The sequence below is a fragment of the Equus caballus genome, chromosome 16 (assembly GCF_041296265.1).
Source record: "Equus caballus isolate H_3958 breed thoroughbred chromosome 16, TB-T2T, whole genome shotgun sequence".
NCBI classification, from domain to species: Eukaryota; Metazoa; Chordata; class Mammalia; order Perissodactyla; family Equidae; genus Equus; species Equus caballus.
The window spans coordinates 51708133-51779794 of NC_091699.1; the positions used below are offsets into that span (position 1 = coordinate 51708133).

Here is a 71662-nt window from a genome sequence, read left to right on the forward strand (position 1 = left end):
TCCCACACTTCCTTCCCAACACTCCTTTTGGGGTTGAAGCTGGAGGACTCCATGGAGGACAGGGTGTGAGGTTTACTGCCCATCTGTGGGGAGGGCTTAGCTTGGGCCCGTCGGTGAGCTGGCAAAGGGTCACCGTGTGACTCTCGGCAGGGGAGAGGGAGCAGGTTGTGGGGGAAGAGGGTAGCCTCCCTCACCTGCCTGTGAAACACCTGCTCCTGCCGTTCGTTACACGCTGGTGTGTCCCACAGCCACCTTGTTTGTGCTCCTCATAGTCATGCCATGCCACCATCGCAGCATTTGGAAAGCTACATTCTGCTTCCTGCACGCTCTTCAAGATCTGGCCCAGCTCCTGGCACATCGGAGACATCCCATAGATGGATGTCGAATTAATGGGTAAGTTAGCAACTCAGGCACACAGGTTCTCGGCCGGCCCAGCAGAGCCAGCCCTGGCCCTGAGTGTCTCTGAGACTTGACATATTATAAGCAGAATCCTTTGCCTCCTCCTGTGCCTTCTCCTCACTCAATCATTCATTCAACCAATATCGATCATCAGGTGCCCATCACGCATACAGGGCTGGCCGGCAGGAGGATTTGCGGATGCCTCTGAGGCTCCTCATTGGGTGGGTTTGCTGGGAAGTCGTGGGAGATATGAGAGAAGGTGCAGGCCTGGAGGGAGCGGATGAGTTCCATTTCAGAGGCATTGAATTTAGGTGTCTACTGGACCTGCAGGAGGTGCTGTCCAAGGCAGATGGACACCTGGTGTGGGGCTCAGGATAGAGGAGGTGACTTTGTTAATCCTTCTTCCAAATCTTTCTGCCCCTTCCCGCATTGTACCATGAGCTCCTGAGGACAAGGACGGACCCCTGTTCTCTGTGTCCCTCATGGCACCCATCAGGTCTGCATGAATGGGCGAATGTTGACAAGGGATCAGTTAAACTCAACTCAACTTCCTGTCTTCTGGGCAGACCCACCCTTACATCAGCTTCATCTGCAGATGGTCTTGGACGGCTGCTCCGCGTGTCCAGCTGAGCACATCCCTGGCCTGGGGCTCAGCCATTGCCTGCAGACACAGCATAAAACGAGTCTGCCCTGTTATCTACTCTAGTCCTGCTTCCAGGGCACCTCTTAAGCTCAGCCTCTTGGTTGTGGGCCCAGGGTCTCTGTGTTCTTGCCAATGCTGTAATAGACATGAGAGGCTCTAGAGGCCTCTGACCTCCAACTCATCCTTTTGCTAATCTGCACTCAGAGACAGAGACATGGGTGTGGGACATTTCCTAATTCGTTTATAATCATGAAAAGGCAAAGCTAATTTAGGTACAAAGATGCTCAGTGCTCCTGAGAATTAGTCAATTTTGTATTTCTTCATTATTTTTGAAATAGCTTATTGCAATTATTGATGAAAGCAACTTTTACTGTTGCGATACTGTATTTCCAAACAGTGAGAGACCGTGGATCTGTCACCCCAAAACCCAGCTGGTAATTCTAGTGCTGAACCCAGGACACTACTCTGGTGCACAGCAAGCAGGATTCCTGATCAGGCCCCACTCTCGTGCCTTGGCAGGATCCATGCCCAGGGCGGAGGGGCCCCACAGCCTCCTGGCAGGCCTCAAAGATTTGGGCTGGGTCTGCTCCTCCATGGCCGGGGGCCTGCTGCAGCCCACCCCCGGCAGAGCTGCCTCCTGCTCATCTCCTCTAGGTGATGCTTTTTGTACCAAGCAGTCTAAGCGAAGAGTCAACACCAGCTTTTCAGGTCAAGCAAATTTCAGAATAATATGTTGGCCAGACTGACCCGTCAAGAGGAGGCCTTCAGGTGACCTGTGATTTTCCTCTGTTAGGACCTTACTGCCTCACTCAGTATCCCTCAGAGCCAAGCTCAAATCAGATCATACAGGGCGACCTGTCCTTTCTTAGGTCCCCAGTGTGTCCCACTGCAAGAAGGGCACCACACTCGATGTGCCAGAGACGGACGTTTAGTTTGCTTCCGTTGGGTTCATGACACGCAGTGCTGCCCTGGAATTCTTGCACGTGAGCCCATGTGAGTCCTGGGAGTGACTCACGAGATGGCTCCTTAGAAGCAGAATTTTAGCTGTAGAATTTAAAAACAGCTTCCTGAAACAGGGTCAGCTTACATATTGAGGACAAAATATGACATTTATCAAAATGAGACTCCCATCCCCCACCTCATACTGCCACAAAACAAAAACAAAACAAGCGGTAGGACAGCCGTCTCATTGGCAACTGAGCAGACAGGGAGACAGCCGTTGGGCACCGGGTGGTGGTCGTTCCCTCTGAAACCTCGGGCTCTGTTTTCTGGGAGCTGTACTGTGTTCTTGGTAGGTCTGAGAGGGACCGCACGGGCAGCCTGGGTCAGACTCTGGGCAGCCTCTGTTCTCTCTGCCAGCCGTCCCAGGCTGCTGCTGACCTCAGACCAAGGCAGTTGGGTCCTCTTTAGAGCTCCAGGCTGCCTGCTGCCTCAGGATGGAGGCGGATGCACCTGCCCTGACTGGCTCCTGGGCACTTTAGACACCATCTGCTCAAGGAAAGGGCAGTCTCACAGTCAAGATGATCCACAAACATTCACCTTAGGACCCCCACTCTGTCCAACCCTCTAGGACACACGGAGACCAGAAGGAGGACAAAATTCAGGGACTGCGCTTGTGACTCAGCAGGGGCTTGCAGACTAGTGGGAGAGAAAGAACATCCCAACATCTAGGCAGCACCAGGGCAGACTTGGGAGGTGGGGTGTGGGGCTGGGTTTTCTCTCTCGAGTTGCCAAGCCTTGCCTAGGCACCATTCCTTCTCCCCTCCTCCCTCCGTTCCCTCCCCCCAGGGTTCTTTGGCCTCAAGGAAATAGTAGGGGGAGGGGAACTGGGTTGAGAAGCAGGTGCCTATTGGGTCACAGGGCAGGGCAAACCCGGTGAGGTCACCAAGCCCTAGATAAAAGGGTGCAGAGCCGGCGCAGGTGGCAGAGGCTTCCTTCGCTGGAGTCGCCTCAGGACCCCAGACATGAAGCTCCTCTTCCCAGTTCTGCTGTCCCTCGGGGCCCTTGGTGAGTGCAGGTACCTGGGGACGCGCCCGGTCCTGTGGGCGTCCTGCTCTCTGCACCCCGCCGGTGGGTGAGGGTCCCAGTCCCTGCGCCCCACCAGGTGGGCGTCCGGGTCGCAGCGCCACGTCGGGCTGGCCCCCAGCGCCTGCAGCCGAGGAGGCGGCCGTGGGTGGGGCGGCCCCGGGGCCGAGTCCCGCCCGCCGCCTGCCGCCTGGGGGGAGGTGCCAGGTCAGGGCTCCTGGCGCGCCTGGAGCTCCGCAGAGCTTTTCAAAGGGCCTGTCCCCTTTTGTCCTATTGGGATCTTTGGTACCCTTAGTACTGTATGCGTTAATTTACATGGGAGGAAAATGAGTCTCAGAGAGGGTGAGTGACCTGCCTGAGACACACAGGAGACCGGAGTCCAGGTCCCAGCTCCTGCAAGGACTGTGTAACTTGGACAAGACAGAGCCTTTCTGAACCTTAGTTTCTTCATTCAAAAAACGGCCCCAACATCTTCCCACAGAGCTGTGAGGAGGAGGCGGGTCCCATATGCTCAGTGGTAGGCGAAGGTGTACACCAGGCTCCGCCCGCAGAGGGGCAGTGGGGCTGGCACAGACCCTCCTGAAGGGACCCCTCTGTCAGAGGGTGTGAGAGAGAGAGATGATTGACTTCTGGTTTTAAGTGTGCCCAGACTAGAAGGGACTAAATAGAAGGGACGGAACAATTGTTAATTTTGTATCCGAGTGTCTGAAATAATTTCTGCGGTGCTCAGAGGGCACTGGCCAGTATGGACGGTGGTGGTGTAAAGGTGTGAGGGCAGGGCCTCCTGCAGTGGAGGGTGAGGGGCTGGGCAGCAGCAGAAGGGGCTGATGGGCACCAGCACCTGGGCAGTGGGTGGTCAGAATGAAAGCCCCGGTGTCCCCTCCCCCTCTGCCAGTGCAGCCTCCACTGTCTCGGGGCATCTACTCGGGGCTCAGGGCTTCCTGTATGGAAGGGGGTGGTCAGAGAGCAGCAGTGAGCTTGTGCCCCCAAACCTGTGCCTGCCTTCTGGTCCCCTTCTCCAAATTCCTTCCCAGGGGTGTTGGCCACTCCTCTCTTCCCTAAGGCAGGATCAGGCCTGGCCAGGACCTTCTGCTCCCTGACATCTGGCCTCCCGGGCCCACAGCACAGGGTTGGGGTCACCTGGGAGTGGCCTGAGAGGTAGGAAGCCTTGCTTTCCTGGAGGGGGTCACGTGCCGGGGTCCAGGACCCTGACTCAGAGCTGTACCCCTGGGTTCCATTTTCTCTTGTACCTTGGGGTGTCTTGGCCCCCACAGAGGCCTGCAGTTTAAATCCTGCAGCCAGTAGGATGGTGGCCAGCATCCCAAAGTGTCCTGAAATCTCGTCCGACCCTGAGGAAGGTTGGCTGCCCGAGGGGATTCCTGCCCTGCTCCCCGTGGGTGTCCTGGCCTGCAGGGTTGGGTGGAGTGAGAAGAGCGACTCCATGCCAGCCCTTGCCTTTGAGGCTAGGGCACTGCGTGTCTGCACAGAAGGAATCTGAGGACGTGTCCTTTCAGGAAGATTCCATCCAGGCTCAGATGGGCAGCATCTGAGTGGCTGACACAGTTCAGTTGCTGGGTTGGTGATATAGGAAGGGCCACACTCAGAACTGCTTCAGGGAGCACTTGGTCTTGAGGGGGAGGCATAGCTTTGGAGCTGGATGGTGAGGGCTGTGGGAGGGGATGAAGAGAGTGATGTCTTCTGCACCCAGGCCCTGGGGTTTGGGTCTTGGAAAACCCCTCAGTGGTCCTTTACTCTCCTCGTCACGCCACCCAGGGGAGGAGGAAGGGAGCTCTGCCACCGGTCCCCTATTCCTGCCACTGCTTGTACCCCCCAACCCTGCTTTGAGGCGTGGTCTTCGTTTTGCTCTCTCCCTTCACCCCCAGGTTCCATCCATTACCAGGCTAATTTCTGACACCAAGTTTCTATTCCAGCCCCTTTCTCCATTTCCCAGGGCATCTCTGCCTGGTTCCCAGGTTTCAGTCCACTCTGCCCCCTGTCCTAGGCAGAGCAGCTCTGACCTCTGCTCTCTGCCATGAGTCACAGCTCCACCACCTCTGGAATAAGACCCCCTTGGACCTGCACTGGAGGCTTTCCAAGATCTAACCCCAAACCCTTTACCAACCTGATGTCCACAGAGCCTGTCTCTAACCCAGCCAACCTCAATAGGCCGGCTGCCTAGCCGTAAGAGCAGGGGGCTGGGGGCTTGGTGTCTGACTGCCTAGCTTCGAATCCTAGATCCAGTACTTACTAGTTGTGGGACTTAGGCAAGTCACATAACTTACAGCCACAATTTCCTCACCTAGGAAATGGGGATGTTGGCCAAACTCACAATAAAGAGAGGCTGGGGGAATGGATGGAGAGAGAAGTTGTGCGGTGAGAGAGTAAAGCCCCTGCATGGAACGTGCCTGTCATGGTGGCTGTGCATGTGGGCCCTTTGTTGCTTCCTCCTGGAAGGCCCCCGTCCTAATGACTGGCTCAGGTTGTGGGGACCTCACTCCTGGTTTGGTATTTGTTCTCTTCTAGAGCATTCACCATACTTAGCTTCCTCTTTTTTGGGCTTTTGCCTTTCCAGACAAGACGTGAGACCTGGTCCAGTCTGCTTACGTGTTTCTCTGCATATCATGCAGTCCTGTGTATACAGAGGGGATCCAGCAAATGCTATTGGGTCACAAATGGCTGAATCTTACAGAGTTAATTCTCACTTCATTCCATGAGGGCTTCCGAGGATGGATCACATCCCCTGGGATTTCCTAGGATGACGGCTGGTGGAGGAGGTCTGTGACAGCCAGGTGCCCCTGAGGCCCTGCCGACCAGCCTGAGAGCCACAGGTCTCCCCACACCCTCCCACACTTGGCAGGTCTGCCTGTGCAGGGGATGGCTCATGAATAGGAGGTGGCAGAGGGCTGAGTGTTCTCCCCAAAGCACATCCAAAGGGGAAGTGGGCTTTTTGCAACCAAGTGTTTGGTTTTCATTTGTAACAGCTTTACATATAGGTATAGATTACATATAATAAAATTTACCTATTTCAAGCATACAATTCAATGATTTTTAATAACTTTACCAAGTGGTGCAGCCATCGTATATCAGTTTTAGACATTTCCACCCCCCCCCCCCCCCCCAACTAAGATTCCTCTTCTGGTACGGAGGTGAGTGGTGGTAGCTCAGGCTCCCTGCCCCATGTGGGACACCGCTGACTGCCGTTTGCGGCTACTGACAAAGACTCAGGCATATTTTCCTTAGTTCCCTTGGCATCCTCTAGGGAGATGCTGTAGAAACAACAGTCTAGAGGGATCTGGATTCCAGGCTGGACTTTGCCCCTGCTGAGCAGCCGTCACTCAGCCTCCTCAAGAGCCAGTTTTCACACCAAAAAGCCAAGAGCAATAATCCCTTTCCTCCCTACCTCCTGGGTTCAAGTGGGACAAAGCACGGAGAAGAACTCCATAAACTGATGCAAGGATTGTCATCATTTTTTAGGGGTAGGAACTGTGTCAGTCATAGGAAGGAAAAGAATTAGGAGGGTCTGACTGTCTCCTCTAATTTATTGAGCCTCACTGCCCTCTGGTCAGCACAGAGTTCTCATTAGGCCAGCAAGACACCTCCACTTGAGGAGAGCGCCTGACTTGGCCGCAGGATGGAGAGGGACGGGGAGGAGCTGAGAGAGGGAGGAGTCTGGAAAACTCCGTCCCAGGGTGAGGCAGTCTCTTCCATGGACAGTGGTGGAGCCCTTACTCCTTGGCCTCTTTCTCCCAGGACTGTGTCTGGCTGCCCCTAGGAAAAGCGTTCGATGGTGCACCATATCACCAGCAGAGGCAGCAAAATGCGCCAAATTCCAAAGGAATATGAAAAAAGTGAGAGGCCCCTCTGTCTCCTGCATAAGGAAAACCTCCAGCTTTGAGTGCATCCAGGCCATCGCGGTAAGTCAGCATCGTATTTCGGGTGGGACCAAACTGCATGGAAGGGAAAGGAGTGGAGTAAAATAGAAAATGTGCTCTCCCCTTCTCCCTCTGCTTTTCTTCCTGGACGCCTGTAAGTTGGGAGCAGTCCACTCTCCTAGGACACAAGGCTGTTTTGAAAGCAGAAACTAACATTCTAAAGTGGAGAGACAGTGTAGGGAAATTGGGATCTCAGCATAAATTGTTAATAACAACTGTGCAAAAATGACAGAGAAGCAGTCCTATTGGAAGAATATGTACCACTGGCAAAAGTCAAGGTTGCTCTGAAAGGTGAAACCTCCAGAACATCTTCACCCCTAAACCCTGAGAGACACAAGCGCAGTTGGTCATGGTCACCACATGGCACGGCTGGGGCAGGGCCTGGCGGGCACCAGGCATCGGAAAGACATTTGTCCAAGACGTTTGCAGGGAAAGAGGAAAGGGAATCGTGACTTGTGGATGATTTCAGATTCCTTTTGCCTTTTGAGATGTAAGATCTACCAAAATAATTTTCACTCATTCACTCAACAAATTTGTTCTGTGTGCCCGCCGCGTGCCCTGGTTGTGTGTCCTCTGCTCCAGCACAGACTGGGTACTTTGTGCAAAAGTTTCCCATAATATCTAGGGTTATGGGAAAATACTTAGGGAAAAAAATTAGTCTGAGCAGTGTTTTAGGCTATTATTTTACAGCTGTGGCCTGTGGACAAGCAGCACCAGCATTTCCTGCAGGTTTAAAAATACAGCTCTCTAGGTCTTGTTCTAACATAGTCAACCCAAAAATATCTGTGAATGAGGTCACAAAACATGCCTTTCTAATAAGAGCCCCATTTTAAATCAGTACTACATACCATGCATCAAAATAAAGTTGAGATAGATTAAGTGGTTAAAAATAAACTGTGTATTATTGAAAAACTGGAGGACAGATTAATTAGTAGAACTGTAGAGGGGAGAGAAATCTCTTAGCTTGTTTTTGTGTGTGTGTGAGGAAGATTGGCCCTGAGCTAACATCTGTTGCCAAACTTCCTCTTTTTGCTTGAGGAGGATTGTCTCTGAGCTAACATCTCTGCCAATCTTCCTCTATTTTTGTATGTGGGACCCTGCCACAGCATAGCTTGATGAGTGGTGTGTAGGTCCATACTGGGGATCCCAACTCATGAACTCTGGGCTGCCAAAGCAGAGCGCACGAACCCAACCACTACACCACAAGGCCAGCCCCCAAATCTCTTAGCTTTTAAGCCGTGAACCAAATCATGAAGTAAACCGACAGATTTCAAAATATAAGAAATTTAATTCATAGCCATTATAAACATTTAAACAAAAAATTTAGAAAGTGCCAGAGTGAATATGCACCGGCTCTGCAAGTGATTACTATTTACAGTCTATAAAGAACTAACTCAAACTGGTAGGAAATATAGGATCAAGTAAGAAAAATAATAGGAGTAGAGTATTCGTAAGAGGGCATTCATAATTAATTAAAATACTTAGGAAGGTTCCCCTTAATAATCAGAGAAATACAAACCTAAGTAATTTGTCAGAACTTGCATTTTCTAAAGTAGTAACACTTAATGAAATGAAAGCCTGTCCTGCTGGGGATTCTATAATGTAACTGATCCTCACAGTTGGTGGCATTCCAAATTGGCATTATGAATCTTCTGGAAAGCAGAATAGCAACAGCAGCCAGGCCTGTGAAGCCAAACATGCTCATTGTCTGGGTGACTCCACACTCAGACGCCTATCCCACGGCAACAGTTCGTCAGGAGAAAAAAGCTACGAGGACAAAGGTATCCATGAGAGCAGAGTTTTAACAGCAAAAAGTTAGAAAGAACCCAAGTGCTGAACATTTGGGGAATTACTTAATACATTATGGAAGAACCACATGATAAGAAAATATTATGAAGTCAATAAAATCAATAAAAGCTCTACAGAAGTAAGGAAATGTAGGCAGTTTTCGATAAGTACAGCAGTCCGCAAAATATTATCTTTACCAGATTGCAAATATGAGAATTACGTAAGCATAGGAGAAGTGACATGCCAAAGAGGACGAACATGGTTACTACTATAATTTTAAGATATCATAATAGTTATATTCTCTGTTCAATAAAAAAGAACTTAAAAGAAATAAATACAAAGCAAAAACAGGGGAGAAAGGGTCTAGAACAAACAACATGAAATATAAACGACTGTGAAGAGTACGATCAACGGAGCCGCATAGGCGGGTGGGCACTTCTGCGGCAACATGCCAACCTCAGGAGTTACAGCAGTTGGGCTGGTGCTCATTGCCCAAAAAGAGGGAGCCTCAGCTCGTGCTGCCTCTCACAGGATGTGAATGGACATGATGGAAAGCTGACCCTTTTGAAGATTGTTCCAGCCATGGAGCCTGCTGATGTCCTGAAATCCCTGTGCCTGGGTTAGGGCGGTTTTCTCCTGACGTCGGTCGTTCTGGCCTCTTTGCTTTCAGGCAAACAAGGCAGATGCTGTGACCCTCGATGGCGGTTTGGTGTATGAGGCAGGCTTGCACCCCTACAAACTGCGACCTGTGGCAGCGGAGGTCTACCAGACCAGAGGGAGTGAGTTCTCCCTGGGGACCCGGAAGCTGGGGCCTTGGCCCTGGCCCTGGCCTTGGCCTCTGGGGAGTCAGAGTGGATGGGTTGCGGAGGTGGGGTCTCAGACGATATCCCACTTACAGGGAGTGGAGTCCCTGGGCTCTTTGCGCAGATGCTGACCCAATAAGGGAGGACACGATGTGCTCCCTGGGGAAACAGAGCAGGCTCTGGGCTGCCCTGCCCCACATGAAACTGTGGCATGCAGTCCAGCCACCCACCAGCGGCTTGCTTGGGGTGGGCTGTTCATCTCCCTCTGGTTCAGGCTAAGAGCTTTCAATTCTTTCTGACCCTCTGCAGAGCCACAAACCCGCTATTATGCTGTGGCCGTAGTGAAGAAGGGCAGCGGCTTTCAGCTGAACCAACTGCAGGGCGTGAAGTCCTGCCACACAGGCCTTGGCAGGTCCGCTGGGTGGAACATCCCTATTGGGACACTTCGTCCATACTTGAACTGGACAGGGCCACCTGAGCCCCTTCAGAAAGGTAAGATGGCTGGGGGATTGTGGGTAATCTCAGGCAGGGGTCTCCACTCCAGTTGCACACACAAGCCACCACTTTGGGATCACACAGGTGAACACGTGTGATGAATCCAAGGTGGGGGTGAGGTGAAGCAGCTGGAAACATGCACTGGGAGGCTTGGCTGCACCAGCAGCCCTCCGGAGGTGGCAGCTGAGTCTGCTCTCAGCCGAGGTGCACCTCTCTGAGTCTCGGGCTCACAAGGAAGCTGTCTGGCAGGGGTGGAGGAAGCCCCTCTCTGCCCACAGGGAGTGCACACTGTGAGGTGTAACCGACTGTGGCCGGGGCTGGCTCACACTCCCTGGTCCATTTCTCTGTGTTCAACAGCTGTGGCCAACTTCTTCTCTGCCAGCTGTGTTCCCTGCGCAGATGGAAAACAGTACCCCAACCTGTGTCGCCTGTGTGCGGGGACAGAGGCAGATAAATGTGCCTGCTCCTCCCAGGAACCATACTTTGGCTACTCTGGTGCCTTCAAGTGAGTGAGATTGTCCTCTTCTCCCCAGTGGCCTGAGGGCCACATGTCCTCAGGCCAGAAGGCCTTCTCTCTGGCTCCAAATAGAGCTCAGCCTGCTACTAGGGACCATAGAGGAGGTTCAGTCCTTCTACTGCTGTGCACATAGAGAAACCGAGTCCAAAGAGGGTGCTGACTTTACCCAGTGCATGGTCCCCTCCAACCCCGAGCCCCACACGTGCCCTCTCACCTCTGCATCAGCCTGATGATGAGCAGTCACCTTGGCAGTGGCCCCTTCCGTCTCCCCAGAGAACCTTGAATCTGGCATTGCCCCTGTGTTGTCCTGGGTTGACTTCTGCCCCCTCCCTAACCATAGAGGGACTGAAGGAGTCTTGTCATGAGACGACCAGTCCCAGTCTCCTGGCCAGGTAGGACAGCTGGAGTGTCCGGGCTGACGTCGGTCTGCCCCACCTGGGCCTCTGCCCCACCTGGGAGACAGTGCGCTCTGCCGGATTCACCCCTGCACCCCATCTGCCCCCATGCTGAGGCTGATGCTACTGCTCTGCCCCCATCTGCCCCCTGGGTTAAGGCACTTTTGCAGAGGGAGGCCTCCCTGCTTCTCACCCGCAGGGCACATTCCTTCACTCAGTCCTGGAGAAAGAACCACATGGCCAAGAATGCCAAGCCTTCACCCTCTGGTGTAGAGCCTTCAAAACTCTCTGCTACATAGAAAGACAAGTTTTGCCCTCTCAGCCCTCAAAACGGAAGGTGGGGGTCTCTGGTCAGCACTTGAGTCCTTCCTCAGGGTCTACCTGGAGGTGGCCCCTGCCACCTGTCCAAGCGAGGTGCCCCCAAACCTCAGAGCCCTGCCCTTCCAGGATCAGCCGCCCACAGGAGACAAGCCCCAGGGCCTGTTCCACAGGAAGCCTGAGGACCGAGATGGGGAGCCACTCCCTGCTGACGCTTCTGGTGCTTTCTTATTTCACAGGTGTCTGGAAAATGGGGCTGGAGACGTGGCTTTTGTCAAGGATAGTACAGTATTTGGTAAGAGGAGTGGGAAGAGCCACGGGGACTGCCTCCTATTATTTTATTTTATCGTAATTCTGAGTATTGTGATAATTAGATTTCTCACTTCTTGGCACACTATTATCAAGGTTCCCCACAGGGCACACAGCTCTTATTTGATGTTATTTCATAGTTTAAGTGGTCAGTTTTCTTTAATCTTCCAGGCCCACTGCCCTTCTCTTCCCCTCATAGACACCCCTGCCAAGGTACTTGACATGCATCCTCTGAGATATGTGTGGTCTGGCAACAGGTATAGTGCTGGTTTGTTTCCCTCAGCCCACAGAAGTTTCACTGATCATTAGAAACCATGCTGCTGCCAAGGTTTTCCACTTAGCATTTTGTTTTAGAGATTTATCCATGTTGTTGTATATGTCTAGTTCAGTGGTTCTAACAGTTGAGGAATGTTCCATGGAACACGTCCACCAGATTTTACTTATCTATCACCCTAGCGATGGACTAGCTCCTTCTGTCCTTCCCTCTACCACAAACAGGGCTCCGTGACTCATGCCCTTATACATATCCTCTTACTGTCCTTCAGGAGAATGTCCCTGGGGGACTACTCACTGAAGCACAATTGCTCAGTGTGCACAAGTGAACACACTCTACCCAGGACCACCGGAGACAGGCCCGCCACATTCACCCAGGACCACTGGAGACAGGTCCTCTCCATTCACCCAGGACCACCGGAGACAGGCCCACCACATTCACCCAGGACCACTGAGACAGGTCCTCCACATTCATCCAGGACCACTGGAGACAGGCCCACCATATTCACCCAGGACCACCAGAGACAGGCCTGCCACATTCACCCAGGACCACTGGAGACAGGTCCTCCCCATTCACCCAGGACCACCAGAGACAGGCTCACCACATTCACCCAGGACCACTGGAGACAGGTCCTCCACATTCACCCAGGACCACTGGAGACAGGCCCACCATATTCACCCAGGACCACCAGAGACAGGCGTGCCACATTCACCCAGGACCATTGGAGACAGGCCCACCACATTCACCCAGGACCACCAGAGACAGGCCCACCACATTCACCTAGGACCACTGGAGACAGGCCCACCACATTCATACAGATATCAAGCTATTGTTGGTTCTAGATTTTAGGAAGATCTTTTCTCAGTCAAAAAATCTGTCAATAGCACCCTTTGTTGACCAGAAGTCCTTGACACTGATAGGGTCCAATTCATCAATTTTGCCCCGTTGGTCTGTGCTTTTGGGGTTTTTTTTTAAAGATCCCCTCTTTACTCCCAAATCATAAAGATTTCCCACAATAAGATTTAAAGACCACCCTCGCCAGCACACGTTTGTTGTGTATTCTCCACACCTTGGAAATCAGGTATGGCTTTGGCCTCAGCATTTTCCTTTTATAGGAAGACTATCGCCCTCACAATAGCAACTATATAAAATTCAACATTTTTCCTACCAATATGTGGAGCCACTTCTACAGCAAGTTTGTATATATCCATGGATCAGTTTCTGGGCTACTTTGTTTCACTCGTGCATTTGTTTTTTCCTGCTTTTATTACCCTAGCTTGTAGTGGGTCTTAATATCCTGGGGGGGGGGGGGCGGGGGCGGGGAGAGGGGGAGAGAGAGAGACAGAGAGAGCCTTCTCACCCTACATTTTGCTCTTCATTTTCAAATTTTTTTAACTAAAATTTTAGAATTGTTTTGTTGAATTTCCAAAGGCATCATACTTTAATTTTAACTAGAATTGTTTTGAATTTAAATTGATCCATGAAAAACACATAGTTATAATGTTAAATTGTCATAATATATCTCCCCCATTTGATCACAGCTCTTTTTATATCCTTTAACAGAACTTAAAAATTTTCTCTTTGTTGGTCTCATGCATATTTTTGTGAGGCTAATTACTAGCATTTAATGGTTTTAGTTGCTTCTACAATATCTTATATTCCGTATTAGTTTCTGTTTGGTAATTGCTGATGAGAATAACAGGATTTCTGTAGTGTTGCCCTTCTGAGCTCTCTTGTTAGTTCTATTAGTTCTTTCTTGGTTTTGTTGGCTTTTCTATGTAGATGATCACATCATGTTTAAATAATTAGAGTTTGTCTTTTTCCTTCCAGCGTTTATTTCTCTTATTTCTTTTGTAGACTGTGTATTCCAGGCTGCCTGGTATCTGTTGGCAATGTGATAGCTGGCATCTTTGCCTCATTCCCGATTTTGAAGGGAATAAACATTCCCTTTTTCTTCTCATAGTTTTCTTCTCATAGTATGATTTTGCTGTAGATATTTTGATAAATGGCATTTATCAAGTTCAGTAACTTTACCAAGTTCTCTATATTACCAGTTTTCTGAAACTAAAAAAAAAAATCACAAACAGATGTTGAACATATAAATGCTTTTTCGACTTTTCTTTTTCTTATTAAAATTAAGACAATCTCATGATTTCCCTCCTTTAATCCATTAATGCTATGGATTACTTTAGCTTTTTTGACATTCAACCATTCTTTTGTTGAGGGAATGAACTGATAAACCTTAATCCTGATCTGTCAGTTTTTTAAATACTCCGTTAGATTGAGTTAGCTAATACATTATTTGAGATTTTTGTATTTATGTTCATAAGTAAAATAAGCTCGTAATTCTTTCTCTGTTTTTGACATCAAGGTTGTACTAATCTCATAAAATGACTTGGGCAGGTTTCTGTCACTAAATATATTCTAAAGTAACTTACATATGATATAGATAGTTCCAAATTGGGCTGAACTCACTCGTAAAAACAGTCTTTTCCCTTCTTGTGATATACCCAGAGTTGGGAAATGACTCAACTGTCATTTTTATTCTTTCTAGAGATGTGGGTAAGGCAGCACCCCCAGGCTGGCCCCTGGGCTTCTCTCCACTATGTGGCTCTTTTCTAGGCAGGGTTGCCATGGAAACAGATGAGGTTGGTTCAGCCGCCTCGGGCTTGCCAGGCAACAGTTGCAACAATACCAGGGTAGCCTATATGATCCCAGTTAGAGGAACACTGGGCCAGCCCCCAAGGCTTTCTGGACACTGTCTTTATCTTTCTGAGTGCTCTGGAGCAATCCACTGCCTTTCTGACCCCAAGTTCTGTCAACTGTGTAAGATGTCTCCTCCAGCTCAATTTCTATGGGGGAAGGGGGACTGTAGCTCATGGTTACTCCCGGAGTCGGCTCATCTGGGATTCCTTCCACCTCTTCCCTTTCCCCTAGAGAACCTGCCAGATGAGGCTGACAGGGATAAGTATGAGCTGCTCTGCCCAGACAATACTCGGAAGCCAGTGGATGCATTCAAGGAGTGCCACCTGGCCCGGGTTCCTTCTCATGCTGTTGTGGCCCGAAGTGTGGATGGCAGGGAAGACCTGATCTGGAGGCTCCTCCACCGGGCACAGGTACCTCCCCCCCCCCCCCCCAGTCCTCTTGACCCACTTGGATTAGGTAGGGGGGAGATTTCTTCCTTCCCTAACTTCCTGCCACTCTAGAAGTCCTTCTGTAGCCTCACTGCACAGACGTTTATGACGTCAGTGGACTGCTTGCTTAGGCTGTACCCTGGACAGCAGAAACAACGGAGCCCCTCTAGCAAATTGTCAACTCAACTGACAGTATGGGCTGGAGTAGAAGCAGGGGGAGGATGACGCAATATTCTCAGGACTCTTAGGTGCTTGGACCCCAGCAACCTTCTAAAGAAGAAGCCATAGCTGACCTTGTGTCACAGGGACGGCACGGGTCCCTCTGCAGGAGGAAGTCCGCTAAGGTTCCTGCTCTCAGAATCATCCCGATTCCAGATACTCTTCGTCAACATCATTTTTTTGTTTCCTCCCTATTTATCACTGACATCATAATTCTATTTTTCCTTAATTAGGAGGAGTTTGGAAGAAACAAGTCATCGGCGTTCCAGCTCTTTAAGTCCACTCCTGAGAACAAGGACCTGCTGTTCAAAGACTCTGCCCTTGGGTTTGTGAGGATCCCCTCACAGATAGATTCTGGGCTGTACCTCGGTGCCAACTACCTCACTGCCACCCAGAACCTGCGGGAAAGTGAGTGAGGACCAGGCAGGCCCCGAGGGTGGGGTGCGGCCAGTGAGGCATGGGTGAGGCCTTCCAGGAAGCACTTCCCAGCCCCTCGTGGGCAGCACAGCCCTGCTCGGTAGTGGTCACTTCTGCATCTCCCAGCCACTGGAAGTCTTCACTGTGGTAGGTTTAATGCAGGTGTGAGTACCTTCTGTCGACCAAGTCAGGGCATTTAACATGAGGGAGTGTCTCCAAACGAATGTGTCGGCCACGGGATTAATGCTGCCATGTGTCCTTTGTGCATCAAGCTCTCCAGCTCTGCCAGAAAAATCAGTTTACCTCCTATGAAGTGAGAAATATGAACATGAAGCAAGAGAGCCAGGGCCCCTCCTGAGATGAACCCAGAGGCCTGGTAGAACGTCCTCCTGTGCCTGGGCCCTGCACTTGGCTGGGGACACTGCAGTGGGCCAGCTCAGCCTTGGGTCTTCCAATCCTGGGGGGCTTGGGGTAGAGTCTAGGTGAACCAGGAGGCTGCGCTGTAGTTAATGGTGGTGACTGCTGGCCTTAGGGGAGGTCAGAGATGGGCTCAATTTCCCCTAGGCCATCTCTTGGGGCTGCCACTGTGTCCTGGAGCTTTCATCCCATGGGACGGAGCTATCAGGCAAATCATTACAGTAAGGACTGAAGGGTGGATTAGAAGCCAAGGGAAGTCTCCAAAGGAACGGAAATGAGAAACAAGGGCGCTGCGCCTGCCTGAAGAAAGGGTTGTGGAGCTGAGAGTGGAGGGGGAGAGGAGCAGGTGGCCAACTCTTCCATGGAGGGAGTAGCTCCCGTGGAGGGTCCAGGCAGGAAGGGCGCTCCGAGTGGATCCCGGGCTCCAGGGAGGTCCGCGGCGTCTGGGCGTCCCCCGCAAGGCTCAGGGCCCCTGCCGACTGGCTGTGTCCCTCTGCGCAGCGGCGGCGGAGGTGGCGGCGCGGCGCGAGCGGGTTGTATGGTGCGCCGTGGGCCCCGAGGAGGAGCGCAAGTGCAAGCAGTGGAGCGACGTGAGCAACCGGAAAGTGGCCTGCGCCTCGGCGTCCACCACCGAGGAGTGCATCGCCCTGGTCCTGGTAGGTGATTACTCCACGCAGTGGGAGCATGCGGCACTTGCAGGTGGGGCCGCGCGCTCCTTAGCGGCCCGCAGGTCCCGGCTCGGGCTCGGAGGCGCTGCCCGGGGCTGAGGCAGGGTCTGCCGCGGGGGGTCTGCGCGGGCAGCGCGCGGTGTGCAAACAGGCGCAGCTGTCTGTTAAAAACTGTGTCTTGTGGGCTTTTCACTCCTCTGATTGTAAGAGCAACTCACGATGCTGGTAGGTAACTTGGAAAATAGAGAAAAGTATGATGTAAGAACAATAAATAGGTAACAACCACTTGTGACCTCACACAGAGAGACACCAGGGTTCAAGTTTTGATAATTACCCTCTCCAGGATTTCTCGGTACATCTGTGCGTAGGCTCGCAACAATACTAGATCACACGAGTTTTGTGGGGTTTAGTTCTTTTCTCTTTACAGTGTATCAAGGCCATTTTGCCAAGTGAATACATATTCTTTGAAAACACTTTTTAAAAAATGATTTCAGAGTATCTTTTGTGTGTATGTGGCTCAGTTTAGCCATGACCCTATTCCTCCTTGTCCCCTTAGATTTTTTTATCAGTAGCCCTGTGATGCCCATCCTTGAATAGAAATCTTCATCCACATCTCTAATTAGTATAGTGGTAAAAAAATTATTAATGGGCCAAAGAGGGAGTTTTGCCATCTTGATGGATCCATCTTCCAGTGATGGAGTGTGGGCTCATGCATTCTGATGGTGAGCCCGTTTAATGATTTGTGCTCATTTGTTGGACAAATTCTGCGCTGCACTTTGAATGTAACGCCAGTGAGCTGAGACTTGATGAAGCTAGCTGTTCCCATCTGTTTCTCCGGTGAATGAGGCTGGTCCAGGAGGGTGTGTCCCAAGAGGGCTCCGAGTATAGAAAGGGTTTCGTTCAGAGGACAGAGAGTTGGTGAAACCTGCTCCTGGTCTTTCCAATGAAGTGACCGCATGAAAGGCATGTGGGGCTAAGTAGAGAATTAGTAGTGCACGTGGGGTTTCCTTTGGGTGCTCAGTTCAAACAACCCCTGCTTGTTTTTGCTGCTTCATTGGGACTTCTGACATAAAGCCATTCTCTCGGAGAGATGTAAAGACAGGTGGGACAGGAAACAGTGTCACTGTGAGGCTGGCAACCTGCTTTGCTTCTGCAGAAAGGAGAAGCGGATGCGCTGAACTTGGATGGAGGATTTATCTACGTTGCGGGCAAGTGTGGTTTGGTGCCTGTCCTGGCAGAGAACCAAAGTAAGTGGGGGCAGGGTCCTCTCAGGTTTATTTCTTCTGGGCTATGGGGGTGGGGGTAGGGACAAGCGACCCTACTCGTGGGTCCAGGGGACATATTAAGATGGAAGGATACATTCAAACAGAAGAATTGGGAAAGAATAAATGAAAGGGGCTGTATTACCTACAGAGCCTATGGTATTGAGAACTGACAAAGCACAGATTGGTTTCCTCTTCTTAATTTTTAAAAAGATTTTAGTAAAGTAAAATATACATGAGGAAAACTGCACAGAAACGTACAACTCAATGACATTTCTCAAACTGGTACGGCCCTGGGCACTAGTGCCCAGATCAAGATACAGCAAGTTTCTCAAGTCTCCTTGTGCCTCCTGTCCCCAGCTCTCATACTCCAGTAAGGCTAATGACTCCTGACTTCAAACGGTATAGATCAATTCTGCCTGTTCTTGAACTTTACGTCAAAGGAGTGGCACAGCATGTGCTTTTTTAATGTCTCTTGCTCAGCATTACATTGGTGTTATTCATCCATATAAGTGTGTAGCTGTAGAATCTTCAGTCTCATTAGTGTTCTATTATGTGACTCCGCTGCAATTATTATCCGTTCTGCCGTGCATGGGCATTTAGGCAATTTCTAGTTGGTGGCTGTTGTGAATAGCGCTGCTATGAACATCTGTGTCCGTGTCTTTTGGTGAGCACGTATATGCATCTCTGCTACACGGAACTGCTCAGACAGTCTCTTCGGATCTGATTCTGTATTGTTGAGATTGAGAAGTTTGTGACTTCTCAATAAAATTGAGTGTTTAATGATCTTGTGCTTGCCTTTATTCTTTTAGAATCCCAGAACAGCAATGCCCCAGATTGTGTGCACAGACCACCAGAAGGTGAGTGGGAATTGGTGGTTTTCAGGCTGAAGGGTAAGTTCTTGCTGCTGGAGGAGGAGGTGGCAGCAACTTTAAAACCTCATGGAAAGAGAAGCAGCCATAGAAGCCATAAGTTCTTTTGAAGATGCAAATAATTTGTAGATAAGTAATCATAATTAACATTTATGTCGATGTTCACACATGACAGAGAACTTTCAGAGTTTCTCATTGTGTCCTGGCCACATGGAAGGAGGGGTGTTACATCCCCATCTCAGATGGATGAGGGGACACTGGCCCAAGTAGTCTCCTGAAGTGCGCCGGATCTCACTCACAGCCATCGATGATACTGTGGTAGATCCTGGCCTTGCACCAGGGGCTCTGTTGCTAAATACCATGCTCTGTGCGCCACACCCACCTGCCTGCCAGAGCTGGTGCTTACTCAGCTTCACGAGAGCTCCCCACCTGCCCCCAGCAGGGGTGTGTCAGGTGCACTCAATCAGGAGGAGGATTGCCACCACATTGACCCTCTCACAGTGCGGGGCTGGTTCACACTCAGCACAGGGAGACACACCCCCTGCATCCACGGGGCACTTGGTCTGGTGGTTGTCATTGCTCTGGCCCGATGCATATTGCAGTCGGTGATTTATGCACTCTTGGGGTCGCACTTGTTCAGCATTTGATGCTTTAGTGGCCTTTATCTAAAGGTGAATTCCTGGTTTGTAACTCAGGGACAGTGTGTGGCTGGTCGACGACAGTCCCCAGCAATCACCTAAAGGATCAACTTTTCCCCCTATTTCAGATCAATCTCACCTTAACATAGAGCAGCAGCTTAAGCCTTTTTGGTCTACCTGACAATGGCCAGTTGTCTGGGGGAATCATTGCTGGTGATGCTTCTTGGCCTGTTTTGGCCTGGGTTGCCAAAGACAGTTGCACTATAGAGCCCATGTGCTAGGCCCTCTGGAGGTTAAGACTTGCTCTTCTGTCGTCCAAGGGTATCTGGCAGTGGCGGTTGTCAGGAAATCAGATGCTGACCTCACTTGGAATTCTCTGAGTGGCAAGAAGTCCTGCCATACCGGCGTGGGCAGGACCGCAGGCTGGAACATCCCCATGGGCCTGCTCTTCAACCAGACAGGCTCCTGCAAGTTTGGTAAGGATTCCGAGGTAGTCGTGGGTGGGTCATCCTGAGGGGTAGACACATGGAGCTGTAGAAAGTTTGGGGGGGGTGCGGGGATTTGTAGGCTGACTGTGGCCCGCAGCCCCTTTTGGTGTAAGTAGGCTGTCCCTGTGGCTGCCTCCTTCAGTCATGGATGGATGCACTGAGCGGTTCTCCCCACAGCACTCCCCATGCCCCATCCACCCTACCCCAAGGTCAAACACTGGAATATCAGTCTGTCTCTCTGCACCCTAAGAATGGATGCAGATTCTGAGATGTCCAAATGTTATTTTTTGCCTCTTAGATCTCCAGATCTAAATTCCTCACGGGTGCTGGCTTGCTAATTTGGGCAAAGGCCCCTGCCTACCTCATGATAGGTGACTTCTGTTCCTAGACAGAACTGACTTCTTACTCCACACTGCAAAGGAAACCAAATAAGACCTCAGGGATTCTGACCCAGCCTGCTTCTGGGGCCTCTCTACCTGCTGTACCCCATGCTCACGCTGTGTTCATAAGCCGTGCCCTGCCTGCTATGGGCCCGGTGACATGGCGTGTGGCATGTTCTTGTGGTGGCTCACCTCTTGTGCAGGCATCTCTTCAGGTGGGGTCCTGCTACCCTTTAAATGGATTTGTGATCCTGGCTCGGGCAGGCTTGCAAGTGGCTCTGTTCCTCACCAGCAGTGCACACTGTTGTCGCTCTCTCCAGCACCCTTGGCTGCCTCTGAGCTGTGGGGAAGCTGCCAGGACTTCAATGAGGTGCTCCCCAGCCTTTTCCTGAGACTGGCACGTGGTGTGGCTCTTCCAGTTCAGGGGCTGCACGAGGCTGGCCATGGGTGCTACTTGCTCATGGGGGCAGGGCTTGCTTGTCACCTTTGTTTCCTCTTTTCTTAACCTATATTAATCCATATTAACTCCTTCATGTGAGTTAAATCATACGATGAGTTCGTTCAGGTTAGGTTCAGCTGCAAGGACAGGAAACCCCAAGTAGTATTAGAGGCTTAAACAAGACAGAAGTTTATTTCTCTTTCATGTAGGGGAAGCCCAGAGGTGGATTGTCTGGAGCTAGTATGATGACAACATAGTGTCAGGGACCCAGGCTTCAGACTTCTGGCTACTCTGACACAGGTGGCTTCCATGCTCAAGGTTCTCACATGGCCCATGTCACAACTGGAGGTCCAGTCCCCGCTTATCCATTCCATATGCAGGATGAAGGAAGGGAAGGAGAAGGGGCAAAAGGCATGTGCCAGCTGTCCTTTAAGGATGTTTCCAAGACACTGGCACCCAGCACTCCTGCTCATATTTCACTGACCAGGATGTAGCCACATGGCTGTGCTAGCCATAGGGCATCTGATAAGGCTAGTCTTTATTCTAAGGGACCAGATGACCAGGTAAAAAGGGTTGCCATTACTGAGGAAAAGGGGAAATCAGATCCTGGAGTAGGTAACCAGTAGGGTCTGCTGCAGATGGCCATCAAGTTCATCACTTGAGTCCCCAGCTTGAGGCTGTGATGACGGGACCCTCTGAGTAGAAGTCACAGACTCTCTTCCCAATCCCCAGTCAGGCTTCTTGTCAGTGCATACAGTCTGAAGCTTTTCTGGTTTCTGGTGGGTCCTGGCTTGGTGGTAACAAGCCACTACTTGTGATAGTGACTGTGTTCTATCTGTCCTGGGCAATACAATGAACTGAAATCAAGCTGTGTCACCTGTTAAGTAGAGGTTGTTTACGTTGACTCAGGTAGGAAGAGCTGACTTCCCATGTTTCTTCTCTCCAGATAAATTCTTTAGTCAAAGCTGTGCCCCTGGAGCTGACCCACAATCCAGTCTCTGTGCACTATGTGTTGGCAACAACGAGAATGAGAACAAGTGCATGCCCAACAGCGAGGAGAGATACTATGGCTACACTGGGGCTTTCAGGTGAGTGCTGCGGCCGGACTTCACGAGGATAGGGCTGTGTCCCTTGTCCTCCAGCATCTTGGCACTGCATTTCCAGGGGGCCAGAAGTGGCCTGTCACAGCAGAGCCAGGGTCAGCCTGGGGGTTGGCTAATGGGCAGCACCAGTGAGGGCTCCTCTCACCACATCCACCACTCTGGAGAGTGGAGGCCGGCACCAGGGCTCTCTGACCTCAGCTCTGCTGGGCTCCTTCCTATGGCCTGGAGCCAAAGTCAACCTTGTTGGGCCTCAAGGTCCTCAGCTTAAAAGTCAAATGGGTAGAGTATGTGTTATGTTAAGTCCTTTCTGCAGTTCAGTTTTATAGGGAAGAATTCTCTTTCCCATAGCCACCACTCTCCTCTCATCTAGGTCATCAGTATGTCTTACTTTTCACTTTTCTCTTTGATTTTGGCCTTAGAAATGGCAGAGAAGGTAGTATTGCAGTGTTATTCTTCTCTAGTGAAGTGGAAAGTAACCGAAAAATAAATTTTCAGAATTCACCGCTTATAACCACTTGGTGATCCACAGTAACTGTCCAACCTGTGTTTTACAATCCCATTCGTCTGGAGGTTGCTTCTCAGCGGTGCTATCAGTGCTTGAAGGGCACTGAGTCCTCCCCAGTCGCTTTTCTCCACGAATATATTTCACCACCAGATGGCGTCATGTATCCAAGAAGGATGGTGGCCAAGCTGGTCTTTGAACTTTTTAGTATAAATTTAGTAGCTGCCTCTCCAGTGATGGGATGATATAAAGGTAGCTTTTACGGTACTCTAAGTGACTCATAAAAAAAGTATTCTGTGACTATACAAACATATCTCTAATAGACTAAGGATTTTCAAATGGAATATTTGTGATGTGATTCCACTCAAAAATATAGAGTAGACATGTCTGATAAAAACCCCAAAGAATCATGTTTTGGGTTTTTTTCAAACCTACGGCAAGGCATTATTTCACTAGAAACACCTACACTTTAGTATTTCTATTTATACTAGAAGAAAATGCTTTGTCTTTTCTTCAAATTGAAAGCTGGAACCAGAAGTCCTATTTACCTTTCTATTTCTAACTAACATCCTTATATTGCTGGTTTTAAATATTTAGCTGTCGGCTATCTTCTGCTGACTTTCTGTTATGGAAGCAGACGTAGCCTCATACTGCCCCTACGCCTCTTCTACCCCTCAGCCACAAACTTCACCTCCTTTTACTACCCAAGAAGATGATGTCATATTCAGGGCTTACATTATTATGAGTGTGTAAATATTATTCTCATATTAAATATGTGATGTAAGATCGTATCTCCCTTACTGTACAAAGTGTTTGTTTACTCTGGAGTTAATAGGCGTCTTACTATTTGTTTAGTTTTCTGTGCTTTCTAAAAAAATGACTAATTCATCTCAAAACCCTCTATCAGTAGTCTAAATCTCCTGACGATGCAGACACAAGTAGAGCAGGTGCCGTCTCAGTTTCGTCATTTACTTGGGAGCGTGGCTTCTGAAGACTGCCATCCTCTTGCCCTCCTCTGGACCGGTGCCCTCTAGGCCTTCTGCACATCTGTGGTCCGAGGAGTCCCGTTGACCATCGTTCTGGGATTTCCCTTTGACTTACTTCATGTTAAATTGCCTATGCCTTGGGTCTTAGATCTTTAGCTCTCTTGGTTTTGTTGGAACAGAACACATCTTCTTGAGTTGCTGTTTTTTCAGCATTTACATGTCTGAAAATTTATCTTTATTCTACCCTTCAAATGACGTATTGTTTGGCTGGGTTACTAAGTGTAGATTGGAGAGCATTTTCCTAAGGAATTTTGACAGAATTTTTGTATCTGGGAAATGGTAGCATTAGGCTATTTTGACCAACTCTCACACTAAAAGTAAGCAAAAATGCCAGATTAAGTACACACATACACACGTTCTTAAGAACATTGAATAACTGACAAAGTAATAAGGGATTGTTAGGCTAAAATCTAAGGGAAAATAGGAATTCAGAGAGCTAAGTGGAGGCACTTTGTCCTGAGGGCATTTACCTATTCTGACAAATTTGAACCTAGATGTTACATGCGCCTTTAAGGTAAAAGTGAATGAGAAGTGACTTCCATGCCTTCTCCCAGGGCCTTCAGGTTGCCTGGATGCTGAGGAATACAGAGAGGAAAATACACACCATCCTTGAGAAATTGAAACCATGAGCCAGCTCTTGCATGGATTTGCAGCTCAAACTTGTGTGCCATAGGATGGTCTGGACATTCTCAACTCACATTTCTATCTAAGTGGTCTCAGACTAGTGGTCCCCTTAGGAACCTGTCCGGAACCTTCAGGTTAGGCCTCAAAGACTGCTCAAAAATACTCTTTCAATAACAATGAGAAGTACATGGTGAAAATTATATTTAAATATAATAATAATTATAATTAAGTATAATATTAACCAGACACACAGCGAAAAAAGTCACCAGAAGCAAAATCCAGCAGGAAAAAACAAGTCAATATTTTTAAAAAGGAAGAAATAGAACTTCTAGAAGGCGGGGTGGGGGGGGGGGCAAGAAATTGCAATTAGCTGTCCAATTGACCAGTCTAACAGATTAGACATAGCTAAAAAGAGAAGTAATGCAGTGGAAGATATGTGAAAAAATTAATCCAGAATGTAACATAGAAAGTCAGAAAATATAGCAAACACAAAATTTTAAAAGCATTAATCCATTGTCTTCTGAACCTAGAGTTTCTGTTAAGAAATCTGATGCCATTTTTGATTCCTGATTCTTTGCGTATGGCTTTCTTTCTTTTTGAAAAAAATTTTTGTTTGAGTTTTCAGCAATTTACTTTTGGCTTCCTGATTCTGAGAGAATAAGCTTTTAAAGTTTATGAAATGTCTTAGACAAACAAGTCACACAAAGAATATTTTGTGAAGAATAAATAAATCAGACACATAGGATTTATATTTCTCTCTAAGTGTACAGAGATTTAACAACGAATGAAAACTATTCTTTAGGAAAAATGAGTTTTGGGTTTCATCAAAGGTAAAATGCTTTTAAAACCAGTTTCTTGAAAACTTTTTGGGTTTAAAAATAAAAAAATAAATACTAGTTTTAAAAACTATTTTTTTTTATCTCCAATGTTCTGAAACTTCATAATGCTATTTATGTAAGTCTTCTTTCAATTCATTAGATTGGGCACTTGGTGGACCCTTTTCATCTGGAAACTCAAGTTGTTCAGTTCTGGGAAATTTTACTTCATTATTTACTTGATAAGTTCCCTCCTGTTTTCTCTAATTTACCTCTCTTTTGTTTCCCTCCCCAAAGCCTCAGTACATAGTTGTATATTCTAGTTGTAGGTCCTTCCAGTTCTCTGTGAGCTGCCGCCACAGCATGGCTACTGACAGACGAGTGGTGTGGTTCCACACCTAGGAACAGAACCCAGGCTGCCAAAGCAGAGTGCGCCGAACTTTAACCTCTAGGCCGTCAGGGCTGGATCTCCAATATTTCTTTAAACTTTAATTCTTAAATTATAGACTCTCCTAGATTATCATCTCATTTTCTTTTTCTTTCTTTTTTATTATCTGCTCTGTATCTTCTAGTTTCTGGGATATTTGCTCAGTTTAAGCTTCTAATCATTATATCATTTTTAAGAATTTTTTTGATTATTAGTTTTTACTTCCTGAGAATTCTTTTTGTGTTCTGACTGCTGCTTTTGTAGACCTCCTGTTCTTCTTTTATGAGTGCTGCCTTTCTTTCATCTCTTTAATGACATCAATTGTAGTATTTTTCACAAGTTTTACTCTCCCTCCTATGTTGTCACTGTATCCTCTGAGTATAATTGCTTTGATTTCCATCTTTTCTTGTCTTTCTTCAAATACCAATGGCCTCTGGCTGTCTCCCATATTTAAGAGTGAAGCGCCAGAGCTGACTGTTAGTTCTGCATCAGTTGCCACGTCTTGGCGAGTGTAGGTCTCACTGTAGGGCACTTGGTTTGTGTCACTTCACTGTGGGGCATCCAAATCTCAGAATCTGTAGATGTTTTCCTTGAGTTGATCAGATTCTCCAGACAAGGAATCCTCTGTCTGCTTCTTGGGAGGCTGAGCTGGGGCGAGAGGCTGTGGTTCAACCTTCTGGCTATAGTTTCGCTCCACTCTCTGATTTCCGAGTTGGGCCTCTGCTCTCAGCTGTGTTTGGTTGTCTAGTTCATAGTGTTATTCAGGTTCAACTTCCCCATGAACAAACCTTCAGCCTTCCGCCAGGCAAGTGGGGAGCCGTCTCCCAGCTGCGTGGGACGGGAGGGCACCCAGACTGCATCTCTGCAGGCTCTTTCGGGTCCCGTTGTCAGCCACTTTCAGTGAGACCTAGCCCTTGTAACTGCTGAGTCTTTCTGGAGCTCTGCTGTGCACAGCAGCTTTCTTCTAGGCTTCCCCCACTCCACCCTACGTGACAGCTTTCTTTGCTCTGCTGGGTCAATTACTGCTCATCCGTTTGCTCTCTTAACTTTCAAACATTATCACTATCATCTTCTCTCTCCCCACCCTCCACCCCTCATGGCTTATGGCTTTTTTAAAAATCTCATTAATGTCATTTTATTGGGATTTTAGAAGGCAGGAAAGTATACGTGTATGTTCAATCTTCCATTTTAAACCATAAGTTCCTGAAAATCTTCATCTTTATCTTTTCTATGTTTACTTTCAAGTTTCAGATTTTGGAATATATATTATAGATATTTATGAAAACTCTAATAGTTTCTCTTCTCTGGCACTGAGTTTGTTTTCTGGAATATTTTAGGTGCCTGGCTGAGAAGGCTGGAGACGTTGCATTTGTGAAAGATGTCACTGTCCTGCAGAACACAGATGGTGAGTGAAGATGTTTCTCTTTCCCCTTCAGAGCAGAGTCTTTGGCCTCACAACACATGCTAGTGTTCACATCTGCAGTTGGGAAGCTATATGCCCTTTGCCAGACTTTTGATCGAGTTCATGCCGAAGTTTTTTACCTCAGCATGCAACATGGTAACATCTACAAGGGTCGCCTTGATTTTGGAAGCGAACTCTTCCCCCATCCCACTTGCCACACACACACACACGCCAGCCATACTCAGTAGTAACTGTCTCCCCGGCTTTGTCTCGTCAGCCACAGAAGCGCAGCGTCTGCCTGTCCCCACGTAAGGGACACTGAATGTGGATGATACTACAAAAAATTTGAGCATATGTGAATAAGATTTCCCGTTTACAAAAGGAAGTAGTGGCCTTCATTCAGCCCCACGTGAGCCCTCGTCTCAAAACTCCTTAGGAGTGAACAGGGACAGAACACAGGCAGAGGCAGATGACGAAAGATAGCCAACCTACCAGGCAGTGTTGAATAAGCACTCTCCCTTCTGATCTCTAGATGAAACTATGAAGGACCAAATTCAAGACTCCTAGCCATTTGCTGCCTTCTGACCTGCACCTCTTTCCTTAGTCCCCACTCAGCCTCCCCACCCCTCCTCCTCAGCAGATGACTTGCCACTTCGTCCCCTGAGAAAGAATTGCCTCAACTGTCTGCCTCCCTCCTTTGAAGGCACCAACAGTCACGGCCGCTCCTCCCTCCTCACGGCTCTCGGGAGAGGCATTGAGGACATATAATGGACATATAAACGTGGAATAATCTCAATATCAAATAGACAAAGCTAAGAGAATGGATGAAGTGTTTTCTTGAGGGGAGAGGACAGAAGGAGAGAAGCAGGGACCTGAACAATGAACCTGTATTTACACACACACGAACATGCATACGATTACATTTTGAATTTATGAACCATTAATCTAAGTGACCTCCATGGATCAGATTGATGTCAAATTTAATTTTAAGCTTCTCTGGGATTTTACAACTGTATTTTATTGGCATTGACTAAATATATTTGATAAACCCATAGTTGTTCCTGTCCTTTCTCTGGTTACACTAAGAGTGTTTGAATATGAAAGAAAAGAAAATAATTTCTTCTTAAACTTAGACCAGCTATTCTTTTTCTGGAACTCACTGGAAAATATGGCACAGGTGGAGAATTTCCTTTTTAAAAATTAAAAAAATGTTTAACAGCTTTATTGAGATACAATTCACATACTGTAAAATCCACCCATTCAGAGTGTACAGTTCAGTGGTCTCCAGCACAACCACAGAGTTGTGCAACCACCAGCACAATCTGATTCTAGAACACTTACATAACCCCATAAAGAAACCCTGCACCTATTAGTGGTCACTTCCCCAGAGCTGCAATCATCAATCCACTTTCTGTCTCTGTAGATTTGCCTATTCTAGACATTTCACGTAAATGGAATCCTGCAATATCTGGCCTTTTGTGACTAGCTTCTTTCACTTAGCATCATGTTTTCAGGGTTCATCCAGGTTGTAGCATGATTCAGTCCTTCACTCCTTTTTACGGCTGAATTCCATTCCATTGCATGGACGCAGCACTAACTTTGCTATGTTTGGAGTTCGGCTCGCTCGTGCAGGATGAGGCTGCCTTCTGTCTCCTTTATATCACTGCAACCTCAGTGTGTGCATCTTAAGAGGCCTTTGGATGGTCACATACACCCAGAAAGGACCCTTTAACTATACTGGGCAGCCGTGGCTGATGCTGCCTTCATTCTCTCCCCAGGAAAGAACAGTGAACCGTGGGCTAAGGATTTGAAGCAGGAGGACTTTGAGCTACTGTGCCTTGATGGCACCCGGAAGCCTGTGGCTGAGGCTGAGAGCTGCCACCTGGCCAGGGCCCCAAATCATGCTGTGGTATCTCAGAGTGATAGGGCACAACACCTGAAAAAGGTGCTGTTCCTCCAACAGGTATGGACCACCAGGGCCTCCTGCCCTTTCTTAACTGCGTGGGCTCCTGTTAGGGGGACAATCACAACGCCCGGTGATTCTTTCTAGTCCCTCTGCTTGAAGCTGCTGATGACAGTATTTGCTTCATGCTGTGGCGCTGCACAGAGCCTCGATGAGGACAACAGAGGCTTCCGATGCTGGGCTTTCTGGAACTAACCTGACTTCTGCCCGGAGTCTCATGCACCTGAACTTGTGCTCACTGCCTGGCTTGGAGATGCTTTCTCTCCTTGTCCTTACTTCTGTTCTTCAGGCAAATGAGGCACGCGATTGAGCCTTCCTCCCTCATGCCAACGTGGAGCGTGATTTACTCTGGTGATGTTTCTTGAGCCTGGGCCAACTGAGCAATGTTCTAGACAAGGCCCTGCATGTGTAATCTCTGAAAAACAGCAAACCCAGAGCTCCTATAGATTTAAGGCTCTCTATGTGAAGTGGTTTGAAGGAAATCCTGCAATTTCCTTCAAGTCTGTGATTCTCTATTAGAGCTTCTAGTCTTGTGTTAAAACATCAGATCTCTAAGTGTGCTTTAAAGACGGTGGCCCTGGAATGGTAATAATAGGCCTCAAACTGGCATTCACGGAGCCCTCACTGTGGCACACTCCCTTGGTCTGCTGTCACTGAGGTGCTTGGTTCTCATAGTTCACCCCTGCAGGAGCCCTGGGCATGGAGAAGGAACTGTGGCCAAGTTGGCTAAGTAACTTGCCCAAGGCAACGATCTGGTCAGTGGCAGAGACGATTTCCCGTGCAGACTGCCTCTCTGGGAGAGCTGGCCTATTAGAATTCTATAGGTGACCAGCTTTGGGGGCAGATCTCAAAAATCTTCAGCCGTCATCTAGTCACTTATAAGAAGTTCTAAGGGAAGAGGCCACAAACTAAGAAGACAGGAGAGATGGCAGGAGGTGAGATCAGAAGGCGTGAGGGGCCTGGACGCTGCTCAGGGTGCGTCTCCCACCTGGGGCATGGGCAGCAAGAGGACACAGGCAGCGGAAGACCCAGCCAAGGCAGTGGAACAGCTCTAGGACTCAGGTCCTTTTGCCCCACCATTTTCCCAGGGCTGATCCTGGATGGAAGAAATGTCCTTGGCCTTCCCCAATCCGTAAACTCTCCTGTTTTCCTTGGCTGCTCACTGACTGTTGGCCTTTTGGACACAGGATCAGTTTGGAGGAAATGGACCTGACTGCCCGGGCAAGTTTTGCTTATTCAAGTCTGAAACCAAAAACCTTCTGTTCAACGACAACACTGAATGTCTGGCTGAACTCCAAGGCAAAACAACATATGAGCAATATTTGGGATCAGAGTATGTCACGTCCATCACTAATCTGAGACGCTGCTCGAGCTCCCGTAAGTGGACATAGATAGTGTCACTGAGAAACCACCATGGGGGAAGGTCAAGATTGGAGGGCCAGACAGCATTCTAGGAATGAAGATGGGTATAAAATGTTAAGGCAATATAGCGTTTCTGTGCCTCAGGAAATGGCAGTCTCATTGATAAGGTGAAAGAATTAAGAGAATAAACTAAAGTAGTAGATAATATGCTAGATTTTATAATGCTGATAGTGACTGTCACGGAATTTTTAGAAACTGATCATTCATTTTATTTTATTTATTAACTTTATTCAGTAAAATGAAGTGTGAGTGTGTGTGTATACACGCATGTACATAAATATATATACATATGTAATGAGAAATGATAAATTCTGGTTTCTAGACAGTTACCATAAATACCAACTATATTTGAGAACATAAATTCTCAAAAGACATTTTAGCCAGGAAAATGTATTGACAATAATTTAATCCTTTAAAACATTTAGAAGACATCGCAAAGTATTGTCAGGCTCCAGGCGATGATTCTCGAATTTCAGCATGCACTGGGTTCATCCAGATTCCTTTTTCCCCGTGCCTCACCCAGGGAGTCAGAGGCATTGAGGGGGTGGTGGTCCAGGGGTGGGGTTCGGGCCAAGAATCTCTGTATCAGTGGTTCTTAACTGATTTTGCCCCCAAGGAGGCATCTGGCAATGCCTGCCGATATTTTTGATTCTCACAACTTAGGGGGTGCTGCTGGTGTCTGTGGGCAGAAGCCAAGGATGCTAAAGAAAGCACAGAGCAGCTCTCACAACAAAGCACTTCCTGGCCCGGAATGTCAATAGTGCTAAGGTCGAGAAACCCTGCTCTGTACCACCGACATCTCAGGGAATTGTGAGGCAGCTGGCTCTAGGACTGCCCTTGGAGAAACGTGGCTGTGGGGCTATTCCTGTAAGCAGCCAGCTCCCAACTGCATAGGCCCTATGCCGCGTTGGGGCAAGGCCTGTCTGTCCAGGCTGAAACCCCAGCATTTAGCACAGTGACTCACACAGAGCAGGGGCTCAGCAAGTATTTGTGAATGAATGAATGAGAAGGTGAACACTGTTGCAAACAGATTTGCGTGAAGACCATGTTGTTAATGGCTCATATTCCAGAAGAAGTTAGAGGACCATCAATGTCTTGTGAACTTGAGAATGTGGCTGGTCAGTTCAATTAGAGACAAGTGGGGTGGGGGGTTGTACCTCTCAGGCCAGAGTAGGGAAACCCCCTGGTTGGGAGGCCAGAGCTGCTGTGTTCCCTTGGACACTGTGGCTGCTAGGAGGAGGGGCAGTGGGGAAATGTGAGCAGGGCAAGCAGAAAGTCTTTGTTCTGGTATCCTCCTTAATTGATTTATTGACTAAAAAAAGAGGAAGTCAGTTTCTGAATCTATTGCTTTGTTGTGTCCCACAGCGCTTCTGGAAGCCTGCGCCTTCCTGAGGGCATAAAGTCAGAGAAGACGGCCCGGTGTCCCTGGGGGAGCCTCAGCCCCTCGCCGCTCCCAGCCCTCACCCCCTTCCTGAGAGTGATGCTCGCCAGACTCATCTGCTTTCACAGTTTCCGCTGTCATCTTAGCAAGAAATAAAATGAGAAATGCTGTTGATTTTCATTCCTTATAAAGTGCCGTTCATATTTTCTAGAATTTTATACTGAAGTCACATGTCTGACCAAATACCTGTACAGCTGGACTTTTCCTTCCAAGTTTTCCAGGGCCAACTTCTCCTCCTTCAGCAGCTGCAGCTTTGGGTATGATGCCCGATGGCCTGGAATCTAAGGACAGGCTGAGCAACCATTCTCCCCAAGGGCATCTGGTTGGTCATTCACATAGTTGTCTGTGTGTGTGTATGGGTGTGTGTGAGCGTGTGCAGGGGTGAATGTGCATGTGTATGTATGTACATGAGTGCGTGTGTATGCATGTGTGAGTGTTGTCAACAAAAATAATCCATAACCAATCTATAAATGAAAATGTGGGTGAGTTTATTCTGAGACAAAGGTAAGGACCATATAGCCTGGGGCCTTCCTTCTTCAAGGAAGGAAGGGCACTAAAGAAGTGGGGTGTACAGAGTGATTATATATCCTCAAAGAGTATGTTTCACATGATTGAAATGTCCCTTTTACACTAGTCATGAGACTGCTCTGTCGGCACAGCAGTGACTGATGGACACAGCAGGTGGTAGGTCTGCTGTCTCCGTGCACACAGCAGGGTGGCAGGTCTGTTTTCTTGAGCTGGGTGGTCACAGGGTGAGCGCAGAAATCAATTCCTAGCCTAGGGAGATAGGCTTATCCTTAAGAAAATGCCAATGTGGGGGAAGTTGCACATTTATCTTAAGGGCATTTGTTCTTGTCTTTGGGACACAGCAAAGGCTTAAAGCAGATACACAAGGCATGCTCAACGGCCGTGTCAGGCCCTTTTGGAAAAAATCAATTAAGGAGGATACCAGAACAAAGACTTTCTGCTTGCCCTGCTCACATTTCCCCACTGCCCCTCCTCCTAGCAGCCACAGTGTCCAAGGGAACACAGCAGCTCTGGCCTCCCAACCAGGGGGTTTCCCTACTCTGGCCTGAGAGATACAACCCCCCACCCCACTTGTCTCTAATTGAATTGACCAGCCACACTCTCAAGTTCACAAGTCAGGCCGAATTAGGTTTATACCAAATGGCTTCTCACATACTCTAGTATATCCTATTGCTTGCCATTTATTTGTCAGTGTGCATGTGTGTGCATGTGTGTGTGTGTGTTTCTAGGGCAGGGGAAGGGAACAGAGAGTAGGAATCAAGGGATGAGTGAAAGAAACTGGATATCCAGAAGATTTATGAGTATTTGGTATTGGAAGTAAACAGCATCAGGTGTAGTCAATGTACAAATATAGGCATCATAGGAAAAAGTGAAATACTTCTATCCCTTGGCCTTATGGGCTCTCATCCTCCGGTTAACCTCTAGTCACTAGATGGTTTCCCCCACTTTTCTCAGCCAAACCCTTCAAAGGGTGGTTTAAGTGGGCTGCCTTCGCTTTCTTCAGCAATTTGGGTAGGGTGGTTGGGTCGCTGTTTCACTCTCTCTTCACCCCACTGCAGTACACTTCTAACCTGTTCACTCTCCTGATGTGGTTCTGGAAGAGGATGCCATGCCCTCCCAAAATGCCAAGCTTCGTAGAGTTTCAGATATTCCCCCTGGGCCCTTGCTGTTTCTGATCCCCGGGATCATGCACTCCTTCTTGAAACTCTGTCCCCTCAGCCTCCACGCCACTCCTCCTCCTTTCTGGCCTTCCTTTCTCTGCCTTTTTGAGGGTCATGCTTTGTCCTTTAAGTGCGTCTCCCATGGTTTCCTTCTCCAGAGTTTTCGTTCTGACCTACTGTCTCAAAGCAAGGAAGGAAATTAAGAGAGAACGAAATGATTGGGTTTTAGCCACCAATGCACAGCCTCCCTGGACCAGTAAGTGGGGCCCGGTGGTGTCCACAGATCTGCTCCCTCAGATTAGTAACCCTTCCCTGGGAAGGAAGCAGTTTCCTGCTTGTAGTTTTTTCCATTGACTCACTGGACCCAACAGGCAAACCTGTGTCGGCCAGGTGAGACTGCCCCTGCAAAGGCAGCGGTCAGACAAGGGTGGCCAGAGTCAACCACTATCAACGAGATAGGTGGTTCTGCCACTGCCTGCAGAAGCCTCTGAAATCTGTCAGGCAACGACGTTAATTAGGGTCCCATAATCTTGGACTGAAACTCACTTTTTTGCTACTTTGAATGATGGCCCTGAAATGTAGTCCATCCTCACTAGCTTGAGAAAGTTATTCAGTGAGCAACATTTAATGATGCAGCCATATTAGTTACACCAGCTCCATAAAACATAAAATTTGAACAGTGTGAACCTTCTTATATAAATAAGATACTAAGATGAAGTTAAAGGCCCACCAACGAAATATCCTTTTCCGGCTAAAATTAAATTTCAAAATATAACATCACTGTGTCCATCACCTAAGTTATATCAAAATCTTAGTGGCTTACACAACAAAGGTTTGCTTCTGTCTGGTATTCATGCCTGTCTTGGGTCCACAGTGGCTCTGCTGCTCATCTCTTCATTCTGAGACCCAGGCTGAGCCATCTGGGGCATGTCAGCCTCAAGAAAGAGAGGGAAATAAAAGAGAGATGGAGGCACCGCACAATAACTCTTAAAACTTCTGCTTGGGAAAGGCTATATCGTTTCCATCATTTCATTGTCCAAGGCAAGTCAGGTGGCCATGACATCAATGAGGTGGGCTTATGATGTCCCACAGGGAGAGGCCCAATAGGAAGAGGCAGTGAATATTTTGGCAATAGGACACTCTGTTTCCTGTTCACTTCTGGATCTGAGGCAGTACCCTCATTAATTTCAACCCTAAGTCTCTTGTATGTCTGTCTTTTCTAAAATTTAGTGTTGTCAACAGACTTCTTAGGGGTATCTGTACATCAGGCGCACACTTGTGAAACGTAGAGAATGTCAGCCAATCACCAGCCACTGCAATAGTTGTGGGTGTGAGCACCAGGCTGCTCCTTCAACCAAAGCGACAGCGCTGCTAGGCTGTGAACACCATGGCCCAAAGCAGGGCATTACCAGCACTGGAGCAAGAAAGGAAAACATGGCTGAACTTGTGTCTGAATTTTAGGGTGGAGCCGAAGAGATCATCTTAGGATAAAAGTCTTGTTTGCTAGGAAAGCATCTTGTGGGGCCACCAGGGTTAAAAAAAAAATGAGCCCTGTATCCTAATTGTGAGAGGTTCGAGCCAAATAAGTAGAGCTGACTGGCTCTGCTAAATGGATAGGGGAAATCTAATTGACTGCAGGTGGGGAGAGGCATGCAGATGGCGGAAAAACCTGCCTGAAGAGGATGGATGGGCCCCAGAAACACAGCAACTCAGGTTCTAAAGAAACATGCGGTCATGGAGTCAATTCCTGTCCCTGATGGCGCGGGAGCTCTATCCCCGATGCCCAAACACATGGAAGACTGACCCAGGGGAATAAATCCCCAGGACAGTGTTTGCATGTGGGGAAGGCACATGGAGAGAGGATAGCAGCTTCCAGAAATGAAAGGATAGTAAAGATCAATGATGTGGTGGCCAGAGGCGTCCAGAAGGAAGTGAGGCCCCCGGAATCTGTGGGAATTCTGAGGAAGATCCTGAGCCTTCTGCAGTGGAGGAGATAGGCAGCACGGGTCTATTATTTGAGTGTTAAAGGAGAGTTTCACCCCAGAAAGTTAGAGGACATGGAGACTCTTGGATAAGGCATGGACAGAGGGAGAAAAAGGAGAAGCACCACAATATTTCCTTATCTTCAGCTTTGCCGGGACACCTAGTCGTCAGAAGGAACCAACTCGTGGCCTTTGTCTTAGCCATGAGAAACGTCCTTCTGAATGGACTGCTGAGGTTCTGTGTCACATCCTTGGGGGAAAAACAAAACCAAAAAGTCTATCCACGGGGAACTAGCTCAGACAGTCATATCCATGAATACTTACAGAAGTTAGAAATGTGCAAGCAGGGTGCCACAACTACCTGGCTGCTTCTTTCTCCCCCTACTCAATGTCCATCCCTTGGAGTTCGAGCCTGAACCACCACATGAGTTTTGGCCCCCTATTCTTTCACTCTCATGCTGAATCGAGTGTGGCTCCGTTTGGTCTTTGTGCTTTCGCTTCCTCAAACCCCAATTTCCTTACAGTCTTCAAGGAAAGCTCATGGCCTTACGTTCTGCACAGTCCACATCCGGTGTCTTTGTCTCTGCTTTTCACCCTCCGGCAGGGCCTGAAGGCCTTTCTAGTCCTGGTTAAGTTGCAGTGATCTCTGCCTGCCTCCCTGAAGTTCGCTCTGCCCCTGAGTGTGGTCCCTGGGGAAGATTCCCCCTTGTCCCGTTGGTCCTGGTAGGGGAATGACCTCCAACAGATTCAGGAAGTTAACCTGACCTTCTTCTTGTCAGAACTTTGACCTCAGAAACCCCAAATGCAACAGTGGTTTCTTGGCCTCTGGTTCTGCTCAAGGCCCCTTGTCTAAAATGTTGAATTTTCTAGAGCTTGATTGTGCTATGTTAACTGCAGAGTACAAAACCAAATACAAAAACAAATATCAAAAAATTAAATTTAAATTTAATTAAATTTCTGTTTTCTCCTCGTTGAGTTGGGATAGAGCCTGAGGGTATCATTTCCCTTTGTTTTTTTGGTGAGGAAGATCAGCACTGAGCTAACATCTGTCCCAATCTTGCTCTGTTTTGTATGTGGGATGCCACCACAGCATGGCTTGATGAGTGGTGTGTAGGTCTGCACCTGGGATCTGGGCCCATGAACCCTGGGCCACTGAAGCAGAGGGTGTGAACCTAACCACTGTGCTACCAGGCCAGCCCCCTGAGGGTGTCATTTCCTGGTCATACCCTGCTATTTCAAATTATTAAACTTAGATTATGTTTGCTCCTCTACCCTCTAATACCAGAGAAAGGTTGACAATGAAGACAAAGCAGGATAACGTGACCTGCAGCTGAGAATGCTCTTGTCCCAGACCTTGCTCCAAGGGACATGAACAAGAAGAAGCAAACACACTCTGCAGACCTGTGCCCGAGAGATGCAGGCAGGTGAGCCTTTCCCAGCCTGCCCTTCTCCCCACCTTTGGCCCCAGGAATGGCGGTTTAGCATTGCTTTACAGAGCTGTAAGAAGAAAACCAAAATTGGAGTAGTGGGCACCATCTCTTTTCTGAGCCCCACCCTGTGAGAGGAGGCCACTCCTTCCTCATCTTCCCTGAAGTGGAATTAACTTTCTACATATGTGCAGAGTCTTCAAACAAACCACATCACTGGAAATCCCAAAGACAGCATCTCAGGAAGATACCCATACATGTGTGCCCACACACAGGACAAGGGACAGCATGATGGCACAGGAAGCATAGCCATTAGAAGAGGCAATTGCAGAGCATTTCACGATGCCTGGTGAGAGGGTCAGAGGACAGTCCTGCCTGCCCACACAGGGCTTCTGTGCGAAGTCTGAGGGGGCTGCCCCTTTCCTGGGGTAAGAGCGCGGCCTGGTGAGCAGTGGAGCTGGATTTCAGCCTCCATGGGCACCCTCATTCGGGTGCCTCAGATAGGGTTCTACCCACACAACCACTCAGGCTGCCACAAGAACAGAAGACTGGCCAGGTACAACATCAGCCCCGTCCCCTCCTCTCCCGTCCCCTGGTGCCTTCAGTGATATTTCACAATTTATCTCGCATTGATGAAACTTCCCCATACAGAGAACCACGCAGTAGCTTCCAAGATTGGGCTCCCTGCGGGGGAATCATTCGCACTTGATCTCACTTACCCCCCAGTGAGGCCACTGCTGATTCCTGTAACACCAGTCCCCTCTCCCTGACGCAGTAACAACTTCATCTCCCCGACTCCAGGCCACATCGTTAGGCCGGGTTTGGGGACATCCCTTGATCATTTTCATCTCCGTCTACTGGGGACTGTAAATGGCATGGGTGTAGCAATTCTGAAACCTTTTTATGTGTGTGTAAGATTGAGGAAATGAATAAATATGACGGGGACCTGGAGTTACTGTGAAAGAAAGAAGGAAGATAGAAATGTGGAATGGGGAAGGACAGACCGAACCAGTGGGTTAGAACGGAACGGGAGGTATCAGCGTCAGCTCAGAACGAAGTGCCTTTATTTTGGTAATACAGCTCTCCTAATGAGAAAATGGAATTCTTTTGGGGGTAGTAACGTTTTGCTTAATTGGGGTTCAAAGTTAGTATTGCCTATTATTAAAATGGATTTTAAATGCTCATCTTTTAATGATGATCGGTAAGTGAAATTCTACATATTTCATCTTTGAAAATGTCTTTTTGCATAGTGCTGTCAAATACTGATATTAATCTGCAAGCATATGCTTTTAATTGTGCATATTTATCACTTGGAATACATTTACAGAACGCTACTAGATTCTTCTCTTGATGTTTATCCTCTGGCACAGCATGCCATTAGATTGCAGACCACTTCCAACTGAAGATTAGATAGGAGCTCTTCAACTGTGCAGTTAAATCAGTTTTGAAATATGGAAATCTCTTTTGTCCTGCATTGAGGTCTGAAAAACACTCCTGGAACTGTAGTTTGAGCTCAGAAAATATATCTGATCCAAATTTGTATGAGAATGGAGATCTCATTTCCTATCTTAACTTTGATAGCACAGGAAGTGTATGTGTGGCTTGACATTTCTTGTGATTTGAACATTAGTTGTCAAGTGACTTCATGGCAGTATGTTTCATATGTAAGTGCTATTTTGCCTTGTAATTCTAGGTTGAATTGATTAAGAAATATAATCAATTCTGCAGAGAAATCTAATTTTCAAAGCCATTCCGTGTTCTGTAGACAAGGACAGTCCTTCTTGTTCAGAAAAATGTCAATCTCGGCCCTGACCTCAAAATATCACCATAAAACTTTATTGCTGCTAAGCCATCAAACCGCTGTGGGTAGGGTGAATCAGGATATCACATTTTTATTTCTGAAAAAAGTCCGTACAACTGATGATGGTTAAGACCATGAAAGCAAGTGAAGTTCCTTGTTGATGCTATTCGTTTGATGCACATCATATGTTCAAATATTTTCTACAAAGTACCACTAAAGAATAGCCACAGACTTTAAACACCTGCCAGTTTTACAAACTTTGTAAATTTGCCCAGCTAAGGCTTTTTCTGCTCAACACATATTTTAACCACCATCAATTGTAATACATTTTAACAGATTCCACTGCATTAGTGTTTTCTCAATTTCTTTGAAGATATTCTTGGTTGTAGTTATTCCATCCCAACTATTCTGGGGGACTGGAATTTGCCACCCCAAGATGTGTCTCTTTGGCATGAGGATTACTTTGGGCTGGTTACTTTTAAAAACTGCAGACATGATGGGGCCAGTCCCATGGCCAAGTGGTTAAGTTTGCGTGCTCCGCTTCGGTGGCCCAGAGTTTCGCTGGTTCGGATCCCGGGTGTGGACATGGCACCACTCATCAGGCCATGTTGAGGCAGTGTCCCACATGCCACAACTGGAAGGACCCACAACTAAAAGTATACAACTGTTTACTGGGGGGATTTGGGGAGAAAAAGAAAAAAAAAAACAAACCTGCAGACATGAGAGAGACTCTGAAAAGTAGAATTTACTTACCCTTTGTTAAGAGACATTTACATTTGTAAGGGAAATGTCCATCTGTAAAGGTGTCTCCCTCTCTGTACCAGGAAGAAGGGGGGATGACCTTATCTCTAGAAACTCTTAATCAATGTGGAAGGCAAGGACTTAAATCTGCGTTATAACCTTACTCTCGTTTATGGTGCTTTTCTGGTAATCTTCTATAACTGACTTCCCCCACCCCCAACATCCTCCTTTGTCTTTAGCTGAGGATGGTATTTAAGGTGAGAACTTCCACCATTTTGGGGAATTACTCAGTTTTTCTGGGTCTCTCCTGTGTATACGTGTCACAAAGCTTTGTTTAAATTTTTCCTGTTATTCTGTCTCATATGAATTTAATTCGTTGTCTGGCCAGAAGGACCCAAAGCAGGTAGAAGAAATGTCTTCCTCACCTACACTATTCATGGAGGCTAATTCTTCACTCACTGCAAACTCACCCTCGACTCCTCAAATAAACAATTGACAACCACTGTAACATCTGTTGACTCACCAAAAGCCACGGAAAACCATTCAAAATCATTTGCTTGGTTTTTAATTGACTGTTGATGTAGTTGCCAATGTCCTCAACTCTTTGAGCAAGTGTTGTCAATGAAGGCTAACAGTCTTAAATGAGTTTATTTTCTCTAGACATTTCTTTACTGCTGTAATCAAATGTGGTTTAACTAACTCAACATAGTTAAGTGGCTTTCCTCGCTTGGCTAGCAAATGAGCCATTCAGAAACCTACTTTGCACACAGCCTTATTTTCGATTTTTATTTTGAAGAAATTCTGTCATGATGAGATATTTCACTTTAAAATTTCTAATTTTCTTGACCACTTTTTTACCAGGAGTTAGAAATAGTGTGATGAATGCTTAGTCTGGAAATGTCAACGCGTATTGTATTCTTTTAGCACAACTATAGTTTCATTGCATAACAAATACAAGGCTGTGCTATCTCATTTGATAACAAAATAATCCACTCTCCATAGTGTCTTAACAGTGTGACATTCAAAGTTCACTTTTCTATTCTTTTCTTGTTTTGACGTGATGGATATGCGCTGGTAGTAAAAATAAAATAAAGTGTTGTGGTATGGTATGAAGCATCTAAAGGGAAACTGTTTCTCTACTCACGATACTTATGACACCAAATATGTGGGTTTTCTACATCAAGCAATTCTGTAATTCTGTGTGGGAACCAGCTGGGTGTCCTGCAAGTCAATTCAATTCCGACACTAACCACCTGGAGTTAACACAGACCCCCACAGGCTAAGGGCTCAGTCCCACAAGACTGCCCTCCTCCTTCAGATGCCAACTGCAAGTAGTGGGCTCCCAGGTTACCTACACTTCTGTCTAACTTGGCAACAAATTAGGGATTTCCACGACCCTATCCTCAGATTTGATAATTTGCTATAATGACTCACAGAACCCAGGGAAACACTTTACTCACTGTTACTGATTTGTTATAAAGGATACAAATGAACAACCAGATGAAGAGTTACATAGGGTGAGGTTTGGAAGGGTCCTGAGTGCAGGAGCTTCCGTCCCGGTGGAGGTGGGGTGGGCCACTCTCCCAGCTCTTGGACGCATTCACTAACCAAGAAGCTCTGTGAATCCTGTAGTTTAGGGTTTTTATGGAAGTTCCATTACATAGGCACCATTGATTAAATCCGTGGAGGTCAAGAGTAGGGCTGAAAGTTCCAGCCCTCTAATCACGTGGTAGGTTGCTCTGGCGGCCGTCTCTCGTCCTGAGGCTGTCTAGAGAGCCAGCCAGCCCCCTTGCTAGCGTAAACTCAGGTATGGTTGAAAGGGACTTATTATGCATAACAGACACTCCTCTCACCTCTGTCACTCAGGGATGAAGACCATGTGTGTGTTTATATAATATGTCTTTTATATCACAACATCACAGTGCATGCTTGAAATGCCACTAAATTGTAACTGCCCCATTGGGACAACCACAGGTAATCCATATGCAAATGAACATGGCTGTGTTCCATTAAAACTTTATGGACACTGAAATTTGAATTTCATATAATTTTCATGTGTCATAAAATATAATTCTTCTTTTGATTTTTTCCCAACTATTTAAAAATGTAAAAGTCATTCTTTGCTCACAGGCCATACAAAAACAGGTGGTAGGCTGGATTTGGCCCAAGGGCTGTAGTTTGATGACCCCTTTTCCAGTCCTTAGCTATCTGTCCTGTGGTCAGAAAACCTATCTCCTTCCATCTCCTCTTTGAGGGTGGGCTCTGCCTTCGCCCAACGCGCAGGACCGGTTCCTGGAGGTGTTCTAAGGAGCACGGCGATGACGACCGCCCGTCGCTCCCACTGCCCTGGGGGTTGAGGGCCTGGAGCTGCTCCACTGCAGCCACCCCTCTGCTGCAGGGGCCTCGGCGCTGGGTCCTGGGTGCTGCGGGGCATCAGTGCAGGGTGGACTCCGAGCTGCTGCCTGTGGAAGACTGGAAGGGACGCCTGCAGTCCTCTCCCCAGGCGGCGTGGGGTTACTTTCAAGGGAAAAGCCCCTACTCTGTGGTGCTGCGAGCTCCCCGTCACGTCACATCTGGAGGAACATCATTTGCTCTTAGGTCGCTGGGAAGTTGACTGACAGCCTGCACACTTTTTTCCCAGGGAGGCAGCTTTTACCCATAAAGGGTATTCAGACTTATTTAGCTGGCCCCTGTTTTCAGAAATAATTACAGGCCAGTCCTGAGTGGGAAAAGGAAGTGGCCTGTGCGGCAGGACGTTGAGAATCCAGTCCCAGCTCTGCTGCTGTGAGGCTGTGTGGCTTTGAGTAAGTCCCTTACTGTCTCTGGGCTTGGCTTTATTTGTGGGTGAAATGAGGGGCTTGGGCTTGTTCTCTCTACAGCTCTCCTACAGAGTGTGTCTGACGCCAATCATGAGGGACCAGAGAGGAGTAGACTTTTAACATTTATACTTGCGGTCGAGCTTTTATCTTTGTTTTTATCCAGACAACATCAAAGCCAGTCTTCCCTTTCAACTTTGTCTGACGAACATTTCCGTTTATGTGGTGTGGGTTGAAGAGGCTCAATAACATTCACGTGCGCTCCATCCAGATTTGACATTTGTTAACATTTGAGATATTTTCCTCCTCCCTTCCTTTATATATACACATGGTGTGTGTGTGACATTAACTGTTGGAATGTAAGTTGCAGCCACTGCGACATTTCACTCCTAAATTCTTTGGCATGTATCCTCTAAGAATAAGGACATTCTCTCACATAGTCATAATTTCATTATCACACTTGAAAATGGTAACTACATCATCTGACACCTTGTTCATATTTACATTTTCCCAATTGTCCCTAGAATGTTTGTACGGCCTTTTTTGAGGAAGTGCTCCCATTACTCATTGGCCGTCAGCCCTGCCCTCTTGACTTCCCTCACAGGCAAGTGTCGCCTCTGTCTGGGAGGCACCAGCCCCTGCCTTGGCTGCAGTGTCTCTCTGGGCCCCCTCCTGATCCATCACCACACCTCATCTCCTATGGCTCATTCAGAGATGAACTAGACAGACTGCGCTGGAGTCCCTCAGAGGTGAGGGTGGAGACACGACGAGTGTACGGACGAATTGTCATCAGATAGAACTGACACAAGCTTGGGGACATAGGTGGTGTGCTTTGCAGAGGACAGAGGGCCTGTTTGCATGGGGTAGCTGGGGAAGGCCCTGAGCCATGGTGAGCGCTGTGTGCGGCCCCAGGAAGTGTGGGTGGGTACACTGCAAAGACAGCCGCCAGAAAGGGCGTGTGGGCAGGGGCCCCAGTGGTGAGGGCTGGCCGCAGATTCACAGAGCAAACCTGCTGAGCTGACCACATGGTTGAGGGCAGAGGGGAACAGGTTCTGTCATAGGTGGCGATCTAATCCTCCCCACCAGTCCCTCCAACAAGGAGGGCAGCCACAGGAGGCCCATGTGGGGACGAGGCGGGTGTGAGAACTGCAATTCAAGCACCGTTGGGTGCAGGCAGAATCTGCGAGGGAGCGAGGAAAAGGGCTGTGTAGACAGCATCCTGTGGGCCAGTCACCATGTGGCTCAACCAGACCTCATCACAGCCAGCAACCCTGCGAGGGGAAGCGCCACTTCCCCCGTTGTCTGAGGCTCAGGGAGGCCAGATGGCTCAGCTCAGTTCGTTCTCACAGGAGCAGACAGACACCCCCTTCCTCCCTCTCCCAGCTCAGGCACGGTGGGGGTCTCCAAGAAGTGACTCTCCCCTCGCCCAAAGCTAAAGGCCACATCACAGGGAAAAATCAAGGAGTTTAGAGTCTGAAATTTGGATCAAAGATTTTCTTGTGTTAGATGCGCCAGAGACAGTTCTTGGCAGAAGAACCGTGCCTCTCAGTGTCTATAAGTGGGCGGCTGAGGGGAGCAGCGATGGCAAGACCATCTTCCCCCAATCCTTCGGATCGTCGTGAACAATCCATTGTGATAATACACGGGACTGACTCTATGGATGAAGCCCTATTATGGGGTGGAGGCAAGGAGCAGGTAGGGGAAGAGCGCTGGATTTGACGTCAGAAAATGACAAGACCAGGTTCTGACACTTGAAGGCTGTGTGATTTAAGCCTCAGCTTTCAAACTTACAAAATGAGGCTGAAGATATCCAATTTTCTTTGAAGGACTGTTGTGCAGTGCAGATAAGATGTTGGTGAGAGCACTTTGCAAAGGATACTGGAATTCAGGCTCGATGTGGGAGCCCTAGGCCAGGAAAGGGTGCACAGTTCTTAGGAGGAGGGAGAGCGCGAGCTAATGCGGCCACAGCACACTGAAAAGGACAAAAGACAAAATTATTTGTTGCTTAACTGAAATTCAACTTTAACTGGGCATCCTGTATTTCAAATTTTATTGCTTTTCCATTTACTATATCAACTGTGTTTCCTGCTTCCAAATTTGTTCTATTTGTACCCACAAATAGATAGAATTCAGATGAATCACATTGCTCCTGAGATCTCAATCTTTCTCTCAGATGTCCCACATCAGAATTACTTTGACCTGATAGGAAATTTTTTTTTGCCTTAGAAAATAGTTTACAAGCAAAACAGAAAGACACACTCTGTTTTTCTTGAATGGACTAGCATCTTCTCTTTTGCTTTTCATTCGTTGTTCATTTTCTAAGGCAATAGTTTGCAGAAACGTGGAGAAGGATGTGTTATTTTTACCTTTAGGATAACTGTCTTCTTGTTCTGACATGGGAGGCAGCCCTTAATGGATTCTTAATGTTCCAAATGTACTACTTCCCGTGTGCAGGCTCTTGGAGCTGGATCATCCGTCACAAACTTTGGATTTCTGACAACCATTCCACTCTCAGTCACTGTAAGAAGCTGTAGATCTTTATTCTCTATTCATGTCATGTTTTTATTCTGAAAAGTCTCACAGGATTGTTCTTTGAGTTCATCGCTGTGTCTGTAAACATGAGAAAATGAACTCATTTTCTCTGAGGTTCCCATCTCACACGTGGTAGGAGAAGTGGATGGAGGGTCCAGAACCCCGTGTATAAATGTGTGAGGAGAATTTCTCTGTCCCTTCTCTTTTTCTTCTTCTTGAACTTCTTAACCCTCTTTTCATATCTGCTGGGGTACTTTCTTCCGAGGTCTCACTCTTGCCTTGTCATAATGTTTTTATTTGCTATTTAGTCATTCTGGATGACCCTGTCTTAGTCAGCTCAGGTTGCCATAATGAAATACCACAGATGGGTGGCTTAAACGGCAGAGGCTTACTCCTCACAGTTCTGGAGGCTGGAAGTTCAAGATCAGGGTGCCAGCATGGCTGTGTTCTGGTGTAGGCCGTCTTCTCGCTGTGCGCTCACGTAGTGGAGAGAGAAAAAGCAAGCTCTCTGGTGTCTCGCCTTATAAGGGCTCTAATTGCGTCATAAGGGCCACATCCTCATGCCTCATCTAAGCCTGATTGCCTCCAACAGGCCCTATCTCCAGACACCCTCATAGTAGGGTTAGGGCTTCAACATTTGAATTTGGGGGGGCACAGATCATCCATAGCAAGCCCATTGAGGACACAGAAGAGCCAGTGCTTGCTATAGGCTGTGCTCCCCATGGGGTCTCTTGCATGTGCCACCTCCACCTCCTCCTTCCCTGGTGGTGGAGGTGAGAGGCTGTGGTCCACGGGCATCCTGCACTTTTATCTGTCAACTCTACTCGGGATATGTAACAGAAACACGGGCGCTGGATCTTTCCAGGCAAATGCTTATTGTGTATTTCCAAGACAATCCATACTAATATAATAGAGTGTCTGACACATACTAGAGGCTTTTTTTGTAGCCTTATGGAGGCATAATGGACATAAAATAAACCACGTATTTAAGGTATACAATTTGATAAGTTTTGACGTACATATGTGCTGGTGAAACCATCACCACAATCAAGACAACAAATAGAGCCACATCCCCAAAAGTTTCCTCGTGCTTCTAGGTAATCCATCTTCCTTCCCTCCCACCCACAACCACCACTTATTTTTTTCTGTTACTACGGATTAGTTTGCATTTTCTAGAATTTTATATGAATAGAACCATAAAGTGAATACTTTTTTAATGAAATAAAAAAAAAGAAAGAAATTGATGGTGACGTTTTAAATGGCAGTTTTTTTAGTTACAAATAGGATGTGGAACAACTGGAACAAAAGTGACAAGTATTCACGTTTGGAATAGTGGGATCCCTTATTCTAGGAAGAAACCCTGAGTGGCTTGTTTTGGTCATTTTACCTCTGCACTCACTCCAGATGACCTTGAGGGCAGACTTGAAGCTCAGTCACACTCCCTAAAAGAGCAGATCCAGCCGCAAGGCCCCAGGAAGTGACTCTTGATGTCAGAGCAGAGGTTACATCATGGGCTCAGCAAAATGGAAATCATTGGTGTAAGTTCTCCTGTTTATTTCCCCAAAACAAATAGCTGCCTCCTATATCCTCTCTCCCTCCCTCCACCGTACCCCCTCATTCTCTACCTCCCCCAAGCCCCTCTACTTCCCGAACAATTCCTCTCTGATTCTAATTTCCATGCTATATTCAGCACAAAACAAAAATCCTTAGTTAGCCCAATTCCTTCTCCCTAGAACAGTGGTTCTCAGAGTTTGTGGTCCCCAGGTCAGCAGTATTGGCATCCCCAGGGAATTTGCTGGAAATGCCAATCCTCGTGTTTCACCCCAGAACTGTGAATCAGACACTCTGGGTTGGGGCCCAGCAACCTGTGTTTCGACATGGGGGTTGTGATGTGTGCTAACAGTTGAGATCCGCTATCACAGAGTATAGTTCAGAGCCATCTATTGTTACTCAAGTATGTTGCTTAAGAGTGTCATCTGCCACTCTAACAGGCTTTTCAAATAATTTATCTAACATAAATGGGGATCTTCAGTTATGGGGTAGCATGTGGAGATATCTGATGTTTAGAAAATAAGATTTTTTTCCTTTTCATTTCACCAATATAAAAGCAAATTTCAAGTGATGTCAGCATCATGGTGGTGTGAGTCATTCCCTTTGTCTCTCCCCTTCAATTAACAACCAGGAGGACATCCATAACATAGCAAAGATTTCTCTGCACAGCATACAAGACTCTGGAGAGATCCATACATCCACACATCCAAAGGTGAGTGGATTGGATCTCATGGAGGCAGTGGAACTGGGGGAGTAGTGGTGGAAATGGGGGAGTAGCAGCAGTGGTTCCTGTGATTACAGTGGTTCTAGGAGCTGTGGCAATGTCCAAGACTCTGCCTCTCCACCCAGTAGTGACAACAGCACTGGTGATCCCAGCTGTCACAAGCAACAATGATGGCACCAGCATCCCCTCTGGCAGAGGGGATGGAGGGTGGAAAGTGTGTTTTCCCAAATATAGCCACAAGGCAGCTCAGGTAAGAGAGGCCAAACATTTGTTTTATAGTGCCACCTCCAGGAAGACAAAAGAAAGGCCTCTAATTCCCAGCCTATGGAACTGTTAAAATCAAAGTAACAAAGTTCTACTTAAATAAGAAGGGTGTTTGCTACTTCAAATGCACTGACAGAGGCACATCTCATCAAGACCATGAAAAATCATGGTAATATGGTATCACAAGAAGAAAACGACAATTCTCCAGCAACCAAACTCAACCCACAGAAGATTGGGATCTAACGGATAGAATATTCAAAATAGCTGTCATGAAGAAATTCAATGAGCTATAAGAAAACTCAGAAAGGTGATTCAATGAACTCAGGAATAAAATTAATGAACAGAAGAAGTACTTTACCAAAGAGGTTGAAGTTCTAAAAAGAAACAGAAATTCTGGAGCTAAAGAACTCAACAAACGAGATGAAGAAGGCATTAGAAAGCACTGAAAATAGAGCAGATCAGACGGAAGAGAGAATAAGCAATCTGGAAGGTGGGACTCTAGAAATGATACAGGTGGAAGAGGAGAAAGAACTAAGATTTTTTTTAAATTTAAAAAATTTTTAAAACTCTACAAGAGTTATCAGACTTCATTAAGAGAGCCAACATAAGAATAATGGGTACACCAGAAGGAGAAGAGAAGGATAAGGGAGCAGAGAGGATATTTAAAGAAATAATGGCTGAGAACTTTCCAAATCTAGGGAAAGAACTAGACATACAAGTCCATGAAGCTAATAGATCACCTTACTATCTCAAGGCAAAAAACCCCTCTCCAAGACACATAATAATGAAGCTGTCAAAAGTCAATGATAAGAAAGAATCTTAAAGCATCCAGGAGAAAAAAGAAAGTAACCTACAAGGAACCCTCATTAGATTATGTGCAGATTTCTCAGCAGAAACTCTATAGGCAGGAGAGAGTGGAATGATGTATCCAAAGTATTGAAAAATAAAAATTGCCAGCCAAGAATACTCTATCCAGAAAAGTTATTCTTCAAATTCAAGGGAGAAATAAAGGCTTTCCAGACAAACAAAAGCTGAGGGAGTTCACCACCAGCAGACCTGCTGTACAAGAAATGTTGAAAGGAACTCTTCTACCTGAAACAAAAAGACAAAAGTACACAAAACTTTGAGTAAGGTGATAATTAGACAGAATCAGAAAATTGTAACTCTATTTTAGAATAGGATGTTAAACACTTAATAATACCTAATAAAGATTAAAGGAAAAAAAACATAAAAAATAACTATAGCTACCACAATTTGGTAACAAACTGACAGCATAAAAAAGGGATGATTTGTGACAACAAAAATATAAAAGGAGAGGAGAAAAATGATAGAACCTATATAGGCAAATGAAGATAAGTTGCCATCAGCAGAAAAAGGACTATTTTATCTATGAGATGTTTTATACAAGACTCATGGTAGCCACAAAACAAAAATCTAGAGTAAAGACACAAAACATAAAAAAAGAGAAAATTGAAGAAATCTTCACAGAAAACTGCCAAACTAAAAATGTAAACAGAAACACAAATAAAAAGAAACAATGGAGACACAAAACAACCAGTAAACCAAAGATAAAATGGCGGTAGTAAGTCCTCATATATCAATAATCACCCTAAATGTAAATCGATTAAACTCACCAATCAAAAGGCACAGAGTGGCTGGGTGGATTAAAAAACAAGACCCAACCATATGCTGCCTTCAGGAGACTCATCTCAGATCCAAAGAAAACATAGACTCAAAGTGAAGGGGTGGAAGATGATACTTCAAGCAAATGGTAACCAAAAGTAACAAGAGACTAAAAAAGGTCATTATATAATGATATAGGGGTCAACACATCAAGAAAATACAACACTCATAAATATATACACTCCAACATGTGAGCACCAAAACATACTAAGTAAATACTAATAGATCTAAAGGAAGAAATAGAGAAAAATACAATAATAGTAGAGGACTTCAATACCCCACTCTCAGCAATGGATAGATCGTCCAGACAGAAAACCAACAAGGAAACATTGGAATTGAACCACACTTCAGAACAAATGGACTTAATAGACATATATAGAATATTCCATTTGACAGCAGCAGAGTACACATTCTTCTCAAGTGCAAATGGAACATTCTCCAGGATAGATCATATGATAGACCGCAAAACTAATCTTAGCAAATTTAAGGAGAATGAAATCATATCAACTATCTTCTCTGACCACAGTGGCATGAAATTAGAAGTCAACAACTAGAGGAAAGTGAGTGAACTTCAAATCTGTGAAACTAAACAGCACACTTCTAAACAACCAATGGGTCAAAGAAGAAATCAAAACGGAAATAAAAAATTATCTCAAAACAAATGAAAAGGAAATCACAACATAACAAATTTTGTGGGAAGCAGCAAAAGCAGTTCTGAGAGGGAAGTTTATAGCAATAAACACATATATTAAGAAATTAGAAAGATCTCAAGTAAACAACCTAAGTTTACACCTCAAGGAACTAGAAAAAGAGGAACAAATTAAGCTTAAAGTTAGCAGAGGGAAAGAAATAATAAAAATCAGAGTGGAAATAAGTGAAATGGAGACCAGAAAAAATAGAAAAGATCAACAAAACTAAAAGCTGATTCTTTGAAAAGATAAACAAAATTGACAAGCCTTTAGCTAGACTAAGAAAAAAAAAGGAGATTCAAATGAATAAGATTAGAAATGAAAGAGGAGACATCACAACTGATGTTATAGAAATACATAGATTTTTAAGAGACTACTATAAACAATTATATGCCGATGAATTACATAACCTAGAAGAAATGGGTACATTTCTACAAACACACAGCTTACCAAGACTGAATCAGGAAGAAATAGAAAATCTAAACAGACCAATAATGAGTCAAGAGATTGAGTCAGTGATCAAAAAACCCCCAACACAGAAAACTCCAGGGTCAGACAGCTTCACTAGTGAGTTATAGCAAACGTTTAAAGAAGAATTAACACCAATCCTCCTCAAGCTCTTCCAAAATGTTGAGGAAGAGGAAACACTTCCAAACTCATTCTAGGAAGCCAGTCTTACCTTCATACCAAAACCAGATAAGTATACCACAAGAAAAGAAAACTATAGACCAACATCCCTGATGAATATAGGTACAAAAATTCTCAACAAAATATAGTGAACTAAATTCAAGAACACGTTAAAAGGATTATACGCCATGAACAAGTGGGATTTATCCTTGGGATACAAGGATGTTTCATCATATGCAAATCAATAAATATAATTCATCACGTCAATAAGAGGAAAGATAACAATCACATGGTCATCTCAATAGATGAAGAAACAGCATTTGACAAAATACCACATCATTTAATGATAAAAACCTTTAATACATTGGGTATAAAAGGAACATACCTCAACATAATGAAGGCCATATACGACAAACCCAGAGCTAACATTATACTCAATGGAGAAAAACTGAGTTTCCTCTGACATCAGGAGCAACACAAGGTTGCTCACTCTCACCACTCCTATTCAATACAGTAATGGAAGTCCTAGCTAGAGTAATTAGGCAAGACAAAGAAATAAAAGGCATCCAAATTGGGAAGGAAGAAATAAAATTGTCACTATTTGCTGACAATATGATCTTATATATAGAAAATCCCAAAGAATCAATCAAAAAACAGTTGGAATGAATCAAGGATTTCAGTAAAGTGGCAGATTATGAAATCAACTTAAAGAAATAAGTGACATTCCTTTCCACTAAACATGAAGCATTGAAAAAAGAAATAAAGAAATAAAGAAAACTATCCCAATCACAGTAGCATCAAAAACAATAAAATACCTAGGAGTAAATTTAACCAAGGAAGTGAAATATCCGTGCAATGAAAACTACAAGACTGCTGAAAGAAATCAAAGAAGACACAAACAAATGGAAAGACAGCCCACGTTCACGGATAGGAAGAATAAATATTGTTAAAATGACCTTAATACCCAAAGCCATCTACAGCTTCAATGCAATCTCCATCAAAATGCCAAAGGCATTCTTCACAGAAATAGAAGAAACAGTTCTAAAATTTGTATGGAACCACAAAAGACCCCTAATAGCCAAAGCAATCTTTAGAAAAAAGAACAAAGCTGAAGGTATCACACTTCTGATTTCAAACTATATTACAAAGCCATTGTAATAAAAACAAAATGGTACTGCCACAAAAATAGACACATCAACCAACGGAACAGAATAGAGAGCCTAGTATTAAATCCTGACGTATACAGTCAACTAATATTTGACAAGGGAACCAAGAACACCCAGTGAGAGAACGATATTGAGAAAACTGGAAAAACATGCGGAGAACAATGAAATTGGACCCCTATCTCACACCACTCACAAAAGTTAACTTGAAATGGACCAAAGACTCAAACATAGGAACCAATACCATAAAGCTCCTAGAAGAAAATGTAGGAAGAAGCTCATTGATATTGGTCTCAGCAATGATCTTTTGGACATGACACCAAAAGCACAAACAACAAAAGCAAAAATCAACGATGGGACTACATCAAACTCAAAAGCTTCTGCACGCCAAAAGAAACAACTAACAAAATGAAATGACAGTCTACAGAAAGAGAGAAAATTTTTGCAACCGTATATTGGATAAGGGGTTAATACCCAAAATATATAAAGAACTAACACAATAACAACAATAACAACAAAAACCAAACAATTGGATTAAAAAATGAGCAGAAGAACAAAATAAACATTTATTCAAAGAGGACTTTAAAATGGCCAACAGGCATGTGAAAAGATGCTCAGCATCACTAATCATCAGGGAAATGCAAATAAAAACCACAATGAGATATCACCTGACACCTGTTAGAACGGCTATCAACAAGAAGACAAGAGACAAGTGCTGGCAAGGATGTGGTGAAAAGGGAATGCTTGAACATTGTTGGTGGGAATGTAAATTGGTCCAATCACTATGGAAAACAATATAGAGATTCCTCAAAATATTAAAAATACCATAGTATCCAGCAATTCCACTTCCAGGTATACACTCAAAGGAAATGAAAACAGGATTTCAACAAGCTATATGCACACCCATGGTTATCACAGCATTATTCACAATAGCCAAGATATGGAAACAACCCAAATGCCCATCAACAGATGAATGGATGAAAAAGACTTGGTACATATACAGAATAGAATATTATTCAGCCATGAGGAAGAAGGATATCCTGCCATTTGCAACAACATGGATGGACCTTGAACACATTGTGCTAAGTGAGACAAGTCAGACAGAGAAAGACAAGTCCTATATGATATCACTTGTGTGTGGAATCTAAAACAGTCAATCCTGTGAAAAATAGAGAGTAAAGTGGTGGTTACCAGGGGACAGTGAGTGGAGGCATAAGACTGATAGTGCTTAAGGGTACAAACTTGTAATAACTAATAAATAAACCTTAGAGCTCTAATGCACAGTATAATGAATGTAGACATATTCATTATGTATATGTATATATATTGGATGTACCATAATTATGTGATGTGATAAATAGTGCTACGTTTGCAATCATATTACAATAAATAACTGTATCAAAGTAACATGGTGTACAACTTAAATTCACAAAATATAACATGTCAAATTTATCCAAAAGAAGTTTAATTAAAAAAAGAAAAATAAATAGGGCAAATTGCCATCTACTGATCCTGAGGAAGAAAGAAAGGACCCTTTTTGGTTTGCCAAAACCTGGGCTTTCGATGGGTTAGAGGTCCCTGTGTATCTATTGGCACTCATCAATTTTAGATAGGCAGGAAGGAGCGTCCTGTGACAGACGGATAGAGGCCCACTTCTTCCATCTAAGGTTCAGTGGTGTGAACATGTGTCTGATGCTGGGAGGGGAGCAGTGTGGGCTAGTGCCCTTGGATGCAGCAGGAGTGGGTGACCTGGTTAGGTCTTCAGCAAGCATCGATGCCAGGCCTCCAGTTCTCTTCGGGTCAAAAGCTGTTGGGCCAGCAGGAGGAGGCAACCAGCCCAGGCCCCTTGTCTACAGGACTCAGCCATGAGCAGTGCAGGGTCCCATGGCAGCAGGGCTGCAGTGGCCTTGAGGCCTTGGGTACCAGGGGTGAGATTAACAAGAGATCATTGAGTGTGGCGTCCAGCTCCAAATGACAGTGTTGGGAGGGCTGTTTTAGGATCAAGCATGAGCCACCTTACAGATCTGGGGGTGCAGGGAGGTAACCGTGCTGGAGAGTTGGTCTCCTGCTGATGTGGCAGGTGGGAGCCCGTGCTCTATGATTCAGCTATAGAAAAGAGGTGGGCCATCTTTCCATAGTCACAGGCTGGTGAGGCCTGAAGTATGTGTTACACTGAAAAGGACACAACATGCATTGTGATAAATGTTTCTAAACGAAATCTTACATTTACTCTTGTTATATCATAGGAGGAAGTACTGGACTCGTGGGAGGCTCACAGGGTGGGGTATCTGGGGGCCCTGGGGGTGTGGTGAGTAGCCAAGAAAACCTGGAGACCCTCACAGAGCAAGTCACTTCACTTCTTTTTATTCACAGTCTCCAGGAAGCCAGTTCTTTCAATTACCTGCAAGAAAATGTGCCTGAAAACTTACTTCTATATACATGGGTTGCTTCTAATTTGGAACATGGTCCAGTTGGTTTTAAAAGTACAGATTTATTTTATGTGTTTTCCTTCCCAAGTTTTGGAAGTCTGGTGCACTGGGCAAAACTTATGCTCTGGAGCGAATGGCACCTAGGTTTGTGTCCCAGCCCTGCCACTTTCTAGCTGTGTGATCTCAGACAAATTTCTGAGCCTCAGTTTCCTCCTCAGAGAAATGAGACTAATCCCACCCACAGCATGGATGAGCAGAGAAGAGCGAAGGGCCTCCTGTTTGTAAAGAGCCCAGCATGGCACCGGGGACAAATTCAACGCTTGGTAAATGTCTGCTCACCTCCTTTTCTTCCTGTATCCTATTTCGTATACAAATATATATTAAAAAAATTACACAAAACAATGCAACGAGGCAAAAGTCAATGTTTATTTAATCCTGGCTTTGACGGAAGCTAGCTTGCATTTCAGCAGAAAGGTCGTGTTCTTCCCCCGGTGTACGTGGTGCGCATCTCTCAGTGGGTTGCGGTGGAGCGTTACCCAGATGGCCAAGGCGGCAGAGGTGTTTCCTAAATTCCTTGTCAAGAAGCACGTAGAGGAGCGGGTTGACACAGCAGTGGGTGGTGGCGACGATTTTCATGATGTGAACACTTTTGTCCAGGTTGTAGCTGTGCCTGCAGTCTTGCAGGCAGAAGTAGTCTTTGAAAGTGGATAAGCAAAGTGCAACATTGTAGGGTCCCCACATCAGAAGAAAAACAACCATTACGGCAAAAACAAGCTTGTAAAGATCATATCTCCTTTTCCCAAATCTTATTGTTTTTCTCATTCGCACATAGCAAAATATAAAAACAAACAGTGGGAAAAGAAGTCCAAAAATGTTCGTCCTCAAGGTCAGAAAATGCTTCCAGAACGTCTCATCAGCCGGCAGGAAATGAGGTTTGCCAAAGAAGCACTTATATTTCTGGCTTTCCACCTGTGGTTCGTAAAACACCAATTCAGGCAAAGAGACCAGAATAGCTATTCCCCATGCCAGGACACTTGTGATGATGCCACAGGGCACCGAGGAAAGCGTCTCCATGTCAAAAAACACCAGGCACCTTTGCACAGTCAGAAGGGCATTGAAAAATGCCTCACTGTATAGGCCTACAGAGGAGAGCGCTACCAGAATTTGACACTTGGGGTCGCCGAGAATCCCCCCATGGGTGGCAGAGTGAGCCCAGAATGGCAGGGTAAGCAAGAAACACAAATTAGAAACTGCCAAGTTTAGGAAATAGATATTTTCCACTCGTTTTAGTCCTTTATGTTTTACCAGGATAAGCACAACCAACAGATTGTCCAGAAGACCGAGCAGGAACACCACTGTGTAGAGAGCAGGCACCAGCTTGGCTGAGAGAATCTTGGTGTCATATTGGTCGCATTGTTCTATCTTGTTATTCAGATCGTCCTCTATGAGGACATCATATTCATCCTCTGGTGTGGACGTGTAATTAGCCATCTTTTGGCTGCCCTGTGGAGAAATGAAAGATTATTTCCCTTTCATACAGCTGTAGGGTCCTGGAGGAAACAACACCAGGACCAGTGCCCACGCAGCCCTACTTTCCTCTTCTGGTGCTTAATTTCAGCCAGAGTAGGTCTACATCACAGAAGCTTAAAAATAAACATTTCTTTAACACCTCCCTTCTTCCCGAGCGCGTGCAGTTCTGAAGCCCGCAGGCGCTCAGTTGTGTGCTAATATCGCAGGGAAATAAAGGAAGCGTGACACGTAATTCTCTTAGCAGACCTCAGTTCTCTCATAGGACTTAATTCTGTCAGTAAAAACAAGACCTGCTTACCTGAAGACACGTAAGAAAACACAGAATTAGAGAACCAAGTCCCGTGGTTTAGTTGGACGAAATTAGTGTCCGTTGTAATTTCTACATTTCTAAAAAGTTTGCTCACCCCCTGAAACAGCTTCCTGTGACAGGCTGAGAGGTCTGAGTTCTTCTCTCGAAAGATATAAACAAACGTTTGCAAAAGTGAAACCATCCTCAGCTTCCATATGGACTAACGGGTTAAATACACAGATGGACTTACCGCTTGCCCCAGTTCCTGGGGGGAAGGGCCTCCCAGCCACCATCCGAGTCCCTGTGGGAATGGCCCGGACCGTTGAAAGACTGGCTTCCTTCTGAACAGACGGTCCTGACCTCTAGGGGCGAGAGAACTCACGTTGATCCCCTGGGAGCTCTACCCACCAGTCATGGCTCTCGGGGACTCCCCGAAAGAAAGCAACTCGAAAGCTCCCCCAAACCCCCGAGCGTTTCTTAAGCCTCTGGGAGGAACTAGGAAGTTGTTTTCTCCTCCCGCTTCCCTGTACCCCGCCTCTGACTTCCCCGTGGACTTCAGACAGTCTCCTCCTGGCCGCTCTAGATAAGGGAACTAAGTTACTGCTGCTCCTCAGTGATACTAAGGGTGTGTAGGAAGGCACTGCTGACCTTGAGCACACTGAGGAGGCAACAGCTAGCAGCTGAGGGGAAAATGTCACATGGTGACTGTGCACTCAGACCTGAGGGACCTGGTGCTCATTGCAGCATGTCATCAGCCTTAGCAGAAGCCCACTCCCTGAGTGGACATGGGCATCGAGAATGCGCAATGAGAACCACAGTGAGCCGCGTGTGCTTGGAATTTTGTTGTCACTTTTGAGAGACACTGCGTTTTGGCTGAGGCATGGGGTTCCAAGAGAGGATTTAGGGAAAACAGAAGCCACAGAGTGATGTCAGTTGCAAGGGGGGTGCAGGAAGGGGCCTTAGTGCCAGCGAGTGTGGGGTGGCTGTGGGCATTGATACTGAGGAGAGCAAGGAGTTAGGCAAGCTCTCAGGAGCTAACCCTGCTCCAAAAAGGAGAACCCAGTACCAGAAAATTCCATGGTGAGGACACGGAGGCGTCATCAAGTCAGGGCTGCAGAGAATGTGAGGGGAACAAGTTCAGACTGAGGCTGAAGTTGGGGTGAGGATTGAGGCCAGGGAGAAAGGAAATTGAGGGAAGAGCCCAGATTTGGAGTTGTGGGAGGAGGCAGCGTGGAGGCGGGAAAGGGACTGGGGCGGTTTGGAAGAAGGACGAACTGAGAAGAGGAACTTGCAATAACTGAAAAACCTGTACAAACTTCTCCCGAATCAACTCTTTGTACCTGTGATGGACGTAATTTGGGGACCAGTCTTACATATCGGTTAGCATTCATATCGCTGGTTAAATAACATCCTGTTAATGCCAAAGATGTGTTTGAGATAGAATTCAAGACAGAATGTGGATCTACTAGAACAGAAATAGAAATGAGGAAACTATCAAGAGAAAGGAAAAATAAAAATAAACAAAAAGAGCTCGGATGAGTATGTGTTTAGCAGTAAGTTTAATTCAAAGAGAAATGCAGTGATGTTCCTCCGTGTGGCGGGGTTGGTGTTGGTGGGATCCTGGGCTGTGACTGCTTCCCAGCAAGTTCTCTCCCAGCCCTTCTTCCCAGCCTGGGCTTCTCTGAGTGAGTGAGGGTCATTGTGCCTGGGAAGCTCTGCCTACTGGTGGCAGCCACAGCCCTAGGATCAGCAGTGGTCCCTCCTCCTGGGGCTCCACATCCCGTGTGAGGCTATTTGGAGCCACATGAGGACACCACAGAACCTCGAGAGAGGAGGTGATGGTGGCTCATGCTGCTTTACTGCCTGATGCTCACTGGTCAGTTCCAGGCAAGGGGATGAGAGTCAAGTCAAACTTTGAAGCTGGGGAAACCCCATGAATATACATACTGCACATGATGTATTAAGTGGAGGAAAACAGCAGCAGGCAGGTACCTCACATATGTGACAGAAAATCATGTGAAATTTGAAGTTTCCAAAGAAAAACAGTTTTGTAAATTCAGAATCACCCGAACTTCCCAATATTCATATAGCCTTCACTTTCAGTATTATTTTATTTTGGCTTCATTCCCAGCATTCTGTTTATCCACACTCAGACCACTGGGGTCTTCCCTTTTTTAACTGAGATATAATTTGACATATAACATTGTGTAAACTTAAGATGTACAACATATTGATTTGATACATGTATATTGCAATATGATTGTCTTTGTAGCATTAGCTAACACCTCCGTTCGTCACCTAATAATCATTTCTTCTAGTGGTGGAAACAATTAAAATCTATTCTCTTAGCAAGTTTAATGTATACGGTCCAGTTTTGTCGTCTATAATCACTGTACTGTGTATTAGATCTCCAAGGCCATGGGATGCTTGAAACTTCTAAATTGGTAGGAAGGAATGGTTTAGAGTTCTGATGTTGAGGAAAGAGGAAAGTTACTTACCATTCTGACATCTGGAACTATAATAGAGTCATCGTTATTTGTGAAATGTCACCATCTGTGGCTTTGGCATGTGACTCATAAACGTTACGTCTGAGGGTCTGAGTTCCTCTTTATCGCTAGAATTCAACTCCAATTTCAGTCTAGGAAACTATCACGTTATACGCTCATTCTTCCATACACGTAGATCTCTCATTTATTCAACAAATTTTACAGAGTGCCTGGCATGTGCACAGCCCTGTTCTAGGTGCTGGGGATACATCGATGAACGAAATAGGCAACCATCCTGACCTTCATGGCACTTACATGCTACAGACAAGGACAAAATAAGCAAGAAAATGGCAGGGTAGAAGGAGACAAGTTCCGTGGAGAAAAGCAGAGCAGGGACGGAGACTAGGCAGGGCCAGGGCGGTTCAGGTTCACATTTTACACAGGATGGTCAGAGAAAGCCCTGCTCACAGATGAGCATGGAAGCAGCAAGTGATTAGGTCCAATAACTGATGCTAATTATCTCATCCTTTCTTGATACTCAGTTCTTATATCAGGGAGGTTGGAAAACACACCTAGTTATGACTTTAGCAACAATTTCACAGAAGATGCAGAAATATTCTTCATGTGACATCGGCCCTCAATAAAAAAGCAAAAAATACAATGCCCCTGTTATTAATTCACTTCCTTTCAGCTCCTAACGCATTCTGCTTTTGCCTTGCTCTGTGATCTTAGAGCTGAAACCCGTAAACATTTCTTCTTTGCCAGTTGACGTAGAGTCACAGGAAGAGGCAGGGGCTTCTCATGCTGGTTCCGGGATTTTGCTGTTTGTTTTTGCTCCTTGGGGCGCCTGCCAGCGCTTTGTGGAGACCCAGTGGTGCCCACCCTCCCGTGAGTCTCATGGGGAACGCTGCCAGGCAGCTTCCTGCTCACCAGCCCAACAGCAGCCCCCTGGCAAACTTCCTGACAAGCCGATGGGCTGCAGTCACACCCTCTTCACCAAAGCCTGAATCTCAGCTTTAGGAGGGAAGACATCTGCCGAGTGTGCTCCTTCTCGAGGGGTCTGCCTCAGCCCAGAGACTGCTCCCCACATCCGCTATCCCGACTCCTTAATCCCTTGGGAAGTTAACCCCCTTTAACTAGGTAATAATGCTTCATCGTAAATGCTCTTTGTTCAGATTACTGGTGGGATTTCTTTCTCTTGACTGGATGCTGATTGACAGATACAACATTAAATTCGTTCAATGAGGGGATGGGAGACTGGTAGGATGATGAATGTTAGCACGACAACGTTTTTCAGAGATCTAACTTGATATTGAGAAATGGATGTTCAAAATTTTAGAATTATAATAATTCAATCTATCCCTTAAAATGGCTTCTTCAAGTATCAGTGCTCTCAGATTATCTGTCAACTATCTATCCACTTATCTGTCTATCATTATCTCTCTTCTAATTTTTATTAGTAAATACTCTATTACAGAAAATTTGGAAAGCGTAGAAAAAATAATCTATGATAGTGATGTTCCCAAATAATAGCTGTTATAACTTTTAAATAGCACCGCTTCTTAATGGAAAATGTGCAAAACTACGTTTAGAGAACAATCAATGTTCTGCTGGATTAGCTGTTTGGCATTGAGTAGTAGATTGAAGGGGTAAATCCCCATAGGCTGTAATTTTAAAGATTCTGAGAATGCCCCATCCTGCTCCTCACATTTTCTCCCACATGCTAGCCATGCCTAAAACTCCACCAGAGTGCTTGGTCCTCTCGGGAGACGGGAGGACAGCAAGGGGAGAGCATCCTTCCAAACTACCATCATACTGATAATCAACCCTGAAATATAGATTTTTATGTGTACTCACAGGAAGAAAAATTGTTAACTATATCCTAAAAAAGCCTTTCTCAATGCTTGTTCCGTTTATTCTGCAGCGTGCTAAAAGTGTAAGGAAGAAAAAGGAGGGGGGGACTTGGCTCAAGTAAGTTTGGAAAATAGGTGGATTGAAAAAATAAAGCACGTTTCTGTACTACGGGACTTCTCAGAACTCTTACTATGCTAAGAAGCATTATGATCCTCCATGAGGGGGACAGTATGCAGTGTTTCTCAAAATTATTTGATCATGAAACCCCTTTTTTAATTCTCATACAGATACTTATGGGCCAAAGGCTCTGCAGAACATATCTTGAGAAACGTCGCCTTAGACATACAAGTATCACCGTGTTATGTGGCAGCCATGGGAATGGGCCTCCATGTCCCAGCTGCTGTGCTTTGAAATCCATCCTTGCATTCACGCCGAGGCCGTGTCCACATGGGCTACTCCCAGTCAATGACCCTCCTAGGGTCACTGTGACAGGCCCATTCCTGGGAGATGGACTCTGGTGGGTGACTTTGGCTGATGCTTCCACCCAACCTTGCTTCCTTCCTCCTTCTCTCTCTCACTTGGGGTCAGACCTGCGCTGTGTTCTGGGAGCTTTCCCAGCTTCTCCTGCCTCCCTGTGCAGTCTCTCTCAGAGATGTTTCCTCTCATACATTTCTTTTATGCCACATCCCATCTTGGCATCTGTATCTTGAAGGACTTGGGCTAACACAGCCTTGGAAGGGAAGCGTCAGTCTCTAGAGTCTTGAGTCCTTTGCTTACTGGAGACTAATGTTTTGTAGCATCTTAATCCCTCTTTTATGTTCTTACCCACTATCCACTTGTGGTCTTCCGGGATCCATCTTCTTGGAACACGTAAGACCGCTTAACGCCATCGTGCCCCCGTTCTGGTCATCTTTATTCAACTCTTCAGGTCACGCACCTTCTCCTATTTCTCGTTGCCTTTCTCCTTTGTGCTTCCTCGGCCCTCGCCTCACTTCCCAACATTCATTCCTTTTCCTCCCACGCTTTTCCTCTGTGCCCTCTGGAATCTGAATTCCACGATAGACAATCCTCCTGACATTCTTAACTAATTCCCAGAACACTCCTACCATCTCTTGTCCCTTGAGGGTACTCCTTTCCTCTCACACCTACCTCAAACGTGGGGGTCAGGAGATGACATCCCTGGCCCCAGTGCCACTTGCGTCAGCATATACCTGTACCTGGTATATGAGAGACTACTTTGGTATCCAACCCTTTGACTGTACCCACTATCTCACCTTGTTGCTGCCACTGTCTGCCTGATTGTCCCCTTCTTTCATTTAAGACTTGTGTACATGGGAAAGGGGCTTCTATTTCCCCTAGTTTCCTCCATCATCTTGGTGACTTAACTGCCCATATTGACCCCCATCCAGTGCCCAGGTCTTTCAGTTCATTAAGTCAACTTCACTGGCCTTCAGCTTCACTCTACTAATGTCCACACTCATGGTCAGACTTCAGGTTTGTTAACATTGGTCCACTACTGAACTCTTACAATAAAATTGCTCACTTTTCTGATTACAGCTGCAATTCCGTGGCTCTCTCTCACTCCATATACTCTCTCTGTAACCATGGTTCTCCTTCACCAAGCCCCACAGCCTCCAACTATCAGTCCCTTGCATGGTCACATCCCTCCTTGTCTAACTGAGATCCAATTGTCTATCACTTAGTCATTCTCTGGTCAATACTCTGACCTCCCTTGAAGCCCTAGCCTTAGACCAATCCATCAATCCACTTCTCCCTTCCATTCTTTTTTTTTTTTTTTTTTTTTGAGGAAGATTAGCCCTGAGCTAACCTCTGCTGCCAATCCTCCTACTTTTGCTGAGGAAGACCGGCCCTGAGCTAACATCTGTGCCCATATTCCTCTATTTTATGTGTGGGACGCCTGCCACAGCATGGCCTGACAAGTGGTGTGTATGTCCGCACCCATGATCCAAACTGGCGAACCCTGGCTGCCAAAGGAGAACGTGCAAACTTAACCACTGCACCACGGGGTTGGCCCCCCTCCTTTCTTTCTTTGAGTTTGTGTGCCTGAGAATAGTTGGTTGAAACTACTTCGTCATGAAGACAAGATCCATCACTAATGTACAGTCTCCAACCTCAACTAGTTTCCAGAGATTTTTCTAGTTTCCCTGGTAACTCTCCTCAGTGTCCTAAATTGTCGCTTTCTCCTATGTTGCATTGGCTATTTCCAGCAATTGAAAACACTTCTAGTCTCTTCAAACTCCCACTCCCACCACCTACACTATACCCAGGACGTGATTTCATCTACTTTTCTTGGGACTTTCTCAACTTCCTGGCCCTCAGGTTCAAATGTAATCGTGGTCATCTCCATTCTTCCTCTTTCTGTGAACAGAGTTACTACTCTTATTTCGAAGGCTATTTTCTCCTCCTGCACTCTGGATCTCATTCTGTTTAACCTCCACTGTTTTTTTCCGCATTTTGTTTTAGCTCTAACCTCTCTTTCTGTATCGGATTCTTCAGAATTTTAAAATGCTGAGGTCTCTCCCTATATAAAGGCTATAAACCTACCCTTAACCCCACACATTGCTTAACTACTTACTCTACCTCTGCTCAGGCAGCCTTTGTTAGTTGTCCAAACTCACTGTTCCTACTTCATCCTCGTTCCTTCCTTACTCCAGCCTGGCTTCTGCTTCCTCCATTCCACTAAGATTGCTCTCCCCAGGTCACCAATAGCGTCCTGTAGTGAAGTGTAATCGATTGCTCTGTTGAGTTGGGGCAGCCAGTGCCTCATGCACCCATAAACAGGAAGTGTCCAGTGTCTCCCTACTCCTCAATACTAGAAACAGCAAAACCCTAAAGTCAGCAACGCACGAGTACCACGACATCTAGAGCTGCCCAAAGCCGAAGCAGTGCTTCATGTTTTTGAAGCCCTTATAGAATCTATAAAACATTAGTGTGGAACTTTCAAGTAAAGATGGCGGAGTGAAGCAGGATCACAGACTCCCTCCTCTAGCACCTTCATAAAATGACCCCAAAATAATTTCAATGAAAATTCTAAAAGTTTGCCAGTAGCAACTGAATAAGAAATAGGGCACAATCTTATACAAGAACTTTGAAACGTGGGGCATTAGAACTGTGCCTCAACCTAATCCCACTGCAGATACAGTACTGAAGAAAGAAGGAAAATCAGTAAATCCTGAGAATTATCTTAATACTCTCTAATGAGGAGACAAGGGGATTCAGAAGGTGAGTATCGATCCCTAGGAAAAGAAAGGAACCGCACCTACTGAATAAAAGCCCTCATATTCCAGAAGGGTTTCTAGAACTTTCTATATTCTAAGACAATGTGCTGAGTTAGGGCAATAAGACAAATTCCAGAAAAGTAGAATACGCCCTTGTATACACTGAGTGGCTTCTGGTAATAAAATTTTGTTTCTTTTTAGGATTTTGATTCCTTAGAGAAATACTTTAAATCAAATCATGATTTAATGAAATAAAGTGCTCTAATCCTATGGTTTGTTAGGCCTGCCAACTGTCACTCATGGTGACCCATTTCCATGTGTGTTCTGTAGTCTTGATGTGAGTTCATATTTATTGGAAATCATTTTCTCTGCAGCAGCTTTTTGTGGCTTGAAGTGGGAGCGCTCCTTTCTGGAGGAGTTTTGTGTTTTTTCAGTCAGGAGCATGAGGGGCATCAGCAGCCTGAGATAAATTTTCCTGGCCTGCTTTCGGGGACTCCCATTTTGAGGGTGTTATAAAATTGAACCTCGTAATTGCAGGAGGCATAGATGTTAGATTCTCAAAGGAGATTCCCTTCCCTACCACTTAGAGCCCAGACAGAAACAGATACGTTTCCTCACTGTCCTTTGCCTGTGGGTGAATTTCTTCTGGTCTACCTTTTCCCAGGTGCTAGCTTTCCATCAGGACCCTCAGCTCCAGCTCCCCGTCTCTCATAGCCTAAGGCCTTGCTATCTGCCCTGACGTTGGAGATACACTTAGTAGCCTTTTTATGAGTGTGACCTTTGATTTTTCAGTGATCGAAATGATAAATGTCCATTGAGTAGTGTTTCAGTGAATGCTTGTTGAAAAATGTTGCTCATTTGTTCATTCCACAGTATTTAGTGTCTACTGTCTTGTAAACCTTCCTTTTGTCCCCTGTGTCCACTCTCCACTCCCCTGCAGCCTGCTGTGTGTCCAGGGAGGCTTATCTTGTTACTAGCAGACTCCTCCGTCCTCTGAGTTTCGGTTGGGTTTGGCCAATGCGGAGTTTTAGGCAGGAGACTGGAGAGTGAGGTCAAAAGATTGAGCCCCCTGGCTCCTTCCTGGTGGGGTCTCAGGGGCCTCCTTCCTGGTGGGGCTGATGTGTCCCTTGACCTCCAGGCAGCTCCTGTCAGACAGCACCCCCTTGCCCTTTGCCCTTGTTCCTGGCAGGGGCATGGCGGCCTGCTCTCTAACACCAGGTACCGCCCTGTGTATTGTGCTTTCCTGATGCCCTGTCTAAATCTTTGTGAAGAATCCTCTTACCAAACTTTCCTCAGTTGCCCTACTTGAGTGTGCCATTTGTTTTCTGCCAAGACCCTGAAGGACACAGCTCCCAAGTGCCAGGAACTTTGCCAGGCCCCTGAAGAAAATGGTGAGCAAAGCAGACCTGTTCTCTGCCCTCATGGCATTGACATTCTAGGTGGAGATGGACAGAGACATAACTGATCACAATTCAGGGAGTCACATGTTATGCTGGGAGTGGGAGGAAGCACGCTGGAGCCATAGGGACAGTCAGAGGTGCCTGGCCCAGCCCAGAAGGAAGAGGTTTCCCGGGGCAGGTGCCATCTAAGCTGAAAGCCGGAATGGGGGAGTTAGCCTGCGGAGGAGTGCCTAGGTCTCTCCTCCGCTCCTCCCTTTTCCTCCTGATGTCATCTTCTTCAGGTCCTTGAGGGACCTTCTACTTGTATCTCAGAGATGGGACGAGGGAAGGGAAAGTAACAGAACTTAAGGTGGAGAACATTTTACTACTTATTGGCATCTGTAACTGAGTTTCTCTGGAATAGAAAGTTGAAACCAAGAACAAGAGTATTTTAGATTGAATTTCTGGGAATCCAGAACTCTCGGTGGCAGAGTTGCATGCAGAGGTCCGGTTGGGGAGGGCTTCCAGGAGACACCCCTGTAAGGGAGGGAGTGAGAGGACCAGAGGGAGAAGCTGATGGCAATGTGATTACAAATGAGGCCTCGGCTGATCCTATGAGGAGCTTAGCTGGGATGGTCCTTTGGCGCAGTCTCACACTGAGGGAAGGGGGCCAGGCTTCTGCAATCCCACATCAGCCAGTCGTTGGCCCCAGGGAGGGTCATAGCCTGGGCAGGAATGTCCCATGGGGGAAGGTGGTTCCCAGCGAGGGGCCCAGCAGCCTCATCCCCAGCAGCTGGGAGGGTGGGTGCATGGACCCTGAAGAGGGTGTCTGGGCAGAGCCCCACAGCATCCACTGTATAGGCTAAGGGTTCTGGTTTCCTGAAAACTTCATTTACCGTGAAGAGCAGGAAACAGAAACTAAAAATTTCGAAACCACCATTTCAGAAGACTGTGAAACCCATGTGAGCTCATGCACACGGAAGGACGGGTCACATGCGCAGCGAGGCCACACTGCCCACTCACTCGCCTGGACTGTTCTGCGGCATACTCACCCGTTGTGAAGAAAGGAGTCAGAGAGGAACTGGAGCATCCCTCCCAGGCCCATCCTTCAGCTTTCCCTTTTCCTCTCTCTCCTTCCCCACCTAATTGGCCACACGCCCGTTTTGGTGGGTTGGACAAGGTTGGACAGTCACTGGTCTGATATTAACCATATCTTAAATGGAGAAGGAATCTGTTCTTATGAACAGAGGCAAAAACTAATAAACTAAGTAGCATCTCCACTTTAAAAATACTCCCTTTAACAAAATTAAATTATGACAGGTTTTAACTGGGCAGGACGGGGCTTTCCCTGTCCTCAGCCTGGGTGGTTGCTCTGGGCCCCTTCTAGGACCTAGGCTGGTATCAGCCCTTTGTGTTGGAGACTGAAGCCTCTGCTCCCTCCCTGCCCAGTGCTCCCCCAGGAGCACAGTCCCTGAGGCTGCTTAGAGGCTACGCAATCATCCTCTTCCAGGACTGAGTGTCTCTGCACCAGAATCCCTGGTTCCCACCCTCTTCCTGTCCCTAAGGATTTGGCCACATCCTCTGGAAAGGGCTCTTAGAAAGGGATCCTCCCTCTCCCAGCAAACCAGGACCTTTGAACCCCAAAGGCTGGTCCTGTCCCCCGTGGAGAGCCCAGAACTTGGGGACAAAAGTCATGCTTTTCTAGAAGGAAGAAGGAAAGATGATTCTGTGCTCCTTTCCCATGTGTTGGTCCGGGAAGAGACAAGGCAGGAGCTATTAAGTTATCTTGCTTTTCTGATTGCATCACAGAGTCAGTGGATGTTTTTTCCGCTCTTATCTTGCTTGGCGTCTCTGCAGCATTTGACGTCGCTGACATTTCCTCTTCCTCCCAGAACTCTCTTCTCTGCACTTGGCTCTGCCTTTCCTTGCAGACTTCCTCCTACTCCTTTGGGGATCCTTTGCTGCCTGTGTTCCTCCGGGTTGTGTCTTGAGCCATTTGTCCACCCTCACGGTGTCTACTGCCTGTGACCCCAGATGTGGATCTCCACACATTTGCTCTGCTGGGTTTGAGGCCAGCACATCCGGCTTCTCCTGACCCTGTCACCTGGATGTCCCCCTTGATTTCTAACTCAACCTGCCCTGAAAACTAAACCCATCATCCCACATCCTGAAGCCAGTGTTTCCCATCCCCTGTGCTGGGGTCCAAGCCTTGACCTCCCGAAAGCCAAGTCCTGATGAGTCTTTCTCTCTCATAGCTTTCAAATCCATTAACTTGTCTCCTCTCAGAGCTCTTTACCTTGGCAGAGGCCTCCGTTGTGTCCCAGAAGGAGCACTGCCAAAACCTCCACCTCGGGTGTCTGCTCCGTTGTTGCCTTCCTCCAACATATTCTCCCCACGCCAGGGCCAATCAGATGTTCAAAGCATGCATTAGCTCCCTGGCTTCAAACCCCTCTCCTCCCCATGGTCCCACACTCCTTAGCACAGCGTGCAAGGCCTGCCATTATTTGTATACTCACCAGCTTCTAGTCCCCTTTCTTTCTACTCCCTTCTCACTTCCTATTCTCGTGAAACCACTCACTGTACCCTGCAGTTGCTCCCTCCCCATGCCTCCATGTTTTCTCATACACTGTTTCCACTGAAATTCCTCCACGCATCCCACAAACATACACTTTTCCTTGTGATTTCTCCTTGTATAAGAGGACGCCCTCCCCCGACCCCTCCATATACACACAAATTGGATCACTGAGAAAGATACCTAAAACTGCTATGTTCTAAGGACACCTTGCCAGTTGGGGGACAGGAGACACATTCACCAGGTCAACTCATTCCGTGGGGGGAAGTCTGAGAGCATTCTCGTCCCTGATGGGACTCACAAGGGTGTGTCCTGCATCAACAGGGTGGGAAGGCCGCGGAAGTGGTGGAGTGACATGAATAGGTGGATGAATGTGTGCCTGTGGACAGTCTGAGTCTCCTGTGGCCATGCAAAGAATCCAGAATGTTCCATGGGTCTGGAGTAAGCTGCAGCAATCTGTGAGGGGCCTGATCCAGCCCACCACAGGTCTCAGAGTCCTCCTTGATGAGGCTGGAGCAGGGTTTCCCAACCATGACACTGTTGACATTTGGACTGGATAAGTTTTTGTTGTGGGGGATTGTCCTGTGCATCGTAGGATGCTGAGCAGCATCCCTGGCTTCTTCCCAAGTTGTGACACCAAAATGTCTCCGGGGATTTGGTTGGGTGGCTCTTGGAGGAAAATCATCCTCTGGTTGAGATCCACTATCCTCGAAGAACCAACCATGGGAGTGGGGGGAAGGGAAACAATTTTGGCAAAGGAGCACAGAACGGAAAATGAATCCTACGCATCTTGAATTTGACTGAAAAATCACAGAGTTGGATTGAACATGCTAGGAAGGATGAAACGGAACTTTGGGTTCTAAAACAAATGTAGCTTGGAATGAGGAAAAGTACGTGGTTATAAAATAGTTTCATTTGTGCTTCTGAGCAAGGGGCCTGAGAGACCCATGAGACATCAGCAGGCCCCTGCTTGGTGCCCAGGTTTTAGCTGAGCCGCTAACACTGCCGGGAAGCCAGTCTGACAGCCCAGCGCTGGGCTAGGAAGCTCTCCTCCTTGCTGGCTACGTGCCTCACTCCATGTTGAGACTGTCTGTTTATCTCTCTGGCTCCTGTCTCTAGACTCTTAGATCATTCCTTGAAAAGAGGAACTCTACCCTATTGTAACCCAACCACCAGCATACTAGCTTCTCAATAAGTATTGGATAAATAAGTTATTAATTTAAAACACAAATCCTCTGAATTAGTGACACTTTCCACTGTAATCCGTTATTTACTCTGTGTGGGTGAATGACAGGACAGGAAGTTTTGGTAGAGGGGGAATACCATGGCGGGGACGGGGCAGCACTTTGAGAGGGGCAAAAAGGTTCACCTTCCAAAAGCAATACTCTTTGTAATTAATATAAGGTCCCTTAGGAAGGCAACTTCCAAAAGGACAGACAAACACCCTGTGTTAGAGATGCCCGGTGTCTTGGTCAGCTCAGGCTGTTATAACAAATTAGCATAGAGTGGAGGCTTAAACGGCAGACACTGATTTCTCACACTGCTGGGGGCTGGGAAGTCCAAGATCAAGGTGCCAGCATGTCTGGAGTCTGGCGACAGCTCTCTTCCTGGTATGCAGATGGCCATCTTCTCACATCTCCTCACATGAGAAGGGCAGAAAAACAGAGCACACCCTCGCATCTCTTTTATAAGGGCACTAATCCCATTCATGAGGGCTCCACCTTCACAACCTGATCACCTCCCAAAGGCCCCACCTCCTAGTACCATCACACTGGGGGTTAGAATTTCAACATATGAATTTGGGGTCGGGGGAAGTCACAAACATTCAGTCCACAACAGCTGGTAAACAGCTGCACATCTGTGTGTGAAAATCTGTCCACTCATTGGGAAAAAGAAAGGGCAGCTAAAAAGTGTGAGTGGAGAAATGCTTCTTGCTGAGTGGGTGGGAGATGTGCAGACTTAACATCTGCATTAGTAAAGATGCTCTCAGTGCAAGCGGCAGAGATGGACTCAGGCTTGCCTAGCAGTGAAGGAAAGTGCTGCAAGATTCTTGGGCTTGATCACAGAAGAGAAAGAATCATGGAGCACCCGCCCTTGGGAAAGACGTGACCCAGGGCAGTTCTGTGTTGGGACATCACCCCCAGGCAGTCTTGGGCCCTCTCTTCAGGGCACCACCGGCCACAGTGGGGCCCCATCCTGGTCATCATTTCTGGGAGCAGGAATCTGACTGGCTCACCTTGGGTAGCACACACGTAGACTTGGTGGTGGGCAGGTGGCCTCTCCAATTTGTGTCCACTGCAAAGGCCTCGAATGGTCATCAAAGGCTGACAGGGCACTCGCTAGCTGATATGACTGACTGGCCCTGAACCCGCTGATCAACGTTCACACCACAGGAACAGCGGCAGTGCCCCCTGTGTGGAAGGACTCCCCCACCCGCGAGGGGTCTCCCCAGGAATCACACCTGTGGCTGACCAACCTCCAGACACTACCCGCCAGTTCAGAGAAAATACAGGACATAAATACCACGTGTTAGATGGCACCTGGGATGCCGTCACTTCTACACAGGTAAGTGTAGAAATAGAGCCAGACATTGTAGGGTGATTTAAAATGCTATAAAGACGGTATTTTAAGTTAATAGGAAATGATTCAGTAAATGGCCTTGGGGTGATTGTGTGCCATCTGGGGAAAAAAACATTGGAGTCTCACTTCCTCTGTACTCCCAGATGAATTCCAGAGAGCGGTACAAATTATAAAAGATGAAACCCATAAAAGCTTTAGAAGAAAAAATGGGAGATTTCAGCAGCCTGGGGTTTACCACTTCAGATCCGAGGTGCAGACCTACACACTGCTTGTCAAGCCATGCTGTGGCAGATGTCCCACATATAAAACAGAGGAAGATGGGCATGGATGTTAGCTCAGGGCCAGTCTTCCTCAGCAAAAAGAAGAGGATTGGTGGTAGATGTTAGCTCAGGGTTAATCTTCCTAAAAAAAAAAATTCACTGAGTGTTTGTCATGTGCCAGTTAATACATGTCACATATTGCCATACACCAGTCAATATATTAATTCATTTACTCCTTGGAACAGATAAAGCGAGGCACAGACAGCTTAAGCAAATTGCCTAAGATCATAAAGTGAAAAAACCCAAGGTGTAGTATATGGTACTAGCATTTGTGTAAAAATAGGGGACAAGAATAATGGATGTGAATTTGCTTATATATGCAGGACATGTCTCCTGAGGTTAGGGAACTGATAACTTAATTGCTTCCAGGATAGGAACCTGGGTCGCTGTAGATGGGGGTGGGGGGGTGGGGGGGATGGGGAGGGGGGTGGGGGGAACAGATGGGGGACGGGACATGGGACGGGGGACGGGGACACAGACAGATGGACGGACTTCTTACTTCTTCCCTTTGGTTCCTACAAACTGAAAGCAAGAGGGGAGACAGGGGAATGACGAAACCAGACCCAAGAATCCTAAGAGCCTGGTGCCTTGTCTGCAGGCACAAGCTTCTCATCACCCCTTGGTGACCCCACCTCAGAGCTGTGATGCTGGGACAGTAAGGAGTAAGTACATTCTGTTGAGTGTCATCTGTTTAATGAGCCACAGGACCGAGCACCCAGGTGTGACCAGCCTTTCTTTGCAAAATGGTCATGATAAAATACTGACCCTAAAAGCCGTGAGCTTCAGGTATCTGGAAATAACTGCTGTGTGGAAACCTCCTTCCCTGGGGGCCCTGGATCCCTGCCTTCTCTCCTCCACTGTCTCTGCCCTCCACAGGCCTAGGCTCACTTGGCGGGAGGGAGCTTGTGACACCTGCTCCTTCTCTGCGTCTCTCCTTTTGTACAGAAGACTTTTTCTGAAAAGCAAAGCTGCTGCATCTAACACCATCGGGGGTTTCCTGTGGCCTGCAGGATAAAATCCACACTTGACAGCGGAACATAGACGTTGCATACAGTAGGCACTCGATAAATGTTGAATTAATGAGTGAATGGGGGGGGTGTGAGATCATAAATAGCTAACATACTTGGGTACTATATTAGTGAGACTCTCTACTCCCCCGTCACCCTGTGCTTTTCTCCTGCTGACAGGGAGGGCAAAGTGTTCGCCCAGGGGAAGGCTGGAGGGGACACTTCCTAGACCTGTCCTCCCTTCACACTGGCCACTGCTCCTGATCTCCCTCGGGGGGAATGCCCTCCCTCGCCCACACTCACAATCTCTCTCTCTCTCATCTATCTGTCTTTCTGATGAGGGTTATTTTAGGCTGGTTACTCTTAAAAACTGCAGACAAGAAGGAGGCTCTGAGGAGTGGAATTTGCTTGCCCTTTGATGAGAGACATTGGCATCTGTGAAGGAAGTCTCCATCTGTGGGAGTGTCTCCCTCTCTGCACCAGGAGGAAGGGGGATGACCTTATCTCCAGAAACTCTTAATGGGGACAGCAAGGACTTAAGTTGTTTACTGTCTGGTAACCTCACATAACTGACCCCCCCCACCCCCCACCCAACATCCTCCTTTGTCTTTAGTTGAAGATAATATTTAAGGTGGTGGCTTCTGCCATTTACTTAATCTGGTTTGATTCTTATCTAAAAGTTATAGGACCACCCAATAACCAGACCGTACGG

General features: G+C 46.6%; 2 protein-coding genes across 3 annotated transcripts; one reads left to right on the top strand and one right to left on the bottom strand.

Annotated features, from left to right (window-relative positions):
* Positions 1–3006: 3006 nt before the first annotated feature.
* LTF (lactotransferrin) lies at positions 3007–31679 on the top strand. The gene is given in 17 exon segments (NM_001163974.1): positions 3007–3049; positions 6818–6981; positions 9458–9566; positions 9900–10082; positions 10443–10590; positions 11555–11610; positions 14836–15014; positions 15485–15659; positions 16587–16741; positions 17910–18000; positions 18828–18875; positions 19846–20001; positions 21779–21920; positions 26687–26754; positions 28530–28714; positions 29902–30091; positions 31502–31679. Coding segments are annotated over 17 exon segments (2127 nt in total). The 3' UTR covers positions 31537–31679.
* Positions 31680–54099: 22420 nt separating this feature from the next.
* CCRL2 (C-C motif chemokine receptor like 2) lies at positions 54100–56243 on the bottom strand. Of its 2 annotated transcripts, none has more exons than XM_003363124.5 (2): positions 55764–56243; positions 54100–55197 (listed from the first exon to the last, which is right to left on the bottom strand). In XM_003363124.5, the coding sequence occupies exon 2, from the start codon at positions 55183–55185 to the stop codon at positions 54124–54126; it is 1062 nt and encodes a 353-aa protein (XP_003363172.2). In that variant the 5' UTR covers positions 55186–55197; positions 55764–56243; the 3' UTR covers positions 54100–54123. The 2 variants fall into 2 exon arrangements, with proteins under 2 accessions (XP_003363172.2, XP_005600811.2); XM_005600754.4 differs by lacking the exon at positions 55764–56243 and adding an exon at positions 55523–55749.
* Positions 56244–71662: the final 15419 nt, after the last annotated feature.

What these genes read in the sequence shown, in the direction of transcription:
- CCRL2 (XM_003363124.5), bottom strand. Translation starts at nt 55,185, where the DNA reads ATGGCTAATTACACGTCCACACCAGAGGATGAATATGATGTCCTCATA.